General features: G+C 41.1%; 1 protein-coding gene across 1 annotated transcript; it reads right to left on the bottom strand.

Moving 5' to 3' along the window:
• Nucleotides 1-11255: 11255 nt before the first annotated feature.
• LOC308297709 (uncharacterized protein) lies at nucleotides 11256-19695 on the bottom strand. The gene is made up of 7 exons (XM_080741262.1): nucleotides 19433-19695; nucleotides 18730-18819; nucleotides 15782-16480; nucleotides 15561-15694; nucleotides 15207-15304; nucleotides 13531-13695; nucleotides 11256-11465 (listed from the first exon to the last, which is right to left on the bottom strand). Exons 1-6 carry the CDS (start codon nucleotides 19539-19541, stop codon nucleotides 13551-13553), a joined length of 1275 nt encoding a protein of 424 aa, XP_080597388.1. The 5' UTR covers nucleotides 19542-19695; the 3' UTR covers nucleotides 11256-11465; nucleotides 13531-13550.
• Between the last annotated feature and the right edge of the window lie 35305 nt (nucleotides 19696-55000).

Below are 55000 nucleotides of genomic sequence, written 5' to 3' on the forward strand. Positions count from 1 at the left end.
TAGTGAATGTATAGTTTGTCTCACAGTAGTAGTGAATGTATAGTTTGTCTCACAGTAGTAGTGAATGTATAGTTTGTCTCACAGTAGTAGTGAATGTATAGTTTGTCTCACAGTAGTAGTGAATGTATAGTTTGTCTCACAGTAGTAGTGAATGTATAGTTTGTCTCACAGTAGTAGTGAATGTATAGTTTGTCTCACAGTAGTAGTGAATGTATAGTTTGTCTCACAGTAGTAGTGAATGTATAGTTTGTCTCACAGTAGTAGTGAATGTATAGTTTGTCTCACAGTAGTAGTGAATGTATAGTTTGTCTCACAGTAGTAGTGAATGTATAGTTTGTCTCACAGTAGTAGTGAATGTATAGTTTGTCTCACAGTAGTAGTGAATGTATAGTTTGTCTCACAGTAGTAGTGAATGTATAGTTTGTCTCACAGTAGTAGTGAATGTATAGTTTGTCTCACAGTAGTAGTGAATGTATAGTTTGTCTCACAGTAGTAGTGAATGTATAGTTTGTCTCACAGTAGTAGTGAATGTATAGTTTGTCTCACAGTAGTAGTGAATGTATAGTTTGTCTCACAGTAGTAGTGAATGTATAGTTTGTCTCACAGTAGTAGTGAATGTATAGTTTGTCTCACAGTAGTAGTGAATGTATAGTTTGTCTCACAGTAGTAGTGAATGTATAGTTTGTCTCACAGTAGTAGTGAATGTATAGTTTGTCTCACAGTAGTAGTGAATGTATAGTTTGTCTCACAGTAGTAGTGAATGTATAGTTTGTCTCACAGTAGTAGTGAATGTATAGTTTGTCTCACAGTAGTAGTGAATGTATAGTTTGTCTCACAGTAGTAGTGAATGTATAGTTTGTCTCACAGTAGTAGTGAATGTATAGTTTGTCTCACAGTAGTAGTGAATGTATAGTTTGTCTCACAGTAGTAGTGAATGTATAGTTTGTCTCACAGTAGTAGTGAATGTATAGTTTGTCTCACAGTAGTAGTGAATGTATAGTTTGTCTCACTTAGTTTGTCTCACAGTAGTAGTGAATGTATAGTTTGTCTCACAGTAGTAGTGAATGTATAGTTTGTCTCACAGTAGTAGTGAATGTATAGTTTGTCTCACAGTAGTAGTGAATGTATAGTTCGTCTCACAGTAGTAGTGAATGTATAGTTTGTCTCACAGTAGTAGTGAATGTATAGTTTGTCTCACAGTAGTAGTGAATGTATAGTTTGTCTCACAGTAGTAGTGAATGTATAGTTTGTCTCACAGTAGTAGTGAATGTATAGTTTGTCTCACAGTAGTAGTGAATGTATAGTTTGTCTCACAGTAGTAGTGAATGTATAGTTTGTCTCACAGGGGCCGAGCACGTGGAAAAATGACGATTTACAAGCTCGGCTATTTTCTGTCAACACATGCACGCACGCACGCACGCACGCACACGCACACACACACACACACACACACACACACACACACACACACACACACACACACACACACACACACACACACACACACACACACACACACACACGGGGGTATCAAAGGGGGCTTGAGCCCCTGCCCTTTTACCCATCTGTAAACAGTGCTCTCTCCAGACCATGAATGCAGTTACTTTTTACTATGGTAAAAGAAACACAAATGCCCCTCTTTTCATGCCATACCTGAAGGCAGCATTCAAGAGAATTGCCTTTATCAAACTAACGTGACCCTTGTACAGTAAATACAATGAATCAATTTGATTGGCTAATATGACGTTGGGAATTATGCTCAACTTTACATCATCAATGCCTCATTTAAAGCTGCAACCCGTATGGCCGTGTTCCCAAACCTTTTAGCTTGTTTGCCTGGGAGCCAAATGACTGAAAATGACAAATCTACAAGCTCACAACACGGCGCAGCTCCTACCAGCGGAGTCCCAGAGTCCTTATTGACTGATGACCCAGTCATTAAATTGGCCCAGGAATGTGACAAAAACAAAAAAAGAATCTCCATATACTTATATATTATTCGCCCCCTCTATTGATGCACCTTCTCTTAATTGGTACTGTACTGCTCTTGTTTTTTTCCTCTTATCTATCTTTTTTCTTACTTCTCTGTAACTTGTAAATAACTGTATACTGCTGTGCTACAACTGGACAACTGAATTTCCCCCTTACTATCTATATATCTATCTATCTATCTATCTATATCTATCTATCTATCTATCTATCTATCTATCTATCTATCAGATAGATCAATATGTAGGGATGCACGGAAGCTGGGATTGAGCCCAGGGTTCTCACTCGCCAGACCAATGCACAAACCATCGTGCCAATAGGGCTGAGCCCGATTGGTGGGGGTGTTGTGGGCTGGTTCATGGCTGGCTGTACTAACTGTGGGGGCAAATAAATACAAGGCATCAGGGGGTGTGTGAAGAATAGAAAATGATTAATTATTTGGGCGAACTACTACTTTAACATTAACCTCGCCCAGGTGTTCGTTCACTACAGGCCGTTTGGTTTCCGCCTAAAGCGCGGAAACCACTAGAAGAAGCGGCGTCGCTTTTGATTTGGTTCCCTCCGTTTGTTTTCCCAATCCCTATTAAAATGCTTGAGACTTAGCCTAGTGTAGTCTTGCCAGTCGCAAAACAGTTGGACTAAAAGATGCATAATACCAAACAAATTTTTCAAAAGCAAAACTACTCCGCATCAAGAAGTTTATTAGGTAGGCCCTAAAAGTAGGTCCTTGAGCGCAGGGGAATTATTTTGGGTTAAAACTGAATCCGGTTTGATAGTTCCGGCAAATAATGCAAATTGTAGTCCTTTGAGTACTACAACATGACGTAAAGTGGTTTCCTCTCCCGACCGGATCAAACCTCGAAAAGTGAAGTGATCCCAGACTACTTTAACATAATCTACTTTGGTTAACGTAACATTTTCTTCATAAACAAGGATGGTAGGTTTGCATTTCATTAGTATTGATTGTTTTGAGGGTAATAAAAAAAGGGTAGCACTTTACAATAATGACCTGTTACAAATCATTTATAAACATTTATAAGCAGTTTATAGATGAGTAATAAACATGAACAACTTGTTTATTGACATTTGTAAATGTTTAACTAAACATTTATAACTGTTTTAAACATCATTTACATGATATTAGTAAGGTATTAGTAAGTAGTAAACTAATCATGAATAAACCATTTATATACATTTGTAAATGCTTACTAAATCATTTATAACCAATGCTAAAATTCACATAATGTGTAGGTAGGAATGCATTTACAAATGTCTGTTAAGGTGACCTCCATGTGTTGTTCATGTTTAATATACGCTTTGTAGATGTTATCAAGAGCCCTAATGTAAAGTGAAGACTATTCATTGCGACCATCAGGTTGCAAGTTACCATGAAAACCTCCCCCGGCTGTCTGTCAGTCCCTCTGTCAGTCTCGTCACACGTCACATCACATCACATCACATCACATCACATCACGTCACGTCACACTTTTGGCCCTACTCTTATCTCCGGCACCGTTTCCCCTATCCATGCCAAACTTGCCAAACTGCTAAACATGAACAAACATGGAGGCCACATTAACAGACAGTTGTAAATAATGAATAGTCTTCACTTTACATTAGGGCTCTTGATAACATCTACTAATGATTTATAGATATTTAAGGAATGTTTTACAAAGCATAACCATGAACAAACAAGGTGGCCACATTAACAGACGACAGATGTAAATAACCAGTAAGACTCCCTAATTGGGATATAAGCAACCTCATGGTGGCGCTAGAAGAGGGGCATGTGAGAAATCAGGGGCAAAGGTTGTGGTTTGGCAGCCAAGGAGTGTGTGCAAAGTTTGGCATGGATAGGGGCAACGGTGCCAGAGATAAGAGTAGGGCCAAAAGTGTGGCGTGACGTGACGTGACGTGACGTGACGTGGCGGACGGGCGGACATCCCGCGGAGGTTTGTATAGTAACTTGCGACCTCACGGTCGCAAATGAATAGTCTTCACTTTACATTAGGGCTCTTGATAACATCTACAAAGCGTATATTAAACATGAACAACACGTGGAGGTCACCTTAACAGACATTTGTAAATGCATTCCTACCTACACATTATGTGAATTTTAGCATTGGTTATAAATGATTTAGTAAGCATTTACAAATGTATATAAATGGTTTATTCATGATTAGTTTACTACTTACTAATACCTTACTAATAACATGTAAATGATGTTTAAAACAGTTATAAATGTTTAGTTAAACATTTACAAATGTCAATAAACAGTTTGTTCATGTTTATTACTCATCTATAAACTGCTTATAAATGTTTATAAATGATTTATAACTGGTCATTATTGTAAAGTGCTACCAAAAAAGGATTACCAGTGCACTGTGAGTGGGAGCGTGTCTTGTACTTGTGCATTTTGTATGGCAGTGTCACGTTACATGGGATTGGGTAGAAAGCTGGAGATAGACGGATGGATGGAGGGAGGGAGGGAGGGAATGGGTGGGCCGTGGGCGGATGAAAGAAAAACTGCTTTATAAAACAGAACTTAGAACTGGGGACCCTCACACCCTGAGCACTTGGAATTGTATGGAGTTTAGGTATTACACTACATTTAGTTTGACTCTAGTTCTATCTTTAGAATAGCCATGCTCAGGCAAGTGCTAATGGGGATCCATAATAAAGTAAAGTAAAAGTAAAGTAAAGCTGATCTATAAGCTCACAACGCCTGCAGGTTTGCTACTTTCAAAAATGTTGCCTCTTTCTTATTATTTGAAAATTTGGGAAATGTTTTAGCAGTTCTTATAGTGCAGTTTGTTGATTACTTTTGATGCAGTAATGCCCTTTTATAGGTCCCTAATTTGTCACTTAACTCAGTTAACTGTCATCTGGGGACCTCCCCCCCCCCCTCAAATAAAGTGGGGACCCCCCACCTGATTTGAGAACCACAGTGGGGACCCCCCACCTGATTTGAGAACCACTGATCTCAACAACGGTCACACAAGCCTTTGTCAAACCCCATGCCAAAAACCTGGGGGTGTTATTTGACTCCGCTTTCAAACTAGATAAACAAGTCAATGCCATAGTTAAAACCAGTTTCTTCCATCTCCGCTCCATTTCTAAAATCAAGTCATTTCTCACTCCACATCACCTAGAAATAGGCATTCATGCACTTATATCCTCCCGGTTAGATTACTGCAACTCTGTCTATACCGGAATCAGCCAATCATCCCTTTCCCGTCTCCAACTGGTCCAAAATTCTGCGGCCAGACTCCTGACTGGCACCAGGAGGAGAGAGCACATTACACCCATATTGGCATCTCTCCACTGGCTACCTGTACGGTACAGAATACATTTCAAGATCCTACTGTTTGTATATAAAGGCTTAAATGGACTGGCACCCCCATACATCTCTGAACTCCTGTCTTATCCCCCCACCACCAGGACACTCAGGTCAGCAGATAGGGGGACACTTGAGGTTCCGTTCTCAAACAAGGTACACAGGGGGGACCGCGCCTTTGCAGTCGCTGGCCCCACCTTGTGGAACAGCATTCCCGCCTCTGTTAGGTTTGCCCCTTCTGTTGAAGTTTTTAAAACCAGGCTTAAAACACTTTTATTTTCACAAGCCTTTGAATCCCCATGATGAACTTTTTCGATTAGAGGCCTTTTCTTTTCTTTTTTTTTCCCTTACTATTTTTAATGTTTTTAATGTAAACTACTATGGTTACGTTGGCAATTCTATTTTTATTTACATTTTTTGATTGTTTGTAATGATGCATTTTTAACCTGTGAAGCATTTTGGTACAATGAGATTTTTTTTTAAATGTGCTATATAAATAAATTTGATTTGATTTGATTTGAAGATGCATTTTGAGCTGGTCTTTACAGATGAGCTGACGTTTTGATGTGTGACACCTGGAATGAAGCTTGTCTGGATATCACTGAAATCAGACTATGCTTGCTAGCAGGGGCATCATGTGGCTCATGTGAATTGCCTCCCCCTAGTGTTCAAATGTAACCATACATTTAAGTTACTTCATGCATATTTGTCCCCAACTTGGAGTTGTTTTTGCAGATTGTTCTGATTTCATCCATCTATATGTGACACACTTTAGATAAGCCTTTTATTGTATGCAACGATTCATTTATTAACCATTAAAATACCTATTGTGGGAACGTCATTATAGGGGAACATTTTCAAACCTTTTCTCTTTTTGCCCCCCCAATCAATAAACAGTTGATCTACATTGATTTTATTTAAAAATTAAACTTTTCCTCAAATATAGAGATGACTGACGTCATAGATGTCTGACATCATAGACCGCATGAGACTGACACAGTAGGGGAGAACGGGGTAAGATGAACCACTTTTTGTGGTTCAACTTGCCCCAGGTGAGGGGTAAGTTGATCCAAGTAAAGGGGTAAGTTGACCCACGTGCTATTCTTAAAGTGATAGTTCACCTATTTTTGACATAAAGCTGTGTGAAATACTTGCTATTAAAACAGTGGTTAAAAATGTATTAATTGATTACCAGAGTCCCGTGGTCAGAGTTCTGGTCAGTTTGTAATGAATATTAAGTAGTTCCAATGGGGTGGGGAACATTTGGCGCGGCCCAATCATTGAAAATAGATTAATCCACAAAACTAGCGTCATTTGTATTGTTGGCCTATTTCTACTATATAGAGAGAGATTTCGTTCTGATCAGCTGCCTGCAAAGCACCTTGTTTTGGGGAAATACGTGGCAGCGGCGTAGTGATACTGGACACAAAAAATAGTACCATGTGACAGAGGGGTCAAAGCTGAACGAAAGTTGGTCTATTTGGTAGAAATAGGTCAACAATACAAATGAAGCTAGTTTTGTGGATTCATCTATTTTTAATGATTGGGCCATGAGCCCCTGCCAAATCACCGGAACTACTTTATATTCATCTAAAACTGACCAGAACTCTGACCACGGGACTCTGGTAATGGATTAATACCTTTGTAACCACTATTTTAATAGCAAGTATTTCACACAGCTTCATGTCAAAAATAGGTGAACTATCACTTTAACTTTCAACAGTTTAAACTTGAACAAAGAATGTATTTACTTATCAGAAATATTTTAATAACACATTTCCCTTTTGCAAATAGCCTTATTTCCTTTCTTACGGTTATTTAAACTGTAAGAAAAATTATTATAACCAATTAAATAACGTTTGTTATTCAGAACCTTTTAATATTTGCAATTATTAATATAATATTAAAAACTTCTCTTAAATGAATGTATTCATCAAAATGAAAGATGATTCAGCATAATTTGAGTAGCAAATACCTAATAAAAAAATATGAATGGTGATTCACATAGTTCAACTTACCCCAAGGCATGTGGTTCATCTTGCCCCAGAGCCACTATTTTGACAAAACCTGGCTAGCTTGATGCTTAAGGCTCATCTTTAGCTAAATGGTTCACATAGTTGTATACATTGGGATATCACCAACATGCATGATATATAAGTTTAGACCTGGGTACATTTGCTTTAACATAAAAATCATTATACCATAAAAGTCAAAAATGTACTTCGACCATCAAAAAACACTTTTTGGGGTAGAAATATGCTTTCCACTTTGCCCAAGTGTCTGTAAACTCCACAGCTAGGTGGAAATGAATGTTGTTTGTGTTCTTATTTTAAGGTCAAATGACAACTCATGTGTATAGTTTTAAAGATAAAGGGGGTGGTTCATCTTACCCAGCGGTTCATCTTACCCCGTTCTCCCCTACAGTATGTAGATGTGGGCATTCCATGATATGGGCTTAATATTGATGAAAATCTTAGTTAGTTACTTATTCCTTATTATTATTATTACCCTTATTATAAAACATACATAAACAACTTTAGCCCTATTTTATACCTAGGCTATTTGAAAATAGCAGATCTTCAAGCTCACAGCGTTGCGTTGCGTCGCACTGCGAGCTTGTACTTTTACTTTTGGTACTTTAAGTACATTTTGATGCCAATACTTTTGTACTTTTACTCAAGTACATTTTGAATTCCGGACTTTTACTTGTAAGAGGGTATTTCTACATTGCAGTATTGATACTTTTACTTAACTATAAAATGTGAGTACTTTTTTCCACCACAGCACGGCAACCACACTTGCAATTTCCAATTGCATCTTTCTAGTATTTATTACTTCACATCAGTGGCGTCAATTGGGTATGGCAGGGGTATGCAGCTGCCATACCCTGGGTCCAGGGTATGGCAGGGGTATGCAGCTGCCATACCCTGGGTCCAGGGTATGGCAGGGGTATGCAGCTGCCATACCCTGGGTCCAGGGGGGGAAATAAAAGTTACTTTTAAATATAAATCCATGAATGTAAATTTTTCTATCTGTGCTGGTTATTATGTTGTTAAATTACAGCAAAAATAACTACAAATGCAAAATGTAACAAAATGGTCACTTTAACAAGGTATTATAATTGTATTCTCCCCATCTTGACAACATGGTATATTCCCAGGTTCCACAGGTCAGCTGCACAGGTGCAATGCATTATTGTTAATTGTGCCACGTTTACTAACATGCCAAGTTTAGTTGTACTTGAACAACCGTTCCAGGCTGCCATATCCAGCCCAAGAAACCATAGAAAGACAGGGGAAAAAATAGAATGTACTTCTTAAAATGTATCATGCCTGTTGCTAAGGTATGGCAACATGACTGGTGTCTTGCATGTGCGCGAAGGCGTGCGTGCAAGACACCAGTCATGTTGCCATACCGTAGCTTTTTCTGAACAGACGCCACTGATTCACATTGAAAATGGAACTGTGTGGTACTTTTGGATAGGGTTGTAAATGCTCTCATTAAGATACAATATAAGACCTTTATTGATCCAGCGACAGAAATCCAGTCGCCGAAGACAGCACAGCAGTTAAGATACAGATTATGGGACAAGGACAAAGTACTGCAGATGCAACGTGACAGAAACATCACATTCAATGCAACACCATCATTTCCAATACTTTTACTTCTACTCCACTATGCATCTTGGATCCAAACTTGTACTTTTACTCCACTACAATTATCTGACGACTTTAGTTACTTTGTACTGTACATTAACCACTTTAGCCCCATTTGAAAATAGCTGATCTACAAGGTCACAATGCGTCGCTAACCATTTGGGTTCAAATGGTTAGTATAAAGTCATTTCCTCTGACATACTGTAGGGCATACATGGGCAACAGGCGGCCCGGGGGCCACATGCGGCCCCCACCTTCATGTAATGCGGCCCACAGGTTAATACCGGAATACTGATATATTTCAGCTGTTACAATTCCAAACATGACCTACTTTAATTCCGTCAGTCTATATTAGTAGCTTAATGACTAGTATTTAAAATGTATTTTTTTTTTATGTCCAATGTATTTGTATTTAGGTTCATAAAGTTAACATGAGTATATAACTAAATGCATTGGAAATGAAATCAAAATGTTACATTTCAGGATTCCAATTAAAAATAAAAACAAATTCAGGATTCCAAATCAAAAGAAGCAAAAATAGACGATCTACAAGCTCAAAACGCATCGCGCTTGTAGATCGGCTATTTTTGCTTCTTTTGTATGAGATACTAGAATGACAAAGTAGGACAATGGAAAAATGCAATGTGGCCCTCTGGAGTGAAGGTGGAAATATAGTGGCCCTCTGGAGTGAAGGTGGAAATATAGTGGCCCTCTGGAGTGAAGGTGGAAATATAGTGGCCCTCTGGAGTGAAGGTGGAAATAGAGTGGCCCTCTGGAGTGAAGGTGGAAATATAGTGGCCCTCTGGAGTGAAGGTGGAAATATAGTGGCCCTCTGGAGTGAAGCTGGAAATATAGTGGCCCTCTGGAGTGAAGGTGGAAACATAGTGGCCCTCTGGAGTGAAGGTGGAAACATAGTGGCCCTCTGGAGTGAAGGTGGAAACATAGTGGCCCTCTGGAGTGAAGGTGGAAACATAGTGGCCCTCTGGAGTGAAGGTGGAAATATAGTGGCCCTCTGGAGTGAAGGTGGAAATATAGTGGCCCTCTGGAGTGAAGGTGGAAATATAGTGGCCCTCTGGAGTGAAGGTGGAAATATAGTGGCCCTCTGGAGTGAAGGTGGAAATATAGTGGCCCTCTGGAGTGAAGGTGGAAATATAGTGGCCCTCTGGAGTGAAGGTGGAAATATAGTGGCCCTCTGGAGTGAAGGTGGAAATATAGTGGCCCTCTGGAGTGAAGGTGGAAATATAGTGGTCCTCTGGAGTGAAGGTGGAAATATAGTGGCCCCCTGGAGTGAAGGTGGAAACATAGTGGCCCTCTGGAGTGGAAATATAGTGGCCCTCTGGAGTGAAGGTGGAAATATAGTGGCCCTCTGGAGTGAAGGTGGAAATATAGTGGCCCTCTGGAGTGAAGGTGGAAACATAGTGGCCCTCTGGAGTGAAGGTGGAAACATAGTGGCCCTCTGGAGTGAAGGTGGAAACATAGTGGCCCTCTGGAGTGAAGGTGGAAACATAGTGGCCCTCTGGAGTGAAGGTGGAAATATAGTGGCCCTCTGGAGTGAAGGTGGAAATATAGTGGCCCTCTGGAGTGAAGGTGGAAATATAGTGGCCCTCTGGAGTGAAGGTGGAAATATAGTGGCCCTCTGGAGTGAAGGTGGAAATATAGTGGCCCTCTGGAGTGAAGGTGGAAATATAGTGGCCCTCTGGAGTGAAGGTGGAAATATAGTGGCCCTCTGGAGTGAAGGTGGAAATATAGTGGTCCTCTGGAGTGAAGGTGGAAATATAGTGGCCCCCTGGAGTGAAGGTGGAAACATAGTGGCCCTCTGGAGTGGAAATATAGTGGCCCTCTGGAGTGAAGGTGGAAATATAGTGGCCCTCTGGAGTGAAGCTGGAAATAGAGTGGCCCTCGCCATCATCAATGTTGCCCACCCCTGCTGTAGGGGGAAAGATTTTTGATTTTGCATATTTGCGTACCGCAATATGACATAAGAATGTAAAATTATACAGTGTAATTCAGGGGTTCTTTGGATGAAAAAGTTATTTACAGGGGTGACCTGAGAAAAACAAAAACAAAAGTTTGAGAACCCCTGTCCGAGACCAGTGGTCCTCAACCTTTTCAGGTCGTGACCCCCAAAATAATCATAAGGAGATGAGAACAGGTGTGCTTCCTCTGATTGCTGCCACTGATTTGGGCAGTGCATTTAGCTCTAGGTACAACTGAATTCAAGGATCCACATGAGTGGAAAAAGCAGCACACCAGAATGAGAATACAAGACGGGCTCAGATGTTAAGTTGCATTTTATTTCACATACACTCTCAAAAACAAACAAGAGTTATTTGAGAAAATATGGGGGAATTTTATTCATTATGTCAAGGGCAACGATCTTTCGCATTTGATGGAAGAACCGGGAGTAGGGTAGACGTTTTCCCTCTGCAGCCACTTACCCGGCCTTGTGGCATGGGAATCTGGGTGTTGTTGGTATGTGTGCTCTGTATGTCAAAAGAAAATATGTAAATTGTTATTATTGTATATTTTTTTAATTGTGTTGTTGTTGTTGTTTTTCTTTATATTGTTTTGTGGTTTTGTTACGGGATTGTTTTTGTTTTATGTTTGAAAAACAAATATATATATGTTTATATGTTAAAAAAGAAAAAAAAACTCAATAAATATATTGTTAAAAAAAAAGTTGCTTTTTATTCTGAACGCTGATGCGTTTCGGCACGAGGGCCTTCTTCAGAGGTGCAAGGTTTTAACCTGCTCTGAAGAAACGGGGCACCCTGCCGCGACGGCAGTCCAGGGGTGCCACGAGATCATTTGATAATATTTGGAATTTATTTGGAAAAAATATTTAGTATCATTTTAAACTTTAAGTACAAAGTTATTTTCAGTCAGTTCTAACCAAAATGGCTATTATCTCAACCTTTTCCTCGCAACATAATCATTAAATATCGTCACTTTCGGGCAGAAACCTTGTATCTCCAAGTTTCAAATGTGTACGTCTTTTGGTAAAGCAAAGCCCTGCTTCATCATTCAAGACCGTCGCACAAAACTAGTGAAAACAGACGATCTACAAGCACTGTGCTTGTTTTCACTAGTTTATTACATTTTAGAGATGATAAAACGAACGGTTTTGGACATACAAGGTTTCCACCCGACAACGACGATATGCTATAAATATAAGGTGCTGGGAGTGAAAATCATAATGTAGGGTAGAGTTCTCAAATTCAGCCCGAGCCCGACCCGACCCAACGTTATCGGGCCGAGCCGGGCCCAAAAATTATAATAATTAGTCGGGCCGGGCCGGGCCCCGGGCTCCGTCACTCAAGCAACAGAGAACAGGCGCATATCGCTGTCTAACTGTTTTCAGCGCAGCACTGCAGCCTGGCTAAGTTCCTAACCAATGGACCAAGGATAATAGGTGACGCATACGGAAGTATAGTCTATCAGTCTCATAGAGCAGTCTGGTTGTTGTGATGACGTCACAATCGAAACCTTTGGATATACGGAAATTCACAGCACAGCAGCGAGTCACCGTTAGCTCTGTGTTGAGCGGCTACGATGAAAGTTTCGAGCAGAGCTGCATGTTAAATTAAAAGGCAGCAGACAATTTCACAAGTTTGTAATAAGTATAAATCCAAGAGTTTAAAGTAGTTTAAAAGCGGAACCAACCTGGATATTATTGACAAGGACTTAAGAGGATTGTATTACAACAACATCAACATGATCAACCTAAAAGCACCATACGTTGACATCCTCTTACCTTATAGAGACGATCATCTCCTCTGGTAAGATATTAATAATTCCATTATGCTTTCTGGTTAATCAAGTGTCCTTTGCTGCTGCTGTGAGCATTTATATTAAAGGGTTTACAGCCGCAGCGTGCCGCTGCTTGTTGCCTGAGTTGTGTATGTTTAAGCATGGTGGTTAGGTGGTGTCGACCGTGTCGTGCACTAAACAACAGATCTGCAAGCCCAGAATGCAAGCTAGATGAACACGTTTTGGGTTTATAGATCTGTCGAGCCAGCTGCCTGTGTTTGATGCGTGACCGTTGAAAGGACGAAACATAAATCACGCAGGCAGCGACGGCAGGGGGAGAGAGGATGAGAGCTGTATGATTGAGATTGACTGTTGACAACAACAGGGATTTAACGTTAGCACATTTTGTGCAGAACCTTGCATGTTTCATGAACAATTTAACACGTGAAGTTGCCATTTCGCCAACTATTATATGTGCATTCTCTCACTGTTGTAATTTGAGACACTGGTGCTGCCAGCTGCCTACTGGCGAGTGGCAACGTTTCTTTTTTTTCTCTCTCTCTCTCTCGGGCTTTCGGGTTTTCGGGCCGAAAATGATGATAATTGTTAGGGTCGGGCCGGGCTTCGGGCCGGCCCACTCGGGCCCAGTTAGGGCCGGGCCTTAATTTTCAGGCCCGTTGAGAACTCTAATGTAGGGGTGCCTCGGATTAAAACAAATATTTATGTGGTGCCCTGAGACAAAAAAGTTTGAGAACCACTGTCCTAGACTACACACAAAGCTACAGTAACTAATAATACCTATAGTGAAAATGATCATTTCAGTCCAGAAGTCTTTCACAGATCCACCGGTAACTGTCGGAACACGGTTTGTCGTCCCAGCCTCTTTCTGGATACGCCGGCAGGGCTCCGTCATACCACTCAACACAGTGTCCGTTTTTAGTCGGCTCGTGCTTGCGCCAGTACCTGGAGAAGTATAGGAACGTTTCATTCATTACAGAACGGGTAGGCCTACACATTATTGTGTATCATTATTTTATGCTTTAACTATTGAAAAATAGCAGATATACAAGCTCACAGCGCGGCTGCGAGCTTGTAGATCTGCCGTTTTTGAAAAATCTTGAAAATTAGAATTTTTACCCGATTCTATAAGTGTCTTTTGAATCCTTCTAAGATTTTTTTAAAAACCCTATGTTTCTATGTCAGCAATCTGGCCAGCCATCGTCAAAGAAAAGGTCCTTTTTGCTTAACTGGAGCACAGTTATTCTGTTCTTGAGAGACTACTATGTCAGTGGTTCTCAAATTCTTTCATGTGAAGGACCCCCAAAATGATATTTATTTGGCCACGGACCCCCATCTCAAAATATCTAGTTCCAGGGACCACACAGAAGCAGAATTTGAGTTACAAAAGTTCGCTTTAAAAATACATATATTCAAAGATTTGCACACAGACCTTGCCTGGGGGTGTGCACACAGTATATGTGGGATTGGATGTAGGAGTCTCAGAAGTAATGTTGGCAAACCCAGACATTTTCACGACTTTTTCAAAAATAGCAGATCTACAAGCTCGCAATAATTCTGGGCCTAAATGGGTTAATTCATTACAGAACCCTGGCAAGGATGGTCATGTTTAACTCTAAACCTCCTTGTTTTTCAACCATTTTCACAATGATTTTTCTATAGATATTTATTATTTTTATACATTTTGGAAACTTGCACGTTCTCCATAATAAGTACTTTATACTTTTGGTGTGATACCAATACTTAATTTTGTACTTTGACTCGAGTACATTTTTAATTCCAGACTTTTAACTTGTAACAGAATAGTTCTACATTGCCGTGTTGATACTTTTACTTTAAGGACATGTTGTACTTTCTCCACCATCACTTAATATGAGTTGCTCCTATCACAATGCAAAGGAAATACTTTGTTGCACTTAGGACGGCCCTTAACCACAATAAAGTGCAAGGGTTTGGTTGAACACAAGAGCGCGCCTCGGCATGCACTTGGATAGGGCTGTCACGATATGACATTTTAAATGACGATTAGTTGTCACTCAAATAATTGTCGATTAACGATTTAATTGTGTTTTTGTCGTTGATAATTACATTTCTGTTTGGCTTTTAGGCTTTGAAGTTGTATGGTAGATATGACACATATATACAAAGAAAGTACTGACATATTTTACAACTTACTACTTAAAAAATAACTTTGATAGTGGAAATAGCCGATCTACAAGCTCACAACGCGTTGCGATGCGACGCGTTGTGAGCTTGTAGATCTGCTATTTCCACTATTTCGGACATTTTTCAACATTCACGAATCACGATTATGACGATTATGACAAAATAATTGCGATAATGTGAAATAATCACGATTAGACGATTATGTAATAATTTTGACAGCCCTACACTTGGACAATAACATTTAATAGCATTTAGAAGAATGAAGGTAAAATGAAGATGGTCAGTCTTACGTTGGTGTGGTCAGTGGTGTGCCGTCCACCCACTGGAACGATCCTTCTCTGTCCGTCAAACCCAGCCACACTCTCTTGTTTTCACGCTCAACAAAGCCCTGGAGAGAAAGAAGTATTATATTTCTTCTTTCTTTTTTTTTCTCCTTTTTCTTTTTTTAACCATACTCCATTATGTATTTGAAATTTGAATATTTGATATTCAGCCTTCTTGTTATCTGATGTTTAATGTGTTTCTTTCTGTATTCTTTACCCTTATGACACGTTTCTTGAAAATGAAAATGATTGTCACCTCCTCTTTCTCACCAAAATGGACGCACGCGCACACGCGTGCACACATGCACACACACACCATACCTGTTTGTCTTCGCTGTTTATGACAATCAGGTCAGAGTCTCTGTTTCTACACCACTGCCTGCTTTCGGCCCAGTTTCTCCTCTCAAAAGAGATGTAATAACAACCTCTGTCGAATTTCTGCCATCCAGGTGATTCTAACAAACAAAACAATAATTTTAGCCACTTTGTTTTGATCAACAACATGATATAACAATGAATAAAAACAGTGATGTCTCACTGACCACAGAGCCTTCTCTTCAGGTCAGCTCTCTCTTCGGTCACGTTGTTGTACCTGGTCTGTAACCGGTCAAAACGAGTCTGTAACTGGTCAAAACGAGTCTGTAACTGGTCAAAACGAGTCTGTAACTGGTCACTACTGCTCTGTAACTGGTCAAAACTGCTTCGTAACTGGTCTTTCTGTTCAGTCAGGTTTTCATGTCTGGCCTGTAGCTGGACAAAGCTGGCCTGTAAATGATCAGAAGTGGTCTGTAACTTGTCAGAACTGGACTGTAACTGGTCAAAGTTGCTCTGTAACTGATGGTTCTGTTCAGTCAGTTGGTTATGTCTGGTCTGCAACTGGTCAAAACTGGCCTGTAACTGATGGTTCTGTTCAGTCAGTTGGTTATGTCTGGTCTGCAACTGATCAAAACTGGCCTGTAATGGGTCAAAACCGGCGTGCAGCTGACCAAAACTGGTCTGTAACTGGTTAAAGCTGGTCTGTAACTGGTCTTTCTGTGCAGTCAGCTGGTTTTGTCTGGTCTGCAACCGGTCGAAACTGGCCTGTAACTGGTAGGTGTGTTCGGTTAAGTTACTGTGTCCACTCCGTAACCGGTTAAAACCGGTCTGCAACTGGTCCCTCTCTTCAGTCAGGTTGTTGGTTCTGGCTTGCAATTGGTTGTAACTGCTCACGAGTTGTGCTCTCTCCACCAAGTTGGACTGATCTGTGGGGAAACAATATTCACAAAATGGGAGATTAAAACACTTCACAGCTGTAGCAAGTCAATTGCGAGCTATCAAGTATTGTATGGCAGGGAATGAAAGCCGGTCACTTTTCTACTTGCAGTCATGCAGTCACCTTTGTTGTGACCTTGATGCTCACCGAAAGACAGACAGACAGACAGACAGACAGACAGACAGACAGACAGACAGACAGACAGACAGACAGATGCACTCCTGACCATAATAACTACCGTAGCCTACCAATGCTGATATAACTATTTTAGCTACTACAGTCATTTCTACAACTACTAGTGATAATAAAAATCACACATGTGAGAAGTGAGTGGGGCTATTTATACGTTGATTTCATTAAGCTTCACACATTTTGGCCAATGTGACCCTGGGGGTGTAACAGAGTTAGAAATGTCCCTATGTTAATTTCTACAAAATCGATGTGCTTGCCTTTCAATATATCATACTGCATAGTTTTAACGCCACCTGGTGGACGGACATCGCAGCTGCATGCAATGTCCCTTTGTGCACACTGTAGTTTGCCTCTGCAGAGGAAGTGCGTTTCATGCTGCAGCTACTGTAGGAGATAGCCCTAGAATGTCTGTGATCTTTCAGATCACAGCCATAGAACGGTCCCTATCTGCGGCGGTTAGCAGCTTATCTGCGCGGCACTAAAGTGCTGCGCGTTACTTGTGTACTCACCCAATAATCTATTCCTCAGCCTGGGAGAAGGACATTGTCCTGTAGTGTCATATCCATTTGAAAGTTCTGGCTGAAAACGTGTACTTTGTAAAATATCTCCACTTATCCACAAGCCAACACAGACGACTTTCCGACCGGGCGAGGGGCCTGAAATGACTGCTGGACTGAATATATCAAAACTTCCTTTGGGAAGCATAAACTTACGGGGAACACAATCACGCAGGTGGTGTGATTAGTCACCCCACGTCAATCACAAGCACCTGTCAATTGGATCTATACAGAACTTTCAAATGGATATGACACTACAGGACAATATCTTTCTCCCAGGCTGAGGAATAGATTATTGGGTGAGTTCACAACTAACGCGCAGATTAGCTGCTAACCGCCACAGATAGGGATCGTTCTATGGCTCCAGATTTGAGGGATTACACAGAGTGTCAATCGACCGAACATCGGACACATTCTAGGGCTATGTAGGAGCATGACAACTCTGATGCAAACAATACTTTATATTAATCATGTTCTCTCTGTGTTACAGATGTGTGTACTGTAAGCTGCAGTGCTGCAGATGACCACTGGGTGTCTCATCTATGTTTGTTTATACCAGGTAGGCTGTGTTGAATGTGACATTCACATATTGTTTACATCATCGTCATTCATTATCTTCCATGGGCTTTTAGCATTTTGTACTCCATTTTGTACTCCATTTTCCGCAGCCCTTTGTGCAATTTTGCAATGTTATGTACAGTACGTTTATCGTGAAGTATGAAAAAAGCTTTCACTGGGCTATAGGTGCTCTATGGAAAGATGATGTAAATGAATTACACACTACACGATCAACATGTTTGTACGGCGATATTATCGTTCATCATGGTAATGTCCTCTGTCATGCACAGGAATCCATTCACATTTTATTTGCCGAGCATATCCAGTACAATTTAAACCCTCAATGGGTAAAACGTACTTATAATCTACGTACTTTATACAGTCTTTTTTTCACACTCTACCAAATCTCTGTGCCAAAAATTAGCCGATCTACAAGCTCACAACGCGTTGTGTTGCGACGCGTCGTGAAATTGTAGATCGCCTATTTTTTGGCAAATGTTCTGCACCAAGATAATGGATGTTGGGGATATTTTGATTTTCGCGATTATAACGTCAATCGCGATTTAACCCTAACCCTAACCCTGAGGAGCTATCATTCCTGCCAGCGCTACGTTGTCGTTGTGGTTGTTGTGGATCAAAGCGACCGCTTGTTCCGCCCCGCACCGCACGACGAGCGCTCCTGTTCTCAATTTCACTGAAACTCAAAGAAACTGTGACATATATATATATATACCGGTGTATTGTGTATATATATATATATATATTGTCCCATCCCTATTACAACAAACTTTGAGCGCTTTGTGCCAAAGATGTAGGCCAGGTGTAGGACACGCTTCAGAGCCAGGACAAAGCCAGATGTTGGAGCTTAGTTCTCCTCCGCACAATAATAATAATAATAATACAACATTGTCTATGAATGTTGGTGACTTACAGAGGTAGAGAGGGATAGCAATGATGAGAAGAGTCAGCACAGCACAAAACAATCCAACACCAACTCCAACCCGCCTGTTCAGTCTTATGTCTGGAGGACACACACACACACACACACGCACGCACGCACGCACGCACTCACTCACGCACGCACGCACGCACACACGTGTGGGAAAAGGAGGGAGTGAGATCAGCTATAATCATTAAACCCTTTAAAACCCATTATACCATTTAAAGCAGGGGTCTTCAACGTTTTCAGGCGAAGGACCCCTTAGTCGAGAGAGAGATGAAGCAGGGACCCCACAACCTGTTCATAGATTCCATATAGTTTCATTGTTTGACAGCACAATCATCAGTGTATTTAGGATTCATGTCAATTTGTGTTTTCAGATATTTAACCACTTGAACCATCAATACATAATGAACTTGACCTTTCACTCCGTACTTTTTCCCCTCTACACCAAAGCTCTTTGCTAAAAATAGCCGATCTACAAGCTCACAAGCTTGTAGATCTGCTATTTTTGTCTAAAGTTCTCGGAATATGGACACTAGGGTTCAAGTGATTAATATAAAAAAGGAGAAAAAAAAGATTTGGAGGACCCCCTGTAGTAACTCTGAGGACCCCCTGTTGAAGACCCCTGCTTTAAAGAGTATTTTGTTATTGTTGTTGTTGGGTGTTGTTTGGTGGTAGTAACATCTCTTACCAGACTGCAGTAACTTCTGTAGACCTTTTCCCCGAGCTGTTGTCGCCGTCTCGCTATCATCGTAGACGTCTTGAAGTTCAAGGTAGTCGTAACATCCATCCCCAGCCATTTCTACACCACCTCTGTGACCTTAACCCTCCTCACAGATATTTGACACAGGCCTGATAGTCCACCTCTTCACAGCACACTACGCTACTGATGACATATCATCATGACAGCCCTAAACGTTTATAGACACGGCACAGTTATGATTACGTATATCACATTTGACAGATCACACTGTGCACTAATGAAAACACCTCCCCCCCACCCACCCACACACACACACACACACACACCCACACACACACACACACACACACACACACACACACACACACACACACACACACACACACACACACACACACACACACACACACCAAAAGTAGACACGACACAACAAAACAAAGTCCAAGGTTTTTATTTACACAGGGGAGGTAAACGAGGATAGCTGGCGTTGGCTGGAGCGGGCAAGGAGGGCACTCAGGCTGGCAGGGCAACCGGCAGGCTGGCATGTGGGCTTTGGCCTCCTCAAACGGACGCTAAAATAAAAATAATGTCGAAAATATTGTATAAAAAAGACTACGTTTCATATATGTGTTTCTATTAAAAAATGACCACAAAAAGCATAAAATAATGATAAAATAATCATTTTGGTCATTGTCAGACTGACTTTGTTTATATCCCTCTTCTATTCTTTTATACGGATTGATAAGGGATGTAAACATCTCACAACGCCTCGAGGCGTTGTGAGCATGTAGATCTGCTATTTTCACAATAACCGTGTTATACAAAATGTAATGCCTCAACTCTTAGTGCTCGTCAGGGTGGCGGGTCCCCAGTTAAAATATGATTATTTGGGAGGGTCCACAGTTAAAATATGATTATTTTGGGGGTCGCGGCCTGAAAAGGTTGAGAACCACTGGACTAAGAGACCTTACATGAACCCTTTCCGTAAGTCAGCAATGGATGCAGACTTTGGCCGAGGGAATCACTGTGCAGTTCACAGCACTACCAGAGGAACGAGGGGAGATGAGGGGAATCCTCCATACTACGTCAATCATCTGTGTACGCAAATGAATCACATATGCATCGCTCTAAATGTCAACAAACGGTAGTGATTGCTCACCGTTCAAAGGGAGAGAGAAGGGAGGAGATATATTTACAATACAAATAAGGGACACGAGATAAGACAGATGCAGCATTTGGAAATACAATAATGTTAATGAATAATATTACAGTCCTTGGTGTAAACACAAATGAAAACCAACAGAATGATGTAAATATAACAGTGATGATAATCAACTATCACAGCCTTTAGCACTGATTGTTAATAAGGACATGAAGAGGTTTAGAAGCAATGCAAAGTGTCATGAATGAAGCGCTCCTCTTTTTTTTAAGCGAACCATATCCCTTTAAATGACTCTGGGTTAGCTTCCTATACAAACCCATTTAGTAACTTCAATCCAAACTCCCTCTTAACCATGATTGATTCATTGAAAACACCCTTCCTATACGTTCTGGTGAATGATATGTTCCTTCTGTGTGTGAAGTAAGTAAGCCTTGCTGAGTTATGAGGCCCAGGTTCAGGTTTCTGTAGTGTGAGGCAACTCGAAGTACAAGTGCTGTACACCCCCTGAATATGCTGATTTTTATTGTATTATTATGGAGAATAAACAAAGTCCAGGGGTACGTAATCATTTCCATGCCACAAACATCCCCTCTTGTGAAATGACATAAAAACTAATATTAGAATTCAAACATCCAACTTCTTAATTTTAATTGTATCTTATTTTGTCCCATTAGATCTCACAATGTTGTAGTTTCACAGTCATCCTGCAGCACATGGTGAACAAGACCTCTGTTTCATCCAGTAGTGAAACATTCAACCTCCACAAGGTGGTGCTAGAGCATTAAACTGTCCTGCATGATCATAAATATACTGTATGAATGTGTTTATAATGCCTACAGTCATAATAATAGTACGGTCGCTTATCTCCACAAATAGGGCAAAAATGTGTTTTTCCAAAATCTTCCTGATCCATGTTGATGACATGAGTGTAGACTAAAAACTGCTGGGTAGATTCATCTACCCAAAATCTGAGTAAAAAATGGTTTACCCATTATGGGTTATTATAATGGTGTTTGTATGTATAATGGGTTGTTTTGTACAGCTCATACATTACCCAGCTGCTGAGTAAAATTGTTTTACTCAGTATGGGTAGTTTTAAACCTAAGCTGGTCACCTGGTATGCAAAGCATGCTGGGAAAAGCATTTGTCTAGGTTTTCAGGGATATTTTCTAAGCTTTTGGTAGCTAAAAATGCTAAATGTATCATATCCATGTGTCTGCCTTGGCAAGCTGACTGTCATATGTCAGAATTTCATTTGTCAGTTTTTGAGCCAAAACCCTAACCGTAACTGCTAGGCTGCTAGCTTATGCTTGAGCTCCCTCCCCCTGCTGTTCTGAAAGAAAAGAACGCATGATAAATTTGAGGTAACTATGTTGAGCTACATTAAACTTCTCTGATTATAGATTTTCAACATTGTTGCATAATTTACAATTATGTACCTTTATGTTGATTTTGCTATACTGGAAACAAATTATCTGAAAAAAAAAACCCTGAAACAAATCTTATCTTATGTTAATGTTAAATAATATAATCATGGTCATTTACGATGAGTAACATACTTCCCACATGTGGATAAAATATATACTAAATAATAGTGGTTGACCCAGAGTGAGTAAAAAATTCTACCCAGATTTGGTAGAATATCTTACTACGGTGCTGGGTAGAAAGGACCTACCCATTTTGCTGTGTACGATTTACTACTGTTGGGTAGGTCCAATAGTTACCCAGGGGTGGGTTATAATACAACCCAGATCGGGTTATTTTCAACCCAGCCGTTTTTAGATACTGTGTAGTGATTTTCGTGATTTTAGGGCAAAATCTGTAGGAGCAGTGTCCAAAAATGTGTTTTTAAAAATCGGCCTGAAGGTGGCGCTATATGGGACAGATTCATGTTGATGGGATGAGTGTAGACATACTGTGTAGCGATTTGCGTGATTTTAGGGCAAAAACTGTAGGAGCAGTGTCCAAAAATGTGTTTTAAAAATCGGCCTGTAGGTGGCGCCAGAAGAGGGCCATGTGAGAAATGAGGGGTGGGGTCTCCGCGTTGCCTTGGCGGACGAATAGGTACCGGCCCCGGCTCTCCCGGACGCTCCTAGCCCGAGTTACGGCATTTTATGTGAGCTGCAGTGGAGGGGGTCCTCCACTGGGGGCGCCACCACTTTTGCATCCGTTCTGGAGCACCAGGAGTGGGTGGTCCCCAGGAATTCCCCGTGAGCAGCCCCGTTGGGGTGGTCATTTGGTCATTTTTGCACATGTGGTCATTTTTTACACCTGGGGGTCCCCCAGGGACCTGGGGGTCCCTGGAGCTCCAGGGGTCCTTGGAGGTTGTAGTTTGGCAGGTAAGGAGTGTGTGTGCAAAATTTGGCATGGATGGGGGCAACGGTTGTGGAGATATGAGCAGGGCAAAAGTGTGACGTGTGACGTGTGACAGACGGACGGACAGACGGACGGACGGACAGACAGACGGTGGAGGTTTTGATAGTAAATGCGACCTACGGTCGCAATAATCTCTCAAGAACAGATTCCGTGCTGTGCAACTTCAAGGAACAAAACAGAGAGGGCGCTGTTTCCCCCTCTTTTGACGATGGGTTCCAAGATTGTAATAGTATTGAATGACGATGAATGATGATGATAATGCATAATTACCACCTTTAAAACAAACCATGTAGCTAGTGTTTTACATTAAAATATTAGAAGAAAACAAATATATATTTTTAGAGGAAAATCGTAACCAAAAATAAAATAACATTTGATTAATTGAATACTTTATTAACAGTTTGCAGTGGTAGGATTTTACAAATGACGCTAAAAGGATAACACAAAAAGCCCTTGTTGTAGATCTACAACCTCACAACACATCGTGATGAGCTTGTAGATCTGCTATTTTCTAACAGCCAAAGTATAGCATAGGGCTTAAGTGGTTATGTAAAGCAAATAATCAATCAATAAGAAAGTTAAATGGCAAATAAAATGTAAATTAATTAAATTATGATTAAAACTGTTGAGAAATAGATGCATAACTTCTCTTGCACTGTTTTAAGAATACAACAGATCAAACATTGTATTAATCTACATGAATACATGGTAGCAACACACCAGCTAACTGATACATGGTGAACATGATGGTTTCAGAACACAACTCTTTCACACATCCAGTAGTTGGAGTTAGAACACCATTTGTCTCCCCATCCTCTGCTAGGATAGCCAGACACAGACCCATCATAATACTCAACACAGTCTTCTACTGCATTAGGGTAAAGGCCTTTTGCAGGGTCATCTTCCTCACGATGAGGCTCACCAGGGTACCAGTACCTGTAGAAGTAGGAACATATAATTATTACAATACTTTTACAAGGATGTTTTTTCACTCTAAATACTTTGTTTTTTAATCATGACCTCATTTTATATTCAGTGATCTTTAAACCTTTTGTGTCCAAGGCACACCAGTATTCATAAATGGTGCATTTATATAGCGATTTTAATCCAAAGCGCTTTACATAGATTGTGCATTACATTCACCCATTCACACACACATTCATACACCGGTGGCGGAGGAAGCCATGCAAGGCACCAACCTACTCACCGGAGGCAATTAGGGGTTCAGAGTCTTGCCCAAGGACCCTTCGACATTAACTCAGGGGGAGCCCGGATTCGAACTGGGAACCCTTCGGGATTTATACCCTTCGTGCTCTAATACCAGTTTCTCTACCCCTGAGCTATGCCGCCCCATTCATAGCTGATTTACAAGCTCACAACACGTCACATCGCATTGTGATTTGAGCTTGTAGATCGGCTATTTTTTGCAGACTAACAACATTAAAATATTTCTTTTGGATTGAGAATTGAGTGGACAAAAAGTACTGATAAAGTAAATTGTATAAAAATCATCATATTTTATATGTTTTTCTAATGTGTGGTTGCCACAAAACCCAGTTTCACCTGGATCTTATGTGTTGGGCATAATTACTCAGGAATAAAACTAAATTATGAATTACTTATTACTCCTTAGTAATTATATAACTTACTACTTGGTAGTAATAGCATTATATTACATATTACTTATTACTTTTCCTGTTTTTATTCATATTCCATATTGTTGCTGTCAGGTGGAAACCCAGGTGTCCAAAAATAACAGATCTACAAGCTCACAACGTATCACAATGCGTTGTGAGCTTGTAGATCTGCTACTTTCACTACTTTTGTGAGACCCTCTTTCCTGTATAATGAAGTAGGGAATTAATTTACAAATAGAAATATAAAAGGTTAAAATATGGAGATACAAGGTTTCTGCCAGACAGATACAAATTAATGATCCTTACAAGAGGAGTAAAACAACTTTACAATGGACAACAATGTTTGTATCTTTGACTGAAATAAACTCAAAATAATGTCAATACTTACACATGTTAAAGTATTTCTGTATGTGTGTTCTATGTGTGGAGGTGGCTTCATTTTTAGGCACTTACGGACCAAACATAGGCTGTGTCATTTATTGATTGATTGATTGAATAATGTATTAACAGGATTGTGTTTTTTTACAGGTAGTAAAGTTAAAGGTTATGTTAAAATGATAACACAAAACCACAGTGGTCCATTGTGGTCCATTGTACTCAATTGCAAGGGTTAATCCAGCCCTGGTAACACAAGGTTACTTGAATCAGTAATGTAATAATATTAATATTACACTACTGGTTACTGGGAAATGTAATAATATTACAGTAATATATTACTAAGTAAGGTGTTACTGAGCAACACTGCTCATGACACATCAGTGTAGCTCCACACACCTTTGAGAAGCACTGTTCTAGATATTAGATGCACATTAACTGGATAGTGAAGTAGACTCAGATGTCTTAGTGACAGTGCAGTAGATTTGTAAACATTTAATACCATTTATTAGAATGAAGGTAAAAAGAAGATGATCAGTCTTACGTTGGTGTGGTCAGTGGTGTACCGTCCACCCACTGGAACGATCCTTCTGTCTCTTTGTCGGTCAAACCCAGCCACACTCTCTTGTTGAAACTGGCAACAAAGTCCTGGACAGAACAGCTGATGGTTACTGATGTACGCATGTGTGCACGCACACGCACACGCGCACACACACACACACACACACACACACACACACACACACACACACACACACACACACACACACACACACACACACACACACACACACACACACACACACACACACACACACTATACCTGTTTTTCTTTGCTCTTTATGACAATCAGGTCAGCAGAGTGTTTGTCTGTACACCACTGCCTGCTGTCTGTCCAGTTCTTCTTCTCAGTAGAGATGTAGTAGCACAGACCATCAGCAAATGTAAATCCATCTTGCTCTAAAAATAAAACAATAATATTAGTCACTGTTTCTGCCCTCAAATTAATAACACCTGTAATAATGAATAAAAACAGTGATGTGACGTCTCACTGACCACAGAGTCTCTTCCCCAGGCAATCCCTCTCTATGGTCAGTTTGTTGATCCTGTCCAGTGATTGGTCCCTCTCCCTGGTCAGGTTGTTGTTCCTGTCCAGTGATTGGTCCCTCTCTATGGTCAGTTTGTTGTTCCTGTCCAGTGATTGGTCCCTCTCTCTGGTCAGTTGGTTGTTCCTATCAAGTGAATGGTCCCTCTCTATGGTCAGTTGGTTGATCCTATCACGTGATTGGTCCCTCTCTCTGGTCAGGTTGTTGTTCCTGTCCAGTGATTGGTCCCTCTCTCTGGTCAGGTTGTTGTTCCTGTCCAGTGATTGGTCCCTCTCTTCGGTCAGTGTGTTGATCCTATCACGTGATTGGTCCCTCTCTCTGGTCAGGTTGTTGATCCTGTCCAATGATTGGTTGTAATTGTTCACTAGTTGTTCTCGCTCCACTGTGCAGGACTGATCTGAATGGGAAACAAAATGAGAGACTTACCATTTAAAACACATACATTAGAAGAAAAATATAAGAGTGCTCCATCTTCGCCAGGTCTGTTTGCCTACCCAGATTGTTGTTCCTGTCCAGTGATTGGTTGTAACACTTCAGTAGTTGTTCTCTGTCCACCATGTTGGATTGATCTGTATGGAAACAATATTGACAAAATGTGAGATCCACCATTATAACACTGGGCTGGATTGTCTTAAGTACCAGCTCTTATGCCTTAAAGGGATTTCTACCACTTTTTCTAGTCACATGTTCAAATACTGGATTCTGATTGGCTAAATTCCGGAGGTTATGGCAGAACAACCGCCGCAGTTGTGTGAGGACGAGATCAATGCGCCTCAGTGTACATCAGTGGACTTCAGGAGGTAGTCGGAACACCTTTCCCCCAACCAACATATGACGGTCGTAGCGGTCCTATGTTTACTAACGTGCGTACGACGTCGCCGATTTATTTGGATCCAATGCAATCCGCCAACTTTAAAGCCCCTTTTCTCTGAACCTATGCCTTTCTGGAAGCGAACAGCCTCTATTTACGGCCGGAACGGTCCTTCTAACTGACGTTAGCTTAGCTGTATGCTAGACATCTTTCTCTGCATGGAGTTGTCGTCATCTGGTGGTGAGTAGAAGATGTTGTTTGTGGAACTATTTGCTGTCGTCGCGGAAGTTTTATAGGCAATAATGATTGTAACTTAATATCCTTGCAAGTTACAACTATGTGTTTTCTTTCATGTATAAGGAAAAAAGTGGTAGAAAAGCTATTTACCACTCGGGGTCGGACATTATGCTCTGATAATGTCCTGTGTGAGGGTGTCCTTATCAGACATGTCCTGTCTGATAATGTCCTCACACAGGACATTATCAGAGCATAATGTCCTCTCACTCGGGGTAAATTGCTTACATGAAACCCAAAATGTCTATAAATATATATTATATCAATGAGTCACTTGTGTGATAGGGAGCAATTATATGGTTCAATAGACCCATAGGCTTATGGATTCAGAGCTTTCTGCTGTTTCTGTAGTTCTGTGTACTTCCAGTTTCTGGGTAGAAAATAAATATTTGGCGCTACTCTAATTTAGTTACCCTAATCCTAACCCTAACCTCAGTCAAATTATTCCTATAGTTCCCCGAAGGAGGCACACTACCAGTTGGTAGTGGTGGGAATTGTCGTTCATTTCCGTGAACCGAATCATCGTTCGTGGGGGGGGGGGGGGGCATTGAGCCGATCGTCACATCATTCTCGTTCAGAGCCGTGACCGATAATTCAATAAAGAGATAACACCAATTTGACCATGCACGTATTTAATGAAAATAATAACAAGAAATAAATGAGTACACATTTGGCGATTAGACTCCATTTGCAAATAAATGATATAATAGAATAGGAGAGAGATCCCCCATGGAGTCTAGACGCTGGTGGTGATAGAGCGATCTCCTAGAGCAGGAGAACCATCTTCCCTTTGGCTCCAGGACTGAGGAGGAGCTGGGGACGGAGGTGGGGTGCTTGAAGCTGTCTGCAAAGAGAATGCCGGGTTAGAAACAGGGCTATTTCATAGAATGGAGCCTAATCGCCGATTGGCTGAGCGCAGACGGTTGTAGGATTTGATTGGTTAGGGAGGGGACGTTTAGATTTGTGAATGAGTGAATTCTGACAGCGTGGGAAAAGGGAAGTGACGTGGACTAAAGCAAGTGCTGGTTATAATCTTTTATTGAATTTACGCCGAAGCTACATTCAGTCACGTTCAGTCAGTCAGTCAGTCAGTCAAGCACAAGCTGTCAAAAACACACCTCTTTCCTCTCTGCCTGACTGTTTCGGTCAGATGACAGACTGCTGCATGCCTGGCCTGCCTGCTGCCTATATTGTGAACGTGACGCACGCACGCACGGATATGGCATATCAATCAAAAACATTCACACCGTCGCCGGCCAACATCACTCAAAAGCGCAAATTAACATTTCACCCGTTCAGAGAATGAACGATTATCCCTTAGTATTAGCATTACGTTCACACTTCATGAATTAACATGACACTGGCTCAATGGTCCATTGTATGAGATGAGGTGTGTTACTATAGGCTACTTGTAGGATAGATTAATGCCATAGTGTTTTCTATGGCTTATCTTCTAGCATTCTTTTGTATAGAACTGTACCGCTTTTTTTTTGCAAACTTAATAAAATAGTTAGTCAGTCAGTCAGTCAGTCAGTCAGTCAGTCTGCAGTCTCGTAGGGTAGGCTAGTAATCAGGCTAGTAATTAGAACATCCCGTTCAAAGAATGAACGATAACACCCTTTTCACTCGCAGGCAGTCAGTCGGTCTCGGTCAATCAATCATCAGTCACAACTCTTCTCGCGGTCGGAGGCACTCTGCTGTTCCACACCCCCACGCACACACAGTCCTGCTTCTCTGAGGGAGAGCCCGCCTCCAGCCCACTACAGTGTTCAACAAGGAAAGAGGAACGGTGGAAAGGAGGGACGGAACGGTCGGTCGGGTCAGTCTTCTCTTGTGAGATACGTTGAATGAACCGTCTCTCTCTCTCGTCGCATTTGCAACTGAACGCTGTGAACGGTTGAACGGGTCTTTTCCGGATGGTGACCCGTTCGATCTCGTTCACCATAAAGATCCGTTCATTTGAACGGGTCATTCATGACCGACACATCACTACCAGTTGGTCTCTTCTCTCTCTCCAGACCCATTTCCCATTGAAAATGTATGGAGTGCTTAAAGTTAAATATTTCAAAAAGAAAAGTAGGCTACAAGCACACAAGTCCACAGTAAGCTGAACATATTGAAGTTTGAATGGTGTTTCTAGATGTAACTATGTAGGAGTTGAATCGTGCCAAAGTTTTGAGGAGATACTAATCTACTAGATAAATAATGAGAAGAACATACGTGGTGCTCGCTTTCAGCGAGCCCACAATTACATGTATGGTCATTGAGGGTAGGCAAGGGCTACGGTAAGTGCTTCTGGCTGAGGTGGAGTCTGAAGAGCACGGTGGAAGCTAGGGTGTGAGTCTGTTGTTCTAAGTGTAACTGGGAGTCTACCCACTTAGGCCATGGCTACACAGAGCTGGATATTTCTGAAGCTAGACATTTTTTTTGTGCTGTTGGGGCTTGCAGCCACATGAAGATGGATATTTCGGCCGCGAAGCTGGATATTTTTTAAACCGGATAAATAAGTGAAGACATTGAAAAATATCCAATTCACTGGATCCGTGTAGACATGGAACACGGATATCTCTGAAGACTTCACTGTGTGTGTGCTTGTTAGACCTAGATATCTTTGTCGTGTGGACCTAGATATTTTTCTATGTGGATATCTGAAAAACCGGGATGTATGAAATATCCAGCTCCGTGTGGACCTAGATATTTTTCTATGTGGATATCTGAAAAAACCCAGATATATATAATATCTGCAGTCAATATTTGACTGCAGTGTAAAGCCGGCCTTATAGTGACTTAGAGCACGACTCAGAGTACTGATGTCACTCGTTCATCCTCTTGGTCGCAGAAAGTTTTCTCTATGGAGATGAATAACATGGATCATCTTAGAATCGTCTCATATAAGCATTGTGGTCCAAACATAAACAAACTGTCTTGTTTCTGGAAAAAAAAAAAAGAAAAAGAAAAAAAAAAGAAAAATCTATTAAATCGGCGGCAGTAAATTGGCAGAACTGTTGTGGCCGGGACTCGTCTGGGACACTGAATACTGTATACACACTTCTATTCCCAGTGGTGCTTTGGGATTTTCTTATCCGGGCGGACGGTCATTTATTGATGTCACGTGCACGCGCGTGCACGCGCCTCTAGAGGCTATTTAGATAGAAAGGATGTCAGCAGATGTAATGGTGGGAAAACAATTGTTTTCTAGTCTTGATTACATTTGCATTGTTACTTAAGATTTTATGTTCTACTTTCTTTTAATTCATTTAGAAAATACAGCGCTGCAGTAGGCTAGAGAAACAAAGTTTGCCTTGAACGAATCTCAAACACTAAATACCACAGAAATGGAGCCAGGCGCGGTTCTAGCCCTGAGCAGTAGGTGGTGCTACAGGGAGCTTTTGCCGCGGGCGCGGCCGCTCCACGTGGCGCGCAGCGCGTGCGCGTGCACGTCTCAGCGCGCGCGCAAATTGGCGGTTTTTCGCGGATTTGATCGCGTTTTATTCGGATTTCCGCGGTTTATTTCTTTGCAAGCTGTATACCATTTTAAAGCTAAGATTCTTGTGATTCCGAATCCGCAAACCATTTGATTATAGCACCAAAACTCACACCGCAAACAATGCAGAAGTCCGAAATAAACAATAACACTACACTTTCCCTTTGCCTCTCTCCACAAGCACCAGCCAGCATAGTCTATATAGTTATTATAGTAGATGTAATTCTTGGTACCAACACTCCAACAGACAACACCAGTATCATATAATCCTTCAGTTCCAAAAGCTTTTCAGTTAATCTACATAATTTTACACCACTGTCTACTACTACAGCAACTTGCACGCATCGATCCAGACCCCAGTGTTAGGAAACAGTGGTTCTGGTTGACGTAGCCACTAGCCCACAACACGACAACAGTGTACATTAGCCAGCAGGCAGCATAGCATTAGCATCCATTCGACATTCCATCATCATTACTCTAATATATAGCCACGAGTCACGACTCACCAAGTGTTGAGTTGTTAGGATGAGAGGAGCAGAGGACGATGTTTAATGCCTTTATAGCCTACATGCCAGGTCTCTTGTCTTGATGTTATTGCTTTATGCCTGTAGTGTGTTGTTCATTTCACCATGAGTCCATAATACGCACGGAAGACAGAGAGGTAAAGGGACTTCCTATGAAAGCCATTTCCTCTCCGCACAGAAGCGCATTTCAAAACAAGAGCCTTTATTTTATTTTTTTCATATACAATCGATCATTCAACATGTTTATTTTGAAATTGTCCTGGAAATATAAGTAGCCATAGCCCCTACTACGCGTTTGTGTTGATGAGAGCCAGCTTGCAGCGCAGGGGAGGAAAAAAATAAAAAAAAGCACCCCGGCCGGCCAAAAAGGTGGGGGGGATGAGATCACGGTTTTATGAAAGTGGGGGTGTCGCGTCGTACTCACAATGAATGGGCGTGACGCGCCTGGATGACGCTGAAATGGACTGCAGACTGCGCCCCCGTTCGCAAAGTAATGTGTAGGCTAAACTGTTCTGATAATACAAATTGTTTTGGCTGTCCATTCATTCATCATGTATAACTTAAACTGCGCGCTAGTAGGCTTCCAAACCGATGCAGCTTAACATAACAAACCGACAACTAGGGCCAACCCAGCAACAACTATCGTTTCTTGTCTTACTTTCACAATAAAGTGTCTCCGGCTTACTTCCCAATGCAGCTTATTTCACGCAGGTTATTATTAACAGGAAACAGTGTAGTTTAGCTTAACCCGTGTGTTTTTGTGCAACCAAGCATGCATGGGAGAGAGAGTGATGAGGGTGAGAGAGAGAGACATTGAGAAACAGAGAGAGAGAGAGAAGTGCCGTTTTTTCTCCGTCTGACCGTCTCTCTCCCGATTTTGCTAGCCGAGAATTACTGGTGCTAGTCCAGAGAATAGGGGTGCTTAAGCGGTACTAGCGCCCCCCTAGTACCGCCACTGAATGGAGCCATGTATGAGGACACACACACATCGACACATGCACATGCAGTCACAGCTGGAAACCTAGGTGTTAAAGTAGGCTATATATCCATATGAATAGAGGGGGCTTGAGGACGCTCACACTCACACATTCACCACTAGAAACCTGTTATGCAAAGTAGTAGCCACTGATTAAAGTATGGGGGGGGGGGATATGCACGAGTTTACACGCTCGTGCACCGTTCGGTGCCGTCCGTGCGTCCGTGTGGGAATTTTTCCACCACACGGCGTCCGGTCGCGTCCGGCCTCCAAAGCGCTACTGTCTATTCCTCTATAGATAATAACTTATGTTCCTGTATAGATCATAACTACCAATACTGATACAACTACTGCTCTTACTACTACTATACGTACAGTAGCGCTTTGGAGGCCGGACGCGACCGGACGACGTGTGGTCAATACATTCCCACACGGACGCACAGACGGTACCGAACGGTGCACGAGCGTGTAAACGCGTGCATACCCCCCCCCCCCCCCCCGCGAGAGCCGCGACAACCCCCCACCCCACGAATCCGTGATAACTACAGTGGCTACTACTTTGCATAACAGGTTTCTAGTGGTGAATGTGTGAGCGTGCTCAAGCCCCCTCTATTCATATGGATAGGCCTATAGCAGGGTTGTCAACATTGGACTGTCAGAATCCAGGAGATTTATTTTTGGGGGGTGCGCGGAACTCCCCAACCGGGGTCTGGGGGTTCCTCTCCCCAAAACTTATGAATAGATATATTTTCCTGTGTTCTGTTGAATTTTGTGCATGTTTGATACATTTATCAGGCTTACTTTACTAGCATGTGTACAATTTCAGCCTAATGCCAAATGTAGGAGTACAGATCTGATGACAGAAGCAAAAGGACATCTTTAATAATGATTTCTCATCTTTAAAGCTCTGTACAGACCGGCGAATTAGCGAAAGCGACGTGAATAAGCGAACCAAAAAGGCGAAGAATTCGCGATTCGCCTTTTTCCATACACACCAAAAAGCGACGCGAATATGCGTATGATATTCGCTTAATTCGCCTAAAACGAGGGGGTGATTATCTGCCTCTGGCGCAGGAGAAAGGAGAAGAGAAGAGAGGAGAGAGTAGAAAGGAGACAGGGTCCAGGGGAAACAAATAGTACACGCGCTCCCTATTTGCGAGACAGTGCGCTCTTCATATTATATCGCATCTCTCTGAGTCTGCATGCAGTGCATTTGGCCAGAGAGAGAGAGAGAGGGGAAGGGGAGCAGAGCGTTCACCGTTCCTCCTCCGCCCGTGTCCCTGCATACTGGCAGATCCCCGCAACAGCTCGTGGAAAGTAACTAAAAGTACATTTACTTGAGTAGCCTGTACTTGTAGATGTGTCCAATTTCCAGTACTTTACTTCTACTCCACTACACTTCGGATCCATTTGTATTTAATACCCAGCGATTTATTTTAAAACATTAGTCTTTTTGCAGTTATAAATTAGCCTAAAACATACCATGCTTTTACCAGTAATACATTCGAGTACTTTTTCGATGCAGCAACGCTGCCACACAGAGAGAGACACGGAAAAGGAGAAAAACTCTAGCCTGCTTCCAGACCAGAGACCCCGCCCACTCTCAGAGTGGACTCTTTAAAGCGTGAGCTGAGTCTGAAATCAGGCTAGAAAAACTCCGTTCCCCTCGGCCTCAATGTAACGTGAAGGTCCCTCCACCATTCTCTCTCTCTCTCTCTTGAAATAGGGTAGAGTGAGCTTACTTTGATACAGAGAGAGAGAGGAATTCGCCTTTGAACGTTCGCTAAATTCGACACAAGGGCGAATAAAAAACAGACGCCTTTTCGCTTTTTTAAAATTCGCGTTTGGTGTGGATGCTTCCATTGACTTTATAAGGTTTTAAACAAAAGGCGAATTATACGCTAATTCGCTATTCGCCAATTCGCCGGCGGTGTGTACGAAGCTTAAGTCATTACTTAAGTGAATATCTGTATGATCTTTCTTGCATGTATTGCCCCCACCCCTAAAGCGGGGGTTCTGGGGGTCCTCCCCCAGAACAAATTTAACAAAGTAGATGTAATTTCCTGTGTTCTGGTGAATTTTGGGAGTTTGATACAAAATCCAGGAGAAATCCAGGAGATTTGCCAATCCAGGAGACTCCCAGGAGAGGGGTTCAAAATCCAGGAGACTCCTGGGAGATCCAGGAGAGTTGACAAGCCTGCTATAGCCTACTTTAACACCTAGGTTTCCAGCTGTGACTGCATGTGCATGTGTCGATCTGTGTGTGTCCTCATAAATGGCTCCATTACTGTGGTATTTAGTGTTTGAGATTCATTCAAGGCAAACTTTGTTTCTCTAGCTTACTGCAGTGCTGCCTGTATTTTCTAAATTAATTAAAATAAAGTAGAACATAACATCTTAAGTAACAATGCAAATGTAATTAAGACTAGAAAACTATTGTTTTCCCATACCATTAGATCTGCTGACATCCTTTCTATCTAAATAGCCTCTAGAGGCACGTGCTGTGCACGTGACGTAAATGAATGACCGTCCGCCCTGAAAAGAAAATCCCAAAGCACCACTGCGTATAGTGTGTGCAAAAAAACAAACAAACAAAAACAACATGTTTGATCATCATAGGTTTAAATAAGATTGTCTTACAGAGATAGAGTGGGACAGCAACATTGAGGAGAGCAAGAGCAGCACAGAGCAATCCTACACCGACTGCAACCCGCTTGTACCGTCTTATGTCTGGAGGACACACACACACACACACACACACACACACACACACACACACACACACACACACACACACACACACACATAAGAAAAGGATTGAGTGAGATCAGTCAAAACCTTTTGAAGTTCTCATACATTCAAAGTATTAAATGGAACTATATTTTAGTTTTAGTAACATCTCCTACCAGACTGTAATATCTTCTGTAGATCTTTCTCCTGACATGTAGTCGTGGTCTCATCATCGTCCTTGTTTGCATCGTCTATCTTTTGGAGTTCAATGTGATCATGAAGTTTGTCTACAGACATGTCTTCCTTTGTGACTGGAATCACCACACACTGAACCAAAGAGAAGGGTGGTCTGTCTTTTATTAATGTGCATCTCTTCCTCTTTTAGTTTGATTTGGTCAGCCCTCAGCACGCACGCACGCACGCACGCACACACACACACACACACACACACACACACACACACACAACACACACACACACACACACACACACACACACACACACACACACACACACACACACACACACACACACACACTCTCTCTCTCTCTCTCTCTCTCTCTCTTTGGGGAAAAAACTATCTTATCTTGTCCGGATGCTGAGAATTGATGCTTTGTTTGGATGTTTGGGTTGAACAGCTTGACTTCCTCTCCCGAGGATCACCTCATGTGAACCGGTAGGGTCTCCCCCTACCAGTTGTTCTCAGGGTAGGGGTCAGACTTTTTCCACCTGTAGCGATAACGATGACGATAACGATTTAAAAAAGTGGGTTTTCAATTGAAGTGGATCGGCAGCATCCACCCAACACCGATAAAGACAACGATAGCCGACAACTATATCGTTATAGGATCAACAACGATGTGGTTTGGATCACTGTGATATCGTCATCGTTATCGCTGCCGGTGGAAAAGGGCCTTAAGAATGGTGGAATGAAGACTCCCATGGAAGATGTCCTGGGACCCGACCTTTCCGCTGGGAGGAAGGGCTTGTCTGATGAGCGTCTGCTGGTGGCTGGGCGCAGCCTGAAGCAGCGACACGGCCACCAATTATGTCAATTATGTCAATTATGTCAATTATGTCAATTATGTCGACGTTATCATTGTGTGGTGGACGCTACCATCCATCCACTCTCATCCACTTCAATGGAGAAAGATTTGTTTTATTGTTATTGTTATCGTATCGCGCCGCAGTGGGAAAGGACCATTCAGGACGGGTACACATTATTGTGTATCATTATTTTATGCTTTAACTATTGAAAAATAGCAGATATACAAGCTCACAGCGCGGCACCGATGTACACACATGTTGACGCCCTGCAGACTATCATTACACTGACACACAGCGCTTGGTGGTCAAGTGGAGCCAACAAGACTGTGTGTGTGTGTGTGTGTGTGTGTGTGTGTGTGTGTGTGTGTGTGTGTGTGTGTGTGTGTGTGTGTGTGTGTGTGTGTGTGTGTGTGTGTGTGTGTTGGTAGAAGGAAGCATGGAGCTGATATCAACAGTGTAGACAGGGGTGGTGCACCAAATTCTGGGCCCTGGGTACAAGGTTTCACTGCGGGCGCTTCATAGGGGCAGGGGGTTTAACCCATTTAGACTGGGAACGCATTATTACACATTATTTTGTGTTTAACTATTGAGAAATCAGATATACAAGCTCACAGCTTGTAAATCTTTTTTTAAATCCTGGACCCCCATCTCAAAATATTTAGTTCCAGGCTACATCTGTGCAAAATTCGGCGCTTTTAGACTGATTAGCACGAGAAAAAAAACCCTAAGGCCTCCGACTAACATGAATGCTCACCCATACAGTACATGCATCGTTTTCTGAGGCCATCCGTAGCCCAAGGAATGTTTTTTGTGCAAAACAAAAGCTTGCAATGGATTCAGCATCATGACAAACCCCTGGTTAGACCCCTTTTTTTCTGTGTATTTTCCTCCTCTATAGAAAGTCAATGGGAGCCCAACTTGATTTGGTCGCTGTGGCGACCCGAAGGTCGCTGACTCGGGCGCCCTAGCTAAATCATTAGAGCATGCCCTGAGCTACATCTGTGCAAAATTTGGCACTTTTAGACTGATTAGCGCGAAATATCCCTAACATCCCCGACTATCTGTACTGCTTCCAGCCGCAAGTCATTCTCACACAGATGAGTTGCAAATATTCAGGATCAATAAGTATTGAAAATCACACCCAGAAAGCCTGAGCCTGAGTGAGCGGTGGTGCCTTTGGTGGCCACTTGTCAGTTGCCCACATGCATGGCCCTGTGTGTGTGTGTGTGTGTGTGTGTGTGTGTGTGTGTGTGTGTGCGTGTGCGTGTGCGTGTGCGTGTGCGCGCGTGTGTGTCAAGGTTATAATAGTTTTGGATTTTTTCATTAGTTTTAATTTTTATTCGTTTTGAGTTTGAATTCGTTTTTAAAGTGGGGTTGCTAGTTTCGTTTTGTTTTTATTTTTTGAAAATGCTTAGTTTTAGTTTCGTTTTGATTAGTTTTAGTGTTAGTTTTAGTCTTTTACGTAATATGGGGTATTTGTCAGGGGTGAGATTAAAAAAGCTCCGGAAAAAGTATAAAAAATCAACAAAACATCATTGTGGAGAGTGGCAGAAATGTTGAGACATACAACTTCCCTCTTTGACCTCACAACTGGTGTTTTTTATATACACTAATAACCATTCCAGTAGTTCTCAAAGTGGTCTCTGAGTCCACACCCTAGGTGGGGTTGGCGATAGGGCCTTTCTGTGTGGAGTTTGCATGTTCTCCCCGTGTCTCATAGGGTTGATACCCTCACAAAAACATGCACGTAATCCTGGTCTCAATAATGCCTCCCCCTGGCCAGCCGGGGCGCCTGATGGAGGGGAAAGGAACTGGTTGGAATAACATGTTCCTTCCACGTGCTACGTCCAAACCAGGGAAATATCCACGGTCAGGTGAAAAGAAGCAACTTGGGCTCCTCATGCATTGAAGGAAGCATGAGGTCAGTCCGTTGTCTCCCCAGGCGTGGCAGAGGGAGAGCAGAGCCCAGGATTACATAGGCAATTGGGACAGGGTGAAAAAATGGGTTACAACATTTTGGGATAACAATTAAAAGGGGGTCCTTTAGGGGGTTGCAGGGGGTCCCCATCAAAAAGGGCAATAATTTATTTTCACTATCATTCCATGCCTAAGGAACACAATGACAAAATATTTGACTATCTACTAATATCTCGGGGGAGGGAAGCTCGGCTGGGGCGGTGTCCTTTACCTTGTCCAGGTACGCTAGGTTAGCCTTCTTATGCGCACTATTCAAATGGACTGTTAGATTTGTGGGGTTTTTGCCCCTTGAGTAATGCACCGCATGCCGTATTACCATTTCCTACAAGGCATTTACTCTTATCTGAAACACAGTCATATTCAAAGTAATCGCAAATGGGACTCTGCCGCTTTAGCTTCCAACTTTCGCCACCACTGTGATACCAGGTTATGTATTTTGGCATGTCTGAGGGGCGTGGTAAACTGGCACAGAGGGAGATAGGGAGAAGAGCCTGGTGACGCGAGGTTAGAGCTAGGATTAGATCTAAAATAAACAGTACAAAGTCGTTACCATCAAGCATTAAAAAATCTTTTATCTTTAATACAGTAAGGGCCTGAAGGGAAATCACCATCTCCATGGGGAGGAAGGAATTTTCCTCCTCTCTGACCCCTATAACTGGTAACAACAAATTCCCACCAGGTATCAACAACAGTACTTTACATTTCTGGTTTAGGAAGGGAATCAGGGTTATAGGTGACCTCTTTACTGAAGAAGGGCTCATGTCATTCACACAGGTCCAATCTCATTTTGCAATACCTAACAATCATTTATATGCCTTTTTTTCAAATACGTCACTTCATACAAACTGAAATGGTGTTAGATAGATAGATAGATAGATAGATACCTTTATTATCCCAAGGGGGAAATTTAGTTGTCCAGTAGAAGCACAGCAGTCTACAGTTATTTACAAAGTTACAGAGAAGTAAGAAAGATAGATAAGAGGGAAAAAACAAAACAAAGACAAGAGCAGTACAGTACCAATAAAGAGAAGGTGCATCAATAGAGGGGGCGAATAATATATAAGTATATATACATAAAGTGTCTTGCAAAAGAGACCATAGCAGTCAATGCTAGTTAGTGCAAACAAGTATCTCACTGTCATTGTTAAACAAAGCAAAAATACTCAGAAACTACCAACACTAACAACCTAATAGTGCAGTGTCAAAAATCAGTGCGAAAAAAGAAGAAACTAGGAGGCGTGTCACCGAAGGGGCACATGAGCACTCTTCCTGGAAGGTCCTTAGAGGTCAAAGTCAATACAGCAATTGTTCCTTAGAGGTCAAAGTCAATAAAGCAATGGTTCCGTAAGTCTAAGTTAGGAAGGGAGACCTTTTCAAGCGTCCGTTATGTGTCTCGTTGTACAGCTTAAGGGCAGCCGGTACAAAAGATTTTCCTAATCTCTCACATCTCCGTACTGGGTAGGTAAAGCGGTCGTTTCCTCTCTTACTCCAGTAACTGGTGATCTCTAGATGGAGGGGGTGTTCCCCCCTGGTGGGTTGGTTAGAAGTCTGCTAGATGAATGTCTTATTCAGTTCTCGCAGCCTAAAGGCTTTATCTCATATTTCTATCAGTTCATGGATATCTGGAATAAGCATAACATAGATAATGTAATATCAAGCTGGGAGAAGGATCTGAAAACTAAATATGAAATAGCCGACTGGAAGGCGAGTATTCTTTCCTGTAGTAAAACATTTTGCTGTAACAGACTTAAGGAAACTCAATACAAAATTCTACATAGACAACACAGGACACCATACATTTTAAACAAGTTTGACCCCACAAGATATCCAGTATGCTCTAAATGCAAAGATAAAACTGGTACATATATGCACTGTTTTTGGGACTGTCCCACAATTTCCAAATTCTGGTACTCAATTTCCAAAGAGATAAACAATATTTTTAAATGTAATATCAAGATGAAACCAGGTTTATTTCTTCTCAGCCTTCCAGATCGGCCCTTATCCCTGAACCTGAACTCATCCAATGTTATGCTTCTCCAACAATTGTTAGTTCTGGCCAGGAAATGCATTCTGTTTAATTGGATTATGGATAAACCACCAACAGTGGCACAGTGGTACCGGGATATATATAATATCTTACCTATGGAGAGAATGAGTGCTAGGTCTAAAGGCAATGAGAACTTCTTTACCAAAATATGGAAACCTCTACTTGATCACTTACCATCTGATACGGTTGCCCCCCTCCCGACAGATAGTGATTGAAGTGACATGTCTGACAACCTATGTTGGCTGGGGCAGTGATCCACTGGGGCAGTTATCCACTGGGGCAGTGATCCACTGCCACACCAATAGAGGGAAAACTAGACATGTCTGGTGACTGTTGTAGCTGATGTGACCCCTTCCTTTCTCTATGTGACCTCCTTTTTGCTTTGTTAATTTTAGTATATTTGCTTTTATTTCATGTATATTCTGTTGCATTTGTTTTATGTTGTGTCAGTTTTTGTCTTATGTGTAGGTGGTGTTTGTTATAAAAGGGGGGAAAAAAGGGACACAGGGATTAAATTATATTGAAATTCCAAAACAATGATATGATACATGTAACCTGTTGTACCCAAATAAATAAAGATGAAAAAAAAAGATCTAAAATCAATTGACAAAGACTAAAACTAAGGAGATTTTATCTATCATTTTAGTTTATTTTAGTTAGTTTTGTAAACACACAATACCGTTTGAGTTTTTTTTTAAAGCTTGGTTTTTATTTTTATTTCAGTTTACCAAAATGTTTTTTTTTTCCATTCTAGTTTTCGTTTTTTAGTTAGTTTTAGTTTACTATAATAACCTTGGTGTGTGTGTGTGTGTGTGTGTGTGTGTGTGTGTGTGTGTGTGTGTGTGTGTGTGTGTGTGTGTGTGTGTGTTCATGTGTATAAACACATTATCACTTCCCAGGCTGCTCCACAGTGCCACGTCATATTGTAGTTTGGACAGAGCTGAACCGAAATAAATGTGTCTCTAAAAGTGGAGTCTGAATGAACCTTAGTACCGGTAGTTCTGTTACTCTGAGTTCCATTAAATGAACACTGAGGATGTGGTTGATGGTTTGATAGAGGTGTCCTAGTTGTTCTTACCCTGACCAACCTGTAGGAGTCACTGTAATGCAGAGACAGAGAGCACCCTCCCCATGCAGACATCAAAGCCCTATTAGAGTCTCTGTGGAGGTGGGCAGGAACATTTACCCTGGGGGTCCCTGAGTTCAGCCCCCCCCCACCGGGGGGGGGGGGGGGGATAATACAGTGGAAGATTTGCACCTTGGAGTCTTGTATACTTACAGCATTGAGTACAGTATATAAAAGTTCTGAGATGATGTTGGTCAATTTTGCAGAAATGTCTGTGTTTTCCTGGAAGGGAATTTAGAAACTCTATAGGTTAACTTGGGAAAGGAGTGCTCGTTTTCACCAGTGTCGGCAGGTTAGCTAAAAAATCTAAGTAGATCCAAATGAAAACAGCTAAAATCGAATCGTATCGCTTTATTTTGTATCGTATCAAATCGGCGGTGCAAAGAATTGATTGTATCGATACTACCTACTTGTGCATTGTATTTAGCATTTTTAAGAAGAAAATTTTAAAAGGAGGGGTTTAATTACTTTTCCATTCCATATAGCTACACTGGTCTATCGATAGATGGGTGTAATCTCTGTGTTCATGTCAAGGTGCAGGTTTGTCAACATACAATGTCCATGTATTTGACAGATAATCACAATGTGTTTACTTATTTATATCCATAATAATCCATGTTTCCCTTAAAAACCTGCACTATACACACCTGTCACACAGAATCGAATCGTATCGTATCGCCATGAATGAACCAATATCGTCCATGTATCGTATCATCAACCATGTATTGTGATATGTATCGAATCGCAATTAAAAATGTATCGTTACACCCCTAGTTATTAACATAATGTCACCCACTATTATTTGCACATTATGTGACATCCTCTGCATTTACCATCCTAACTATTAGGATCAGTGTGTGTTATTAATACATTTACCATCCTAACTATTAGGATCAGTGTGTGTTATTAATACATTTACCATCCTAACTATTAGGATCAGTGTGTGTTATTAATACATTTACCATCCTAACTATTAGGATCAGTGTGTGTTATTAATACATTTACCATCCTAACTATTAGGATCAGTGTGTGTTATTAATACATTTACCATCCTAACTATTAGGATCAGTGTGTTATTAATACATTTACCATCCTAACTATTAGGATCAGTGTGTGTTATGTAAGCAATTTACCCCGAGTGAGAGGACATTATGCTCTCATAATGTCCGCAGTGAGGGTGTTATCGGACGAGGCGCAGCCGAGTCCGATAACACCCTCACTCAGGACATTATGAGAGCATAATGTCCGACCCCGAGTGGTAAATAGCTTTTCTACCACTTTTTCCCGTATACATGAAAGAAAACACATAGTTGTAACTTGCAAGGATCTTAAGTTACAATCATTATTGCCTATAAAACTTCCGCGAGACAGCAGATAGTTCCACAAACAACATCTTCTACTCACCAACAGATGGCGCCAACTCCATACTAATCCATGCGTCTAGCTTACAGCTAAGCTAACGTCAGTTAGAAGTACCGTTCCGGCCGTAAATAGAGGCTGTTCGCTTCCAGAAAGGCATAGGTTCAGAGAAAAGGGGCTTTAAAGTTGGCGGATTGCATTGGATCCAAATAAATCGGCGACTATAGCATGCACGTTAGTAAACATAGGACCGCTGCGACCTTCATTTGTTGGTTGGGGGAAAGGTGTTCCGACTACCTCCTGAAGTCCCCGGATGTACACTGAGGCGCATTGATCTCGGACACACAACTTTGCGGCAGTTGTCCTCTCATAACCTCCGGAATTTAGCCAATCAGAATCCAGTATTTGAACACGTGACTAGAAAAAGTGGTAGAATAATACATTTACCATCCTAACTATTAGGATCAGTGTGTGTTATTAATACATTGCCCAGGCAGCAGTTATAGGGTTCAGTGTATTGATCAGAGACTCTTCCACACATAGACTGGATGCCTCTGAATATGATTGAATAAACCTTTTAAACTCTGTTTCATCTGCTAGTGAAACATTCAACCTCCACAAGGTGGTGCTAGAGTACTTCTATCATTTCCATGTTGTTAACAAAGCACCATGATAAGAGAGATTAATGCTCACATTAGAGCATACAGTAATTCTGTATTCTTCTGTTGAATTAAAAATGATAATAATTCAACCTGAGAATAGCATTTATATGTATAATTTGCAATATGTCCACGAACTATACTTTATAAAACATTGATACAAACTGTCCTGAATGATTATAAACATACTGTATGAGAGCATTGTCTCATTAATGTGTTCATTCACAATACGTATAATGATGATGATAATAATAGTAATGCAGTATATCAACTTTAATACAAAACATGAAGCTAGTGCTTTACATTAAAAATGAATGAAAAAAGAAAAACATGATTTAGAGGAAAATCAAAAGGATTTAATTCATTGATTACTTTATTAACAGTTTGTAAATAGTACAGTGGTCGAATTTTACAATGACGCTAAAAGGATAACACAAAAAGCCCTCATTGTAGATCTACAACCTCACAACACATCGCAATGAGCTTGTAGATCTGCTATTTTCTAACAGCCAAAGTGTATCATAGGGCTTAAATGGTTATTTAAAGTACAAAATCAACCAATAAGAAATTTAAATGGCAAATAAAATGTAAATTAATTCAATTAAGATTAAAACTGGTGAGAAATGGATGCATAATTTCTCTTGCACTGTTTTAAGAATACAACAGGACAAACTTTGTATTAATCTACATGAATACATTGTAGCAACACAGCAGCTAACTGATACATGGTGAACATGATGGTTTCAGCAAAGAACTCTTTCACACATCCAGTAGGTAGACATAGAACACTGTGCATCGTTCCATCCTCTGCTAGGAAAGCCAGACACAGACCCATCATAATACTCAACACAGTCTTCATCTGCATTACGGGTCTTGTTGTCTTCACCACCATGAGGCTCACCAGGGAACCAGTACCTGTAGAAGTAGGAACATAATAATTATTACATACTTTTACAAGGATGCTTTTTCACTCTAAATACTTTGTTTTTCAATCATGACCTCATTTTATATTCAGTGATTTTCAAACCCTTTGTGTCCAAGAAACACCAGTATTCATAGCCCTCTCTACAAGCTCACAACACGACGCATCGCAATGTGTTGTGAACTTGTAGATCGGCTATTTTTTGCAGATTTATATGAAATATTTAAATATTTATTTCAGGATTGAGAATTGAGTGCACACAAAGTACTGATATAGTAAATAATATAAAAATCATAATTATTTGAAAATATTTTTTCTTTTTTTACAAAAAATGTGTGGTTGCCACAAACAAGTTTCACCTGGATCTGATGAGTTGGGCATAATTACTCTGGAATAAAACTACATTATTAGTTACTTATTACTCCTTAGTAATTATAGAACTTATGACTTGGTATCAAGAGTAATAGCATTACAGGTATATTACATATTACTTATTACATTTCCAGTTTTTCTTCATATTCCATATCATTGCTGTCAGGTCCTTTTTCATTATTATTTTATAAACCTTTTTAAAATAGTGAAAATAACAGATCTACAAGCTCACAACGTATATATCACAATGCGTTGTGAGCTTGTAGATCTGCTATTTTCACTACTTTTGTGAGACCCTCTTTCCTGTATAATGAAGTAGGGAATTCATTTCCAAATAAAAATATAAAAAGGTTAAAATATGGAGATACAAGGTTTCTGCCAGACAGATAAGAATGAATGATCCTTACAGGAGGAGTAAAACAACTTTACAATGGACAACAATGTTTGTATCTTTGACTGAAATAAACTCAAAATAATGTCATTACTTCAACATGTTAAAGTATTTCTGTATGTGTGTTCTATGTGTGGAGGTGGCTACATTTATTGAGCAACGCACAGAATAAACATAGGCTGTCATTGGATTGATTTTATGCCCATATATGGAGATCCCTGTGATGCCAGGGGAACCAAATCCCTTTTATGCCCACATATGGACATATGTTATTTCTGGCCTCTCAGATTATTATTATTTTTTTCTCCTTTTTTTTTCTTTTTTTTTAACAATACTGGACTGACAGTGCCCACATATACGCTATCATAGCTATAATGTCCAAATAGAGAATGTATTCCCAGCTAAACGATCAGATGCTTATTCAACTTAGGCTATTCATGTTGAGTGAATATGACAGGCAGAGGCAGCAGTGTAGTGACAGAGTGGCGGTAGTGGTGGTGCTGCTGCTGCAGTCAAAGTGCTTCTGTCTTGGGTGGAGACTAACTTTTATGGTGCCATTTCATGGTGCTGTCTAAAATCCTTACAAGTAGCCAAAAATGTCTCAGCAAAGCCCTTGTGCTTTGCGTTGATGAGACTAGGTAGGATAAACACCAAGTTTGCTGGCCATATTCCTCTTTAAACAACCCTTTTCACTGTATACTCCTCTTTATTGCGACCGTTAGGTCGCACTTACTATCAAAACATCCACCGGCTGTCTGTCCGTCTGTCCGTCACACTTTTGCCCTGCTCATATATCCGCAACCGTTGCCCCGATCCATGCCAAATTCTGCACACACACTCCTTGCCTGTCAAACCACAAATTCTCACATGGCCCTCTTCTGGCCCTCTTCTAGCCGATTCTTGCAAAACACATTTTTGGACACTTCTCCTACAATGTTTGCCCTAAAATCACGCAAATCGGTACACAGTATGTCTACACTCATCTCATCAACATGGATATGTCCCATTTAGCGCCACCTTCAGGCCGATTTTTTAAAACACATTTTTGGACACTACTCCTGCAGATTTGGCCCTAAAATCATGCAGCTTTCCAATCCGATTCGCACTTTGAAGTGCGCATTTGAAGGGCTATGACGTCACTGGGCCGCGCCAAGTGCTGTCCCATTCCGTAGGGCGCGTTAAGCTACCCTTGGAATGTGCACTACTTTCTCCTCATTTTGAAGCGATGGTCACTTCAGGCACTTCGTTGGATAGCGGTGTCCCACAATGCAACGCGCCTCCACGATTCAACCCGGATCAAAACAAAAACAACAATGTCTGCTGTCCATCGCATTTAACTTTTATCCACAAAAGAGCTGTCTAACTTCTGTTTGGTGCCACAGAGTTTAATTGTAAGGTGTTTTAGGTATAGTATTTAGTTGTATAAACTTCATAATTAATCATGACTATTTAAAAATATGCCTCGGCGTTGTCGGAAGGTTCTGAGAACCGCCGTGTCTCGTCTCGGGGCGGGCAGCTCTACGCATCGAATCCCTCTGAAGGCAACCTGTTCTCGGCTCCACGGCTCTGCTCCCCTCCCTTGGAATTGGTGGTGGAACATGACTGACATATGATTTGTTGTTGTGGCTTAATTAACCCGCAATCCATCAAATTGTTTTCTTAATATGATTAGATATGAAAGAAACTGCCTCTGTATAATGCTTGGTTGAATGTTGTTTTCAATGTTTTCAAGTAACATGACGAACTAGTCATGTTATACAAAGTTTTATAGTTTATACCATTCAATGCATATTCTACTGAGCATACCGTTATTAATTCAGATTGTCCAGTGTATTCTATATGTGCGTTATGTTATTTCCAATTAAATAAACAATCTATAACTACCACTGAGTTCCCGTGGCAAAGAACCTCCAGCATCAGGTTTGGTATTTGAGTGTTGTTTAAAATATATATAGCCTATTATAACAACGTGTGAACGTGTCCACTAATAAACGAGGAACCAATTCAGAATATAATCAAACATCAGAATCTGCTACAGCACGTAGTAGACTCTGGCCCGCAGCCATTTTAAAACCCATAGAAGAGGGGCTGTTTACACAGCTTCATACACAGACCTGTTATGTTTACAGTGTTACGATGGCGCACTCTAGTGGTGTTTTTGGGGATAATTTATCATCTCTCTGTTCAAACTCATGCAATTGATCACATTAAATTATTTATATTTCCTGGCGTTATTAGCGCAAATTCATATTTTAATTTGGCTGGCAATGGGTTAATTACAAACAGTAATAGCCTATTGACAATTTGTGATTTAGTCCTAAATTCGCATTATAGGCTATAAATAAATAAACGTTAACGATGGGGGAACAATTATCTTTGCTTGATCTCCACTGCTCTGTAATATACAAAACAGAGGCTCAGAACTAATAGCTAAATGACATTTAGAGGAAATGTTTTATTCTCTCACCAAGCACCACAAACGTAGGCTTACATGTAAAATGCTGTGGCAGCTGAAAGCAATGGATTTAGATTGGTCATCTGCGATGTTGCGGGTGATCAACCTAGGTTGCATTATAGCAACCTAGGTTGATTATATTATTGCATTATAGCAGCTGCTATAATGCAAAGGTATGAAACATAAAAGAACAGCATATTTATGTCATGTGCTAAAGGGCTTGGCTAGAATGTCAATAGAATCTATAAACCTTCCATGTCGGGAAACAGAACAGACGCAGTTTCTGCTTGGTTATACACTTCAGAATGAGAAAATACTGTATTGGGGTCCATTTGATTATAGGCCTATATGTATTCTAGTGTAATATCTGTGGGTTAGAACTCGGCATTCAGTCTTCACTATAATAACTAAATAAAGCTTCAGATCTTTGTCATATTTCCGTAAAAAGAATTACATTATGCGTTGAAGCCATTAATGTTTGCTTTATGATTTACTATGAATTATGCCTGACCATGATATGAAATGTTGTATTGCTATTAATGATGATGATCAGATTACGGTGATGTGATTCCCGTCTGTTCACAGAGAGGCAGGGCAAACACATTTTCAACCACAAACATATCACAGAATAAGCCTTATACGAATCATTTTATTTTGTTTAAAACGAAGGTCGGGCTTTTCATATTTCTCTCTGTCAATAAATGACCTGAAATGATGTTAATTCCGAAGCCGCTTTTACATTATGCATAATATGAATATCATGATAGACCTACATGTTGTTACAGTTACAGTGTGAATTGTAATAGAGCGTGTTAATAAACTGTTATTTTATTTCATGATCTTGTGCTTCAGAACAATCTCATCATACAGTTATGTGACTGTCAGACCTCAGAGGCTCAGACCTTTAATTATGACAAAACCAAAAACAGAAGTTTCTTTAATATCTAATCAACAGAAAACTATTTGAAACGGGTTGTCTGAAAGTTGTAGCCACAATAAATCATATCACAATCATGTATAGGTCTATAGCCAGTGTTTCCCAAACGTTTTAGCCTGTACGTGACCCAAAAAAGAAATTAGTTTGCCCTGGATCCAAACAAGTGAAAACAGCAGATCTACAAGCTCACAACGCGTCGCTTTACACCGCGTTGTGAGCTTGTAGAGCAGGTAAGCAACAGGACATGTAATGCTCATCCCAAGCCGAACATCGAATGCCTTGGACGGATGACATGACTCTCACTGCCCGCCTCGGTTCGAGTGATGCTGGTTCTCAATTCTCCTCGAACGTCAAAATAGCTGTGAATTATTAGGTGAATTATGACCCCCCCAAAAAATTAAAAATATCCTAAAATGTCTTAAAAGTTAATTCCGCCTCACAAAAAATAAGTTTGGGCGTTTAAGAAGGTAAAATACGTGGTTTAAAAGCACCGCGGAGGAAAAAATGGTGGACGAATGATTTTTGCAACCGGAAGTTCTCGGCTATGCACTTGGTAGTGCTGTCCCATTCCACAGGCAAAAATTAGACCCTCCAGAAAAACGCGGGCAAAAATCCTTGATTATGCGGGCTAAAATCCTTGATTTTGCGGGCTAAAATCCTTGATTATGCGGTGAATTATGCTGAGTTTTTATGTGAATTTATGCGATGACAATGCGAAACTATGCGAAATATGCGGGAACTTGTGAAAGTTGCGATTAAATGCGAAATTATGCGAAATATGCGGGAACTTAAAAAACATATTTATAGCCTATATACAGTATACATATAATACAAATTGATAACTATTAATTAAACCACTTTAATATACAGTACACTGGCTATTTGGAAATAGACAATCTACAAGCTCACAACATCACTAAAGAGACATGTGTATATCTGCTATTTTCAAAGTAGTCAAAACACGAATTTAAGGATCCTTGAGTGAATTGAGAAATGCAAAACAGACTTTTGACTGCCTTTCATTATTTTCAAGGCAAAAAAGCAAACCTCTGTCAAATATCTGCAATTTAATTACCTTAATAGGCTACATCAAGGCAAAAATAATTACCCTATGGCCTATGTGATTGCTAAGGATACAGCTCACTGCTAAAGCAAAACTCTGGTTTATTTATGTGGTTTTGCTCTCTCTAAAGGGATTTAAGGGATTAAAATGTTATGCATTCAATTGCTGTTCCTATCCATCCATGGAATACTGCGTGCTACTTTTTTCGGAGAGGTGCTCGTTTGCTTTGAACGGCAACGACGCAACGTTTCAAACGGAGTACAATGGAGACCTCAAAACAAGTAGGATAAACTTTAATTTGTCGTTTCTTGAAGTTTGAGGACCGAGGAAGAGTGTATTATTGTAGCGTCACGTTGGCGAGAGCCAACGCACATACAGCGACATAGCCTACATTATGCCTGCATCTCTCTCTCTGTCTGCCTGCAGATCCTCGCGTGCAGCGTGCACGCAATCGCACGGCACACACACACACACACACACACACACACACACACACACACACACACACACACACACACACACACACACACACACACAGGGAGAGAGAGAGAGAAGCCACTGGTTTCACAGCGCATCATTGTTTTGCCTCTGTTTTGTGTCTGAACGTGATTGAACGGTGAAGCGATGACTTTATACTTTTATGCGAAAAAGTGCGGGGATTGTGAAATCAAGCGATGCCCGTATATTTCGCATATTTTCCGCGGAAATATGCGAAATATGCGGTGAATATGCGGGGATTGTGAAATCATGCGAGCCTCTGCATAATCAGCGGCATTTATTGATTATTGCGGGAAATTCTGCGATCGCATAATCGCGTTTTTCTGGAGGGTGTAAAAAATGTACTGTTATTTCTAACAGTAAAGTAAATTATAGAACTTTGTGCCGTTTAGTATCTTGTGTTCTTGATCATGCTAGCCGTATTTTATACTTTACTATTCGGAAATTGCATTAAATTTGCGATTTCTGTGCTAACTCCATAGGCTATGGTAGGATTTACCCCTTCAAAACGGGACTTCAGCACCCGGGGGATGCTGAGTGGGCGGGTCGTGAATAGGGCTAATTAGGGAGTCTTACTGGTGCTTTTGGTTTGTGATCATGTGTCATTTCTCTTACCAACTAGAAGCAGATAAGGCTGAATGTTTAGCGTTCTCTAGAAGTCTGTCTGTCTTTCTGCACAAGTAGGCTTGCAGCTGCACTCAATTCACTAACGACCAATTTGACAACGGTGTTGCGGAGAATGCGCACAGTATTCAAGGCGTCGTGCTGCACAGCGTTGTGAGATGTGCAAAGTGATTTATGAATCATTCTTATATCTATATGTATGTGATGTTGTAGCCTACTGGCAGCAGAGAAGAAGGGAATGATAAGTATGAACATAAATAAAAGTATGTAATTAATAATTAAAATTATTATAGGCTCCACTACATCAGTCCATCAATATTTGCAAATAGAAAGGGGGGAAAACAGCTTGTTCTTCCACATATATTTATTTTTCTTTTTTTTATCATAGATGCCTATGTCTTGTAAGGCAGACTGCCTTACAGTCTTGGAGTTCCAGTAACAGTGTTTAACTATGATTTTCTTAAATTAGCCTTTCATTATATGTTCTGGCCCGCTTAGAAAAAAAATGGGCAGAGGCCAAATCTAATTGCCGACCCCTGGTATAGATGTTCAGTCTTACGTTGGTGTGGTCAGTGGTGTGCCGTCCACCCACTGGAACGATCCTTCAGTCTCTCTGTCGATCAAACCCAGCCACACTCTCTTGTTGAAACTGGCAACAAGGTCCTGGAAAAAGCAGATGCAAATTACAGATGTTACGTACAATACTGTACACACACACACACACACACACACACACACACACACACACACACACACACACACACACACACACACACACACACACAAACATTTTTTATTTCCTTTATTGGATAACGATTAGAGACATAAATCACCAAAATCCAATAGTAATAAAAGACAATGCAGTACAGTGCAAAAGATCATGTTCACAATGTATACCTGTTTTTCTTTGCTCTTTATGACAATCAAGTCAGAGTGGTTGTCTCTACACCACTGTCTGCTGTCTGTCCAGTTCTTCTTCTCATGAGAGATGTAATAACAGAGACCATCAGCATATGTAAATCCATGTTGTTCTAAAAAAATAGAAAACAATATTATTAGCCCATTTTATGTATTTAATTTCTCTTTTTTCATTTTCTCAGTAAAATGATGAACATAATAAAACAATGAAGAAACACAATGTTGTCTCACTCACTACAGAGCTTCCGGCAATCTTGCTCTTTGGTCAGTAGGTTAAGTATGTCCTGGAACTGGTCAAAACGGGTCTGGAACTGGTCAAAACCGGTCTGCTGCTGATCTGTATGGAAACAATATAAAATGGCAGATCCTTGTCAAAATAATGTACTCCTACTGCATCAAAACAATTGTTAGAGTTGAGAATTTCCTCAATGCTGTCTATGGCAGCCTCTGATGGATAGTTCACTCATCATTGTCAATGACTGACAGGTGTCTGTCATCACCAATTAACTCATTGACCAATGACAGTACAGATGTGTCTCTATAAAATCCCTCACTGTCACTCAGTTTACAGCATTTACTCCTCCAGCCCAGGCAGCCATGCCTTCATGACAGAAAGTGTTAAAATTACGCTTTTATGTAGATACACCCACCAGTACATTAAATATACTTGGCTTTCACCTGAACCAGTCCCTCCTCCTCCTCCTCCTACAAGACCACCCAGCTGTCCTAGTCCCTCCTCATCCTCATGAAAGGACCCATGGCTCTTGCCAGTTGTTTACCAAAGCAAGAAGCCTCTAAGAGGTGGCAGTTTACCTTGTATTTTATAATGGCTAAAGGGCCATTTATAGTTACGTATGGTTGATTTTGTGTACGTTTTGGGTGAGAGATTACGTACAGTAAATCCGTCGTCATGCATAGTTCCTCTCTACGTTATGAACATGCCGACCCGCTCTCCGTTGGGCCATGCGACACATTGCGCCTCGCAGCACAGAACAGGATAGCTAACAAAATCAAAGCATTTAGCCAAAATATGAGGAACCACAGAATTTCTTGACCCAACGTGATGTTTGGTAAGAAGTGGTAACAGTCAGGACTGGTTCTGCTGTCTGTCGGCATCGCGGATTCGCGGATAATGTAAAACTCTGCGAGGGTACAGATTTAACCACATATAGATCCGGACCCGGAGTAATTATAACAAAACACACCCGCTCATATACAGTAATTCCCAAGTATATGATGAGCCGCTGAGCTAATTAATCAGCTCTTCTTGTGTGCCTCGTTTGCTGTTGGAGGATTGGCGGTGTGTGTGTGTGTGTGACTGTGTGAGAGAGTGTGTGCTTGTGCGCGCGTGTGTGAGCAGTCAACAGTCAAGGCATCCTCTTCACTTGGTTGTGACCAGGCCTGGAATTTCATCATTTTAGGGTCAAGGCCTCTTGGCCTTTGGGGCTGTCAATTTTTTGAGGGCACAAAGGCCAAATGCCAGGGCAGGAAGGCCATCAAATAAAACAAGATTTTAGTCCATTGAAAGAATTTGTTGAATTTAAGGGTTAGGGACGATAACCTAATCTGCAGTGAAATATCTGATCAGCCCTGCACCAATCAAAGTCACTGGATTGGTTTAAAGATGGAGACTCTGGACTTACGATTTCAGAATCTCAACAAAAAAACACTGGCGTCTACATGACAAGAAAGAGACACCGGTGTCGACTCTACTGTCTACACATTGACAAGAAATAGACAGAGGAGAAGTGGTCTAGTCAGCTGGGGCATTAAGGCCACTGTGGCCTTGAGGCTTGCCATTTTTTTAGGGGCACAAGGCCAAACTGAGGGGCAACAGCGGCCATGGCCTTCATGGCCTCCATGGCCTCCATGAAATTTCTGCCCTGGTTGTGACGTTTTTTCCTGTTTCTTGATACAATATCTTTCTCACTGGGACACACAGTTTGAGAACCGCTGTCATAGAGCAGAGGAAAAGTAATTTTCCTCACTACTGTGCCTACAATTGACAACGGCGGCCGCGGGTACTTCTTGCTACGGATACTTCTTGTACGTTCAGTCCGTCCAGTCGGAAGCTGTACGTAAGGGTCCGTGTACGGACCTAAATCATCCGGAGTATTACGTACTGGGAGTAAGACTGGATGAAACGGACCATATCTCTCTCACCCTCCGTTTCTTGTGTATTCCTGCGGCCCTTATGTACTATTATGCATGGTACTTAAGAGGTGTAGTGAGGCACGATGCGTCAGAGGAGTACCTCAGTCAAAGAATTGGTCTTAATGCCACTCTTTTAGCAACAAACACAATCAAAACTGATTCAGACAGTATGGAACATCACCAAGCAAAAAAATAAAACTTTTATTTTGACATGCCCACCGGATTGAGAAGACACTCTATTGCCCCTCTTGACGAGTGCTACGTGATTGCCCAATCAGATCAGTTGCTTGAGGCCAGCTGTTTCCTGTTTACATTAACGGTAGGCATGAAGAATCTCTCTTCAGCTTTGAGTGAGACCTGCCGTCTGTTTAGAGCTGTTATCGGTAGTTTTTTTTACAGCATGGCTCTGAAACTAATATCTGTTTTCTTTGGTGGGCCCGCCGCCCAGTTAAAAAAGAAAAAGAGTTGTAGGCTACAGACGCAAGTAGGATATATTATTGATCAGTCCGTGACTCAAAGGAGGAGGAGGAACATAATTTCCACTCAACTAAGGTAATTAATAGCATTTATACTGTACTTTCTTCCTATTGTGTTCTGATGGCCGCTGTTGCCTACTGTATTTTATTGTGTATTGTGGTGAAAACCTTGCATTGGGGCCCGGCGGGTGCTCTGAAGCTATCTATGAAATGTATGGAAAAGTTTAATCTGCAAGACAAATTACAATATGTAGTGGGGTCCCTGCTTCATCTCTCTCTCTCTCTGCGTCGCAGCCGAGTGTTATCTACAAGCTCAAAACGGTTGCATTTGCGACGCGACGTGAGCTTGTATGTCTGCTGTTAACCGGAAGTGTCCCGCAGATAATGCTAAAGTAAAGTCGTGCGGAAACAGGTGGATAGCAATGATTACTATCATAATATAGCTTTAACCTTGTATCAAAAACCTTTTAGTTTTAACAAAAATAATATACCTTTAAATATAGATACTGATTAAAATGAACTTAGATTTTTACTTTCAAATGTATTTAATTTCTATGTGTATCTGAGGAATATCCTTCTTGACAGCATCAATTTCTTCGACTTTATTTGTTGTTGTTTTGTTTTATATTCATTTTACCAGCTTCGATCCTCTGAAGTTCCACCAGCTTCTCACTCTCAGTCAATCTGGTCTGGAGCTCCTCCATCTTGGCTTCAGTGGCAGACAGTCTGGAAGCTGAATCTGAAAACATGTATAATAATCACAGAGACATTCAGAGGTGGAAAAATACTCTGATGATTTACCTAAAGGACAACTTCATCCGTTCTCAACCTATCTTTATATAATTAGTCTTCACTATGATACAATGGTCAAATCTTCTCACTCTGTGTCTTAGAGTAGGGCTGTGGACCGTTCAGGAACCCACCTACCAGTGATGTCATCATTAGTCATATCATCATTGTTGAACAATATGGCTTCTAATAGCATGCTAACTTTCCAGGAATAGAAAGCCTGCAGTTTCTATTAGCTTGGATTCTCCTGGTAGGCGGGTTTCTGAA

This window comes from Nannobrachium achirus (assembly GCF_963921795.1).
Source record: "Nannobrachium achirus genome assembly, chromosome: 14".
In the NCBI taxonomy this organism is placed as follows: Eukaryota; Metazoa; Chordata; class Actinopteri; order Myctophiformes; family Myctophidae; genus Nannobrachium; species Nannobrachium achirus.

Excerpts from the sequence above, each read along its gene's own strand:
- LOC308297709 (XM_080741262.1), bottom strand. The coding sequence starts at position 19,541 with ATGGCTGGGGATGGATGTTACGACTACCTTGAACTTCAAGACGTCTAC. Across the intron at positions 16,481-18,729 it reads TGCTATCCCTCTCTACCTCT|ATCAGTCCAACTTGGTGGAG; the intron begins GTAAGTCACCAA and ends GTTTCCCCACAG. Across the intron at positions 15,695-15,781 it reads CCTGAAGAGAAGGCTCTGTG|AATCACCTGGATGGCAGAAA; the intron begins GTCAGTGAGACA and ends TTTGTTTGTTAG.